The 56,505-nt window shown below is 39.6% G+C and overlaps 3 protein-coding genes across 4 annotated transcripts; 1 reads left to right on the top strand and 2 right to left on the bottom strand.

Moving 5' to 3' along the window:
* Positions 1 to 4,907: 4,907 nt before the first annotated feature.
* Positions 4,908 to 12,433, top strand: smad4a (SMAD family member 4a). 2 transcript variants are annotated; one of them, XM_085413898.1, is made up of 11 exons: positions 4,908 to 5,262; positions 6,551 to 6,906; positions 7,012 to 7,186; positions 7,422 to 7,451; positions 7,531 to 7,734; positions 7,967 to 8,074; positions 8,526 to 8,576; positions 8,688 to 8,871; positions 8,972 to 9,140; positions 9,302 to 9,440; positions 10,186 to 12,433. In XM_085413898.1, exons 2-11 carry the CDS (start codon positions 6,667 to 6,669, stop codon positions 10,395 to 10,397), a joined length of 1,512 nt encoding a protein of 503 aa, XP_085270024.1. In that variant the 5' UTR covers positions 4,908 to 5,262; positions 6,551 to 6,666; the 3' UTR covers positions 10,398 to 12,433. The 2 variants fall into 2 exon arrangements, with proteins under 2 accessions (XP_085270024.1, XP_085270023.1); XM_085413897.1 differs by having other exon boundaries at positions 4,909 to 5,262; positions 6,614 to 6,906.
* Positions 11,898 to 34,412, bottom strand: rfx3 (regulatory factor X, 3 (influences HLA class II expression)). Its single transcript, XM_085413896.1, has 17 exons — positions 34,278 to 34,412; positions 28,655 to 28,767; positions 28,447 to 28,535; positions 25,388 to 25,646; positions 21,669 to 21,743; positions 21,173 to 21,354; positions 20,919 to 21,038; positions 20,672 to 20,796; positions 20,464 to 20,579; positions 19,103 to 19,218; positions 18,790 to 18,944; positions 18,578 to 18,675; positions 18,005 to 18,154; positions 17,684 to 17,892; positions 17,425 to 17,578; positions 17,219 to 17,261; positions 11,898 to 17,086 (listed from the first exon to the last, which is right to left on the bottom strand). Exons 2-17 carry the CDS (start codon positions 28,760 to 28,762, stop codon positions 16,806 to 16,808), a joined length of 2,280 nt encoding a protein of 759 aa, XP_085270022.1. The 5' UTR covers positions 28,763 to 28,767; positions 34,278 to 34,412; the 3' UTR covers positions 11,898 to 16,805.
* Positions 34,413 to 37,095: 2,683 nt separating this feature from the next.
* Positions 37,096 to 52,586, bottom strand: glis3 (GLIS family zinc finger 3). Its single transcript, XM_085411293.1, has 10 exons — positions 52,401 to 52,586; positions 51,498 to 51,962; positions 50,691 to 50,868; positions 49,464 to 50,610; positions 42,388 to 42,549; positions 42,176 to 42,286; positions 40,678 to 40,819; positions 40,399 to 40,477; positions 38,549 to 38,706; positions 37,096 to 37,860 (listed from the first exon to the last, which is right to left on the bottom strand). Exons 2-10 carry the CDS (start codon positions 51,862 to 51,864, stop codon positions 37,739 to 37,741), a joined length of 2,466 nt encoding a protein of 821 aa, XP_085267419.1. The 5' UTR covers positions 51,865 to 51,962; positions 52,401 to 52,586; the 3' UTR covers positions 37,096 to 37,738.
* Positions 52,587 to 56,505: the final 3,919 nt, after the last annotated feature.

Raw genomic sequence — 56,505 nt, 5'->3', positions numbered from 1 at the left:
TACATATTGTAACTGAACATACGTAAATCATTCTGGCACATTCAGACGTTCCTGTCTGTCTGGCCACATATTCTCATCTACATCACAACGCATATCATCCCTTGCAATGCAGCGAGGAAAGTATCTCCTGGAGTGGTGAATCCACCCTCTGCATGACTCTGCTGTGATGTCGTCACATGCTGCATCCATGGCCATTTGTGCATGTGAGTGCCGGTCATAAACCTTCCACCTCCAGGCAGACAAAAACTCCTCCGTCGGATTAAGGAATGGGGAGTAGGGAGGGAGATATTCAACAGGTATTCTGTCATGTGCTGCAAACCACTGTCTGACCAGATGTGAGTAGTGAAAAGGGACATTATCCCACACAACAAAATACTTGTTGAGTTGACATCCACCCCTCTCATTCTCAGGGAGTATGGCATGAGAGAAATTGTTCAATTTCAAGGACAGGAAAAAATAATGAAAAAAAGGTATAGCATTTGCTTGACAGCATTTGAAAACGAATTCACCAATTTTATATGTAATGACTCAAGCAATGAAATAAAGACTATTAGTTTTATTGGAAACTACTATTTAGCATCCAAAAGTATAGTTCATTTTGACTGACATGACATAAGCAAATGATAATGTTGTCGATGGCAGAGAATTGTATGAAAGCACCTGATACATGTCCAAGAGCATTTGCAATTTGTTCAGAGGAAGGAGAAATTGCACAAATGACTAAAAGTTGCGGAGGTTGCATTAATAGTTTTGAGAATTTTCATTTTGATCTGAGAAAAGCACCAAAGTGACTGAGAAAAACTGTAAGCATAAAGCATGAGCCACAAATATATACCAAGAATGAAGCCAACAGGAGAGCTTCAATGAAAATTCATGACAAGAAAAAGTCTTACTGTTTGTTTTTCTTATCATTAAGAACTTTCATTTCTGCAAAGTGTTTTTTTTTTAAATTATAAACATAATCTCATTAAGGTTAAACATTTTACATGTAAACACTTTCTACTCAGCCTAAAATATCTACGAAACATTCATTAAATAGGCTTTCCTTTCTTCCAAGGCAGCGAAACCCATAAAAGGTCAAGCTCGCTGTTACAGCAGTTGCAGATTAAAGGTACAGAACGTGACATTTGAAAAGCTTTCTGTTCATGTTAGACCATTTCTTTTATGTTTGCTCTCAGCTGCTTTGGCACGTTTCTTGGCCCCCTTTTTAGATTTCTCAGTACTGAACATGCACTTTCCACAACAGTTCATTCATGAAACAAAACACTATTAACCTCCAAAATGTTTTAACTGTCAAAGTGAAATTTTACCCGCTCAGTCACAGAATTACTTTGATGCTGTATAAAACCAGGGTTGTAAAAATGCATATTCTTTCAGAACAATAGTGGACTGTGTAGGTGTATTCTTCACCTTCTAATTCCATAATAATTGTGTGCTGCATATGTTGACTGACACTGAGTAGCTGCTATTACAGACTATTAATGTTGTGATGATAGCTGACTGCTGTTGTGTTTTTTATTGTATTGTACTCAAAGAAATACTCTTCAAGAACACGTGGTTCTGCATTCTGCTTTATTCTGCCATTATATTTGCATATAATGTAAAGGACACATCGTTCTCTCGTTCAGTGTAATGCTGGCCTAACAGCACTGTGTGCTTCAAACATCATCTGCAAGTTTCTATATATTCTTTTGATCGAGTTGCTTTCGAATATTTCTGCTGAAGTTTTCAAAATATGTAAAATCCCCCTAAACATGTGCTCATAATAAATAATAAGGCAAATGACTAAGTGCAATTGTTTACAGTGTGAAGAGTTACAGCCTGCTTATGTCTCTGTGAGCGAAACAGACATTTATATCAGTTCAATACTTTAATCGTCCAAATTAATGCAGCACTATCGCATTGTGTGAGTCATCATATTCAGAATAGCCTGTTTATTTGTCAAAATCTGCCAAACACGCACATTAGAAGTCATGAGTATGAAGACTGTAAAGCATTTTTATAGAGCTTGAGCGCAGCAGAGTTACAGTAATTTGTGGTGTTGGAGGAGCTGCTAAGATAAACATTTAATGCAGGCAACAGCCTGCCCATAAGAATAAGGATATGTGATGATATAGCAATGTAAAGGAAAGTAAAAACAGAGCACAACAGTATAAAGGAAGATGTAGGAGAAAAGATCGTGGATGAAAATCTGCTGCCCAGGCAAGCGTCAGGATCACCCTCAATTTCCAGTTGTTACTATAACGTACTATTGTACACAGTAGGCTTTGTGTCGACAGCCATGCCTTACATGTTGCAGATCATTAGGATTTTGTTCTGTGCTCTGTACAATTTCTGTCTTTTTCTTACTGTGTCTGTCGTTTCCATCCATGTAAAAAGGTTTTACCAGGATTTCTATGAAAAGCTAAGTATGGCCTGTTATTGTAAAACCACCTTTAGTATTAATAACTCGAGATGATTGTTTTCTGTATGACTGTATCAATTTTCACACTGTTATGGAGGAATTCTGGCCCACATCATTTTTAATATTGCTTCAGTTCATTAAGATTTTCTTGGCAACTGTTTATGCTCAGCTCCTTTAAGGTTGTGCCACAGGACTTCAGCCAGGTTGAGGACTTGTCTGGGACATCTTGATTTGTTTCTTTTTCAGATTTCTTTGTTAGATTTGTTGGTGTGTTTAGGATCATGTATCCATACACACTTAGCTGGTGTATGGATTTGTTTGTGTATGTGCTATTAATTTATGGAAACTGTGATGGCACTGCTGTCCTGCTTGGCCAGGACATTTTTAGTCTCAAGAGTTTTTTCCCCCGGTTAAATAAAGGTTATTATTATTAATAATAATAATAATAATAATAATAATAATAATGATAATAATAATAATAATAAATAACCCTTCCTGCTTCTCCAAGGTCATTGTTGATCTCTTTCCTCCTTGGCTTTGGGTTAGCACACAGCTGAATGTGCTCAAACTTCTTCTTTTATAAAGATGCTCACACTTTCTGATGATCATAGAGTGTACAGTATTTGTATTTGATTAGCAGCACTAAAAGAAGCAATAAAAATCTCCTTAGTTATTCACAGAATTGCATTGAGTCCTGTGAAAACGTTCTTTTTGACATGAAAGCTAATTTTTTTTTCCTTTCCAACCTTGCTTTTGAATGCAACATTTCATAACTACTACAAAATGTCAGTCTGTTATACTCAGAAAATTAATAGTGTGGCACAGCAGGAGTTCAATGTCAGTGAAGCGTTGCAGAACAAAACTCTTAGGAAATTAGACAATGAGTAACACACTTCAAGAGTCATTGTGACAAAATAGCTAACCGTTCCCACCCCCCTGGTTTGCACTGTGCCAAAGGAATTTTTTATTTTGGCTGCACAGACTTATACGCTCATGCAAAAATCTTGATTTTGACACATGAATCACAGATTTGAGATGAGTTATGGTCTTTTGCAGTTTATATATACATAGTGCTATGCTGCATGTATGAACTGTTTTAGGAAAAGTATATTGTTACTACTGTAAAATGTTTTACAATACACATTTGAGTTGTTAGCATATTGATTGATTTTTGTCATTTAGATCACCTGACTTACACAATTGATGATGTCTAATTTGGGAGGGTAAAACTATTCATATGAATCAAAACAACTGAGAAAAACATCACTAAAACACTGCTCTGTTAATAGTGGGAATTAGCTTCATGTTAAAGCTGACTGGGACATGATTGGTCATGCATTTACAATAATAGTGGATTGGATTTATATAGCGCTTTTCAAGGCACCCAAAGCGCTTTACAATGCCACTATTCATTCACACACTGGTGGAGGCAGCTACAGTTGTAGCCACAGCTGCCCTGGGGCAGACTGACAGAAGCGAGGCTGCCATATCTCGCCATCGGCCCCTCTAGCCAACAAGTAGGGTAGTAGGGTAAAGGGTCTTGCCCAAGGACACAACGACCAGGACAGAGAGCCCAGGGATCGAACCGGCGACCTTCCGGTTACAGATGCGATTCCCAACCCCCTGAGCCACGGTCGCCTCTGCAAGGTAGAAACTAGTGGCATGCAACAGGAAATAAATGTTTATTTGTATGCAGAACCAGAAAAGATCTTCCTGGAAAAACTAGTGTTTAAGTGTCCCAGTTATTTTTAATCAATTATTTGAAATCATAGCTTTTGTTTAATGATTATAGTTTGATCCACCATAACTGAAAATAGCTGGAGACATAAAGTAAATGTGAGTAGATACAATTAAATGATCTCTCTGTGTAGCCCATTTAATTTACCCCCAACCAAAGGTCATTTTTCACAGTCCCAGATTGAGACATGACTCATTGTCTCCAGTTTAACTCTGCATCTGAAAAAATGTTAAATACTTAAACTTATATATGTAGCAATGACAGATATTAATGTTAAACATAAAGCAATTTCACAAAATAAAGCCAGCATATGTAGCATACAAATAAACCCCAAGACTAATGTTTTTTTCTATGCTTATATGTATTCTATGCATCTCTCAGGACCAGTTAATTGTGGCTTTGATCACAAAGCCATGCTGTTCAAAACATTGGTTTGCTAGGGGTAACAAAAGAAAGCCTTATGACAGGAAGTCATGGTATGAATAACATAAATAATATCTGATCAAGTACAGAGGAACACATCTCTTTTTAAAATGTTTTTAATATTTGGTGCAGTGTACACGTAGAATATCCTAGAACTCACTGAGACTTTGATACTTGAAAAATGAATAGGTTCGCTGTGACAATTTAGTCACTTTTCGCTCTCAGATATGAGCTTTAAGCTCACAGCAGCGCGGCGATTTTCACTGTCTTTACTGTAAAATAAACAAACAGCACCGCAGCGGCACGCCTGTCATCTCCTGCGTGGGCATGCGCAGATGGAGCGTGGTGGGTGGAGATTTTTTTTGTTTATTTTCGTGGCTAACTAGCTAGTAAAACGCGTTGTTGTTAGCATATATATTCCCCCTCACATTATCAGTGAAGTATAAGAAGTCGAACATATAAACGAGTGCGAGTTTAGCGAGTATTACACTGAAACGTTTGACGAGGTTTTTAGGTTTGGGTCCATCACAGGAGACCCTCGCGAGCTAGGCGTGAAGTTGATGAATGTTAGCGTGTGCTAGCAAGCTAGCCGAAATAACGCTAAGGCGAGCTAGTTAACGCTGCCACTTCGTAGATAAAGTAAACCATATATTATCTCCTGCATCCAGGAACAAGGCTACAGCTCGGTGGTATCACTGTAAGTGCGCAACATTTCCTCTTTGATTTGTGTTGTGATTTATATATAGAATTAGTTGACGAGTAACCCAGTGTTAGCTAATGCTAACAGAGGATGAACTGGAAATTGCTGGCTCTCCTTATTCTGTTCATTAATTGTTCATTTGCTAAACGTGCATTAATATGAATACACAGTTATTCATGATCACGAGCAGTGTAGTACCGACCAGGCTGGGCTGCATCATACTGGGGTATAAGGGATAGAGGAAATATAAAGTTACCCGCTTCCATTAGCTATATGGTGATTTCATCTTAAATCACCAGTTTTAAAAACAACAACAAAACAAAACATTTTTTTGCTCATTCCTCTCCGATATGCCTAAAAATGTAATGATCCATAGTTTGTACAGGTATAATTGTGGGTGTGAAGTTTTAGCTAAATATGTGTAATACTTTTAAAGACACATATTTTTCAAAAATCTGTCAACTTTCAGCACGTTTTCCCCACTTTGAAATTTGAGGCCTTGTTTGAACACGAATATCTCAAAAACTATTAAAGATAAAAGCCTGAAATTATCACTAGCCTCTTTTAGCGTTATAGGGAACTAGGGGTTGTAATTTGTGACCGATACCAAAAACAGACAATTAGAAATGTGAACTTTTCTTTTATCTTAGTCCCAAATTGCAGACTCTGATTGGCTTTTATGGTAAGAAAATTTCATGCTCGTATCTCGAGCATGGCCCCAGAGTTCAAAGAAAAACATATATAAACATTTAAGTTCAAATTTTACAAAGTGGTCAATCAGAATGTTTACACTGATTTAAGATGGAATGACTTTATTAGGACAAAGGCTAGTTACATTTTTTTTGTGAGACTGTAGTAATAAGTAAAACTTTAACTGAGTATCAATTTATTTTTTCAGAAATTGAAGTTATTTTGCTCCCCGTACAACACACTGTATTTGTCAATGCAGTGTTGCTAATGGATGAATGGGAACTTTGAAGCAATGGTTACAAATTAATTATGTGCCTTACAACTCAGATGTCAGAATGACAACATTGTTATCAGCACCTGTTCATATGTGCATAAAGTTTTGAATCAAAGATACAGAGACAACCTTGAGCAGTCTTCTTTGGAAAAGTTGCCAGAAAAACTCTTCTTTCTGTGGCCAGTACATTGAGTATTATGTCAGTTAGTTTTCTTCCCCACCTGAGGTGATTCACAGATTGATTTTTACTTTATGAATTGTGGTGTGAAATCCTGATTATCATCTCAACTCTCACTGAAGACAGTTCTCCTCCTGCTTTAGGTTGCTAAATTTGGGCAACAGTGACTCGACGGTAATTTTACCTTCTCATTTCTTCTGGTAAAGGTAAAGAGGATACAGCTGGAAAGCCTCCCCAAGGTTGAAACCTAAGGAGCAAGATGTCAATCACAAGCACCCCCACAAGTAATGATGCCTGCTTGAGCATTGTGCACAGCCTCATGTGCCACCGTCAGGGAGGAGAGAGCGAAAGCTTCGCTAAGCGAGCTATCGAGAGCCTCGTCAAGAAGCTCAAGGAGAAGAAAGATGAGCTGGATTCCCTTATTACAGCCATCACTACAAATGGAGCTCATCCTAGCAAGTGTGTCACCATACAGCGGACTCTGGATGGACGCCTACAGGTAAAGTAGCAAATTCATACTTCTGTGTTTGTTGGTGTTACACCCTGTGATTGTAAATTGGAAAACTTAAGGACCTGTCTAATGTGATGCACCTCTTTGCTCTAGGTGGCGGGGCGGAAAGGGTTTCCCCACGTTGTCTATGCCAGATTATGGCGATGGCCTGATCTACACAAGAATGAGTTAAAACACGTGAAATATTGCCAGTATGCGTTTGACCTGAAGTGTGACAATGTTTGTGTCAACCCATACCACTACGAGAGGGTTGTCTCTCCTGGAATTGGTGAGTAGATTTTAATTTTTGAGTTATTAATATATATATAGAGTACTAATAAAGGGCTTATATAAGAATGTTACGGTTTATTCAACGTGATCATTTTCTTTGATGTCATATCTCATATTTATACATAATATTTAGTTAAAATATCCAAGTTTCTTGCCTAATTTTTACTCTTGATTATTAAGCCACACTTAGAGTGATGCTGATTAAAATGTCTCGCTGTTAAATGTGTTTGCAGACTTATCAGGACTGACCCTCTCAAGTTCAGGTAGGGTGAGCATTTTCTGTTTGCTCAACATAGATTTCTGTGAATGTTCTTCAGTTCTAACCATGTCCTGTTCTGCTAGGTCCACTCTTAGTAAAGGATGAGTATGACTACGATAACCAGCCATCTCACTCCAGCTCTGAAAATCACCTGCCGACGATCCAGCATCCACCGTCGAGGCCGGGCCCACAGGAAACATTCAACAGCCCTGCTCTACTTCCCCCATCAGAGGGCAGCAGTTCAGCTTCTACTTCTGCTTTCTCGACCATTAGTGCCGGACCCTCAAGTAAGTCACGAAACAGTGTCAGCACCTTCTGCAAAATTAAAATAATGCAGCTACTTTAAAAACACTGTGAATCTAAATGTTGCTGTTTTACACTTGGGGTTTGTTAGATTTAAATAAGCATTTTTTTAAGGAAATGAATTAATTTGATTACTTATTTAGCCAAAGTTACTTTTATTTAGTCTTTTGTTTTAAGCTATTTATTAATGGAGCTGTTTTAAATGTATGCTTACAGATCCTACCCCGAACTGGAACAGAAACCCCAGCTTCACCCCAGCGGGGCCTCAGCACCAGAATGGGCACCTACAGCATCATCCGCCCATGCCTCACACAGGGCATTACTGTGAGTGAATATAAAACATGCACAAGTTCTGCACAGCTTGGACAAGTCAAATCTGATAAATTCATTTGTAATTTTCTGCGTTCAAGCCAGTGGAGACAAATGTGCTTTTAGGCTAATTAACCCTGTTAAGTAGTTTAGTTAAAGACTGGCTGCTGTAGCAGAACACATTAGTATTCTACAGAGACGTGAAGCCAAATAGGTGATGGTTTATTTATGAGTTATTGAAGATATTAGAGATAATACTTCTGTGTGAGTGGAGTTAAGCTTATCAAATTTAAAAGTTGATTTGAAAATTAGTAAAATAGTCTTCACCATCGATGTCTGGTCAGTGCATTATGTTTATGAGTTAGCCTCTTTTGGTCATTTCTAGCTGCTATGTGTTCAATACTCATTTCTAAATAAAATGTCTCTGTTTAAATACACGTGTAATTATTTTCAACATGATTTACAGGGCCTGTTACCAATGAAATTGCATTCCAGCCACCCATATCCAACCACCCTGGTAAGTACTAAGAAGAAGATCAAAGACAGTTTGCTTTTTAAATTTTTTTTTATCCCTAATTGTGCTATGAGTGAACTTGATTGACCTCTGGTTGCTTGCTGGTTGTTTCAGCTCCAGAATACTGGTGTTCGATTGCATACTTTGAGATGGATGTCCAAGTTGGGGAGACGTTTAAAGTTCCATCCACATGTCCAATAGTGACTGTGGATGGCTATGTCGATCCATCAGGAGGGGATCGCTTCTGCTTGGGTCAACTGAGCAATGTCCACAGGACGGAGAACATAGAGAGAGCCAGGTACTATGTCACACACTTTAAAATATATCATGATATTGTTTAGTGAAGAAATTCATGTCAAATATGGTTACTATTTACTTCCTGTCCTTCATGTCGTTAGGCTCCACATCGGCAAAGGCGTGCAGCTGGAGTGCAAAGGTGAAGGAGATGTCTGGGTGCGCTGTCTGAGTGATCACGCAGTGTTTGTGCAGAGCTATTATCTGGACCGAGAGGCTGGACGTGCACCTGGCGACGCAGTTCACAAGATCTACCCCAGTGCTTACATTAAGGTGCGAATAGCATAATTATGAGATTTGGACTAATGATAATCTCAGTAGATTATGTGAAGTGTCCCTTTTTCGTTGTACTGGTAGAGAATTTTAACCATATATACACGGAGTCTCTCAATATTTGTAGACAGATTTTTAGCATTTGCCTTGTCCCCTGCCAGGTGTTTGACTTGCGTCAGTGCCACAGGCAGATGCAGCAGCAGGCAGCGACGGCTCAGGCAGCAGCTGCAGCGCAAGCAGCTGCAGTCGCTGGGAATATTCCAGGTCCAGGCTCCGTGGGAGGCATCGCCCCTGCAATCAGTGAGTCTTCTTACTACCACTCTTAGCCTTGAACAAGTATATTGTTATGATTACTTGTGTTTTTATGACAAGCTCTATTTTTGTTTGGTAAATGTTAAATATCAGATAAGAAACTCTGACCAAAGCACTTTTGAGCTAAAATGTATTTATTCATAACCTGTTATGCACAGTTCGTCTTTTTATGCATTAAAGCAAACAATGTTTTCCTTCCTTTATTTGTTGGTTTTGTCAGACTGTTTTGTGAGACTTTTTAAAAACAACTTCATTTTCTTTAACTGTCAATGATAATGATGATAATGAAAGAAACGTCTTTATAGCTGACCGGTGGTGCAGTGGGTAGACTGAGTCTTTTCTGTGTGCGTCTTGCATGTTCTTCCTGTGCCTGTGTGGGCTTCATCTGGCTACATGCAAATTTAGCTCAATTGTGCATGGATGAAAGGTAGAAAAAGTGCTTGAAGGGTGTAGAGTAAAGCACTGTATGAATGGATGACCTTTAGTCTGCAGTGCTTTGAGTAGTCAGTAAGGCTAGAAGGCTAAATTAAATTTAGTGGAAATGCAGTACAATATGCAACCTGATGTGAGTGGGACGAACGAGTATATTAGTAATAGTCTCTGTGTGGTAACTGTACCTACTTAGTATGTTCCACACAGACACACGGATTCAGTTGCCTCACGTTTCTCTGCTTTGGTTTGGCCTGTAGTGCCACGTCGATCTAAAAATTGCCGCTTGTAATTTCCCCTGCAGGTCTGTCAGCTGCTGCAGGCATTGGGGTCGATGACCTGCGCAGGCTGTGCATCCTCCGGATGAGCTTCGTGAAGGGCTGGGGGCCGGACTACCCACGGCAAAGCATTAAAGAGACACCCTGTTGGATTGAGATCCATTTACACCGAGCCCTGCAACTACTGGATGAAGTTCTGCACACCATGCCCATAGCTGACCCTCAACCTCTTGACTGAGTTAAAGCATAAGAACTGTATTAGGAAAAAACTAAAAAAATAAATAAATGAAAAATAACAGTTAAAAACAGAACAAAAAAAAATCTGACTCTACTCTTAAGAGAAAAACTCCAACTATAAGCCTGGAGTGCCAAAGGAGGACTGCAAACACGGGGATGGTTAATAGTTTCTAGGAGTAGGAAGGAGGACATGAAGGCCAGCAGTATACTCCAAAACACACTTCTTTAAAATCCAGCACTGCAAGCAGTTTCCAGAATTCTGAGAGACTCCAGGTTTGCAGTTTCAGTGACTTCCAAACAGCTGGAGGAACATGTGAGTCACACTGGGAGGACTCGCAGCGCAGTGGAAGACGACGGCCATGAAAAAGGAGGCTGATTGTTTACTAAGTGAGGCTGCTTAACATCAAACGAACACGGCCTGTGCCTCTCTAACCTCAAGGCTGAGGTTACAAAAACACTCAAGGTACAATGATAAGAATTAAAGAAAATATTTTCACTGAGAATATTAGTGCAGCTTTAGTGTTGATGCTGTGCGAAGCCAATCCATCCATTTTCTTGCGTAAATTATTTAGTGAAATATTCGGCTCTCAAACAATTTAGGTGTTTGATCCCAACTCATCCTAAATGTGATTTCAGCTGGAGTATACGGCCGGTCCAGTCCTCCTCTTATGGCTCTCTTATACGGCTTCATGTACCTGGAGTTATTTCCCCCTCACAGATCTGGACATTAATGTAAAATTATGTTCTACATTACCCATGCTCTCGTAAACTGTAATCTTGCTTATTTTTCCAGTGCTGGCAGTCCTTGTTTGATGTGCTATGATTTATATTCTCCTTTTGAATTTTTTTTTTTTTTGTATTAACAGAGCATTTTGAAAAGCCCATCTTAGATGAACTCTGTTTCTCTTTCAACGCCATAAAACTTTCCTTTTTTTAACAACCAGTCAAGGCTGTTCTAACCCTGAGAAAGTAATGGCTTGGACTGAAAAAGCCAAATTTTCATTGAAATTAGGAAATAGTAAAAATAAAAATCTCACGCCGGTGTTGATATGTTACTGTATTTCTTTTACTAGCTTAGTGTCTTTTAGCACTTTTATTAATTTGTAATTAATTTGTCTTTTTCATAGTCTCATTTGTGGTTACTTGTCGTAATCATATAATGTTAGCATAGCTGAAGGGTTTTCATTTCAAACTACTTGCGGTTTATGTGCTATCTGCCCAAAATCTGTTTTTACTTTCAAACACTCACCCGCAGCAGGTTTGACTGGTGTATTTGGCTGACTTCAATACTTTAGAGACACTTTAGGTGGAGTATTTCTTTAAGATGGCTCACAATTACCCATTTTTATTTTAACGTATTCTAGCTGAGTAACTGAGGGGTGAACTGTGAGAGGAAGTGTAAGCCATATTGATGCCAAAAAGCGAAAAGGTTATTGGACCGTAGTCATTTCAGTATTATGTCGCTTGTACAAGCTCGGTTTAAATTATCAGAACCAGTCTAGTTTTGTTCAGCATTATTGATCAAACAATATTTTTATCTGGAGCTCTGTTTACCTACAGCTGTTGCAGTATTTTATACTCTTTTTGCTACTTTTACAGTGATGAACCACCTGTTCTAAAAAAAAAAAAAAAAAAAAATGCTGTACAATTTTCAAGAAATGCAACTTCATGCTTTTCTTTACAATTCTGCCATACAATCTGAATACATACAGAGTTCGAATGCTATTGATGTTTATATGTATGCATATGGTTGAATAAAATTTAATGGGCATCGCTCGGTGAGTGGATCAAGCTTGTTAAAAAGGACGCCGGCTTTGAACAAGAAAACGTTTATTACTGCAAAGACAAGTCACAAATTTTAAGAAAAACAACACTAAAGCTAGCCTGAGCTGAGATCTGAAATATTCAGAAAAACAAACTACATGTGTCTTTAATAGTTTCTATGATCATCAATACGACACACTAAATGATAATGTCGTAAATATAAAAGCCCCCGAATCATCCTTTTTTTTTTTTTTGCTTTTTTTTTTTTTTTTTTTAATGCAAAATACACGATACAAATCATCCTACACATGTTGGTTTGCTTTGCCAATTTTGAAAAATATACATTATATGAAGAAAACTTAACAGCACACAAAAGGAAAGTCACATGAAGTTTGTGTGTATATATTATATCAGATACTATACATTATCCAAAAAAAGAAGGGGGAAAAGTAATCACAAAAGCACTTTGAGCCAACATATCAGATAAAATGTTCACCAAAAGAACAAATGAAATAGATAAGACACAAATAAATATACCTTTTCTGTTTTTGATATATACACACTTTTGTCTAGGGTGACGCCAAATAGAAACCTTCCCTAAACGCCACTCCCAAATGCTTGTGCTTGCATTAGAGGGTGCTACAGATGGCCACGACTCACTAGACTGTCAAATGGCACTTAGAAAGAAAAAAAAAAAAAAGAAAATTACAAATCTCAAAACGGGTCACAGCATTCAGAAAATATTCAAAACAAATCACGATCATGAGAAAAAAAAAAATTAATGAGAGAGCATTTTACTTACAGTTTTTATCATGGTTCATTAACCAGTTCTGTACAATAAAATGCAGGCAATCTACCATGAGCAACATGAGCGCGCGTGTGTGTGTGTCAAATCCAGTAAATAATCAGGAGTCCAGTCTGAGGACGTCTTTATGCTTCCTCAGCATTCTTAGTGGCAGCACCTGTGCAAGGAAATGTCTGCTCTGTAGCCTCTATCTGTAGCCCACCAGAGACCCAATAGTCACCAAGGCCCACTGCTCTGGCCAGGGTGAAATTAAAGGCACTGGAGTCCGCTATGGGTCAGTGAAGCTGCCATATTGTTCAGCTGAAGAGGCAATTCTCAGCTTTCACCAGGGTCTTATTTGGAAATTTGCAAACAGTGGTTACAAAAACAATCTTCATCAATCTCAAAGACACTCAGAAATAAAGTATAATAGTGTTGGCTGCATTAACATTGGTCCAGCTTTTGGGAAAGAGGCAGGCTTTGAGATTGAGAAAGCCAAATCAGCATCTGGCACAATCTGGTAAAAGTAAACTGGGTAAAGAGCTAAACTTAGTGAGAGAGATACAAAAATAAGAAGCTTCTAGCAGCACATGGCAGGGTGTGCAAGACCAGAAAGCACTTTTGATCCTAAAGGAAAACCAGTAAATTCATTTTAAGCCATTTTCACTTCGAATGCACAAAATAACTTTTCATCTCTGAGTGATAACATAATCCAGCTGGAGAAAGGTAAAAATGCCATTGCCAAGCAAAGAAGAAAAGTATTCTGCAAAACCTTTATTCCTAACAGTACACCCAGATTTACAACAAATTTGGACATTTTATAGACACAACCCCATGAAAGGAGCCTGTGGGAATGGTACATTTCATTTTTTCAATTACGTGAACACATATTTATATAAGGATTTCCACAATATAAAAGAGATTAATAAATTCTCCATTTATTGGACATTTTTCATTACTTTCTCTGTTCTCTTAAGTTGCACTTAGTTTAATATTGAGAGCCAGGGCGTCAGTGTCTCGTCCGACGCTCTGTTTGCTTGGCTCTTTTTGGAGACTTTTCAAGCTGTTCCTATTCAATACAGTTAAAATCTTGGATTTATGTGAGCCTAGTTCTACAATACGATCAGTGACTTTTTTTTTCTTAAGCCAGCAGGACAAGTGCGGCTAGTGTTACACGTTGGCAGGGCAAGCAGGGCTAGTGTTACAGATGTAGCATAGGTTTAATTGGTGAGGAAGCTAGGTTTGGAAATGTCAGAATTTACTTTTCAGATATCCTCATCCCCAAAAGGCTGAACATCAAGTAGAGTCCACTGACCCAATAGCTGAAAAGACATTTGCACTTTCCCACACTTCCCTAATGTTAAGCATGTTTTCTACACAGGCACACAAGCAAGGCTAAAAACAAAAAGTACCAGTGTACTGCTAGCATCTAAAGATAGCCGCTGAAGGGCTGTGATAACAGCATTTTTTTTTCTTTACCCTTAAATCAACATAAATGACAAAAAAAGAAAAAAAAAATAGAAAAGAAAAGAAAATCCAGCCTTTCTGTACAGGTCTGCTCTTTTTTCAGCGGAATAATCAAGAGTTATCATTAGTACCCATTATAACATATGCATAAGCAATTTAACAAAAAGAAAAAAAAAAATCACAATAAATATCAATAAATAAACATTTTTGCAGAGAAATTGTACAGAGCATTTCAACAAGCATGAAAAAATAAGAACAGATTTATTTTAGTAACAAAATGTTCCTATTTAGAGGATTAATCTCAATATTCTCCACAACATAGAAGGCTATAACAGTTCAAGTATAGATGTAGTCTAAGGAATCAGAAGTTAGTCACCATGCCTTTCCCATTTCACAGTCTATGAACTAATTACAGATGAGCTACCATAAGAAACATTCACATAGAAACAATCAGATCAACCACGTTGAAAAAACAAAACAAAACAAAAAAAACTCCAACAACAAATATATGTAGTGTATCATCATTATATATACTATACATATATATCTCTCTATATCTCTTTGAATATCAGAAAATATCTACTTTTGGTCCACTGTACAAAGATGATCTTTAAACAGGGAACAAAGAATGAAGCATGTCACGGGCTAAAAATTGAAAGGAACGTGTGTCAGAGGTGAGAGAAAAGCAATGCAGACTTTCTCTATCGCGTTGAGATTTGTGCAGTACAGTGGTGTGTGTGCAATAAGGTTAGGTGACTGTGCTGCACGCGTCAAAGGGCTGGCACCACTGGTTTGAGGTAGGGTGACTGATGGATGTGTTCCAACAAATACACACAAGCACACAGACGCACAGGCATAAACACACACATGCGTACATAAAAACGCAGCGCACACATAAGCATCCATGTTCACAAACACGCACGTTCACACACTTCACACAAAAACGAAGGCTAATAATGCAAGAATAGGCCTTGAGAGGGCAGAGTGAGGGCAGGGGAGAGGCTACAGACCACGATTCAGATAAGTAGCGGGCTAAGTAGAGCTGAGCTGGAGGAAACAACGGGCGTGTCTGCGCCTGCATCCCTTGGTCTCAACACTGATGAGCCAGCCCAAATCCAGCCACGAGTCACCAGAAAAGCCAAATCTGTGGCTTGGACAATGCAGAAGGGCTGTAGGCTCTCTACAGCACACAGTCAGGACTACACGGGCAGCTGCATTTAAAGATAAGGCACTATGATAAAGCCGAGGTACATTAAATCCCTGACATTCCTTCTGCTCTGCAACATGGCACTGTTGGACAGGAAACAACTTCTGTGCGGCCCCAGTTGGCTCACTCTTCAGTTTCCTTGCGTTAGTTTTTGGTCCACTGCAAACTTAAGGAATTTCATTAAGACAGAAATTGCAAAAACAGGGGAACGTGTCGGGTGAGTTGTTTTCAAGATTACAGCTTGTCACATAAACAGAATTACAGAGCATCTAAAATTAACGAAGGCAAGCGTTATGCACAGAGTGCATAGAAAAGCTAGCATTAGAGACTTTTTTTTTCCTTTTTAACAGCCTTTCTTCTCAATTTCCTATATACAAGAGTAGCAGCAGTGACATCTCTTTAGGGTTTTTTTTCCTTAGTTTTTATGTGGCTAAAAGCTATAAGTGTCTATCGTTGAGTGGCTACTAAATCATTTTCAAAGGGAACGGAAAAAAACTGCCCCATGATCCTTAATTTAAAATCATATATAAAGTTTTGTTAGCTACATACAGAAACATTTTTGTTCAACCAAAAGTGTATCAGCAGTTGGAATGTGTGACAACATGAAATCATACTAAAATTAGGAGGATTAACTAGAAAATTAAGGAAAAACTAAACAAAAACCCAAAACACAATGATAGCACCATGATTTCTTTTTTATGTAATATTAATTGAAATTATAGCAAAACTATTATGTACAATAGGTAAGGTCTTGAGTCAATCAATGCCTTTGCTCCACTGGGACTAGTGACATGGATTTGAGCTCTGAGACATCAGTAGTTATCAGTAGTAATTTGTCTTCGGGATAAAACCCATCTGCATACACAGACAGAGGCAGAAACGGGAAACATTTAACGGGTCGAATTAGTCCTTTTCCTTCAGGTCCCTTCCATCAGCTGCCGAGCACAGACTTAACGAGCACATCCAGAATCTAAGCAGTAAGACAAGGACAGAACAGCGTGGCCGGTGTATCAGCACTTCATTGCTCCTCCACTGACCCGGCTGGAAGAGGAGAGCACATCCACACCGGTGCAAACAGAGACAATGTGTGAAAAAGGACACAAACACCAAGACTTACAAAGAGAAAGATATGTGAAGAGTAACAGGGCAAAAAGAGGCCAGACAAGGTCAGCTGTGCCCCCAGACCCTCAAACAGAGGCATAGGTGTTGCCCGTGGTGCTGCAGTGGCGGATGGTCGGAGTACCAACAGAGGGGGTAAGGATGTGCTCAGTGTGGTCCTGTGGGGGCTGCGGCAAAGAGTGAAGTACACCAGGCTGGACAACACCCACCACAGGGTGGGACCCATCTTCTAGTGCCCCGACCTGGATCACCTGGATTACCTCGTGCTCCGACTTCTCCCGCTTGGCAAGAGGCTCCCCGGACTCCTCCGTGTCCTCTTCTAAGTCACTGTCCATCCCACTTGTTTCATCTAGACAGGAGAAAACAGCAAACAAGCATTAAAAGGAAGCTTTAGAGACGACTGAAGATGCAGAAATCATCACAATTCAATGACATAAAAAAATCTCACAATATTTGTAGCAAATATTATCATTTTACATACCTTTGTCAATGTTAGTAAGGGATAAGGTGTTGAGACTGTCAAACTGCAAAGACAAACAATTATCATAAAGAATTTTCTGTTTAGTTGTTTTCTATGATTTTACAGGTTGTTATTTAATATAGTGTATGACAACGGCACTAACTATGAAACATCATTTTAAAAAGTCAGAGAGAGTAAAGAGAAAACAAGATATGCAACATCTTTACCTCCCCCATGACACCAATAGGTGTCTCTCCAGTAGCTTGAGCCACACGATGTTCCACCAGGTAAAACATGTATTCGTCATACAGCAGTCGAATCAGGTGGAAGGAACCAAAGCTGGCAGCACTGCGTAGGGTCAGGTCCCTGATCACCATCGAGCTGCAGAAATATAAAACACCAAAGTGTTTTTGTCTTTTCAAAACAATGCTGCACACTCTCATGTGTGTCTCAGAATACACTTATTTCCCACCCTCTACCACAGACCTGTAGAAGGACCATTTTAGCAGGAACTGTCGAGCTGCCCTGGGGAAGCTGGGCCGGTGCTCGTAGGGTTTGAGGACCTGAGTGACCACATTGTCTAGCCACGCTGCCCATTGCTCCAGAGAGCTTTGCTGCTGTAATGTGGCCTTGAAGTCCTGCTCCAAGTGCTGAACCATTCCTTCCTCACACTGGCACACCCACGATGCCTGCTCCTATGCAACAGTCACACAGGGGTTGTATTTGGACATTTTCAGAAAACAATCGACAAAAAAAATGAATAAGTGTCTATTCTTTGACACAGTAGTTAAGATCTTTAGTTCTTACCTGTACATTGGCAAAGTCAACACGATTGAGATCGCTGAGCATCTGGTTGATCTGTGATGTGTTTTGCAACACAGCACGTGCCGCCTGAGCCAGGTGGTTCAGAGATGTATATCTGCGCAATGTTTGCGCAAAGGCACTAACAGCGGCAATCTGTTAAAAGAAACAAGAGCCCAGATGTTATCTTTTTTAAGTACACATGCATACGTATCGTAAACACATTAGTCTGCTCTAGGTATTCATGTTATCTATTATTAAACCGTAGTGTTATTACAGCCAGGCCTTGAAGTTACGCTCAGTGCCAGCCACCATAATTCAATTAAGTTTTATTTATGTACCTGATAAGCTTTAATGCATCCTACTGCAAATCTTACTTTGTTAGAACTACTTCACCTTAGTTAGCCTGCACACAATTGCTATACATCTGCAAGCCACTTTACAAACCATCTCCTTGCTGTTGATCTCAGTCTTTAGGTTTCGATGTATGCATACTTAAGGGTGAGGAACACACTCATGCTTTCTAAGTATGTGATCTGAAAGCCATACAGCCAAATACAAACATCTGCAATAACATACCTTGGTCTGGATCATTCTCTGTGGAATGGCATTCATGGCATTAGTGAGCCAACTTTCCAGGCTTTTGGCAAAATTGCGAATGGCTTGAGTCAAGGCACCTGACAAATGATACAGAAAGGCAAATCTGACAACACTGCATTAATGATTGAGCTGTCATCAACATTAACACAAACAAACAAATAAAGCATGAGTCATGTGTGACTGTGGCTCACTGGGAATGGGTCTCAGGACATCAGGAATAAGGATCTCCACAAGGGCCTGGTACATTAAATGGTCGCAGGTGCTCATCCACTTGAGTACAGTTTCGTTTCTGCACAGCACCAATAGCTGTGATTTGGGGAGCCGCGCTTCAATCTCACTTATGCTGCTACAAAATGAAAAACAAAACACAACAAAACAAAAAAAAAAACCCCCCAGATTAACCTGTTTTTGTTTTTTTTGTTTTTTAAATTTCTGACATTAAATATTTTAATATTTATCCTTCAGACACAACATACTGCATGTATATCATTTACTTGACCTCACCTGTTTTCTGTGACAGTAGCACCCTCTACAGTGTCCGGGGGAGAATAACGCCAGAATGTCTGCCACAGCTTCTCAATCAGACTGAACTGGAGGTTGACAACCACATCCAGGATAGCCTGAAATGAAAAGAGAACATTCATGACTGATACTGCTTTCTTTGTTCTTTTGAAAATAATGACTTCTAAAAACTATTGCTAGTCAATTCTGTTATATTGTCAGTTTTTTTTCCATTGCACTTAGTGCTAAAATGAAATTCCATTCCTTTTGTATTAACAAGCGGAAACCTTTAACACGGACATTAAAATGCCAAACTATCTGCAAGGTTACACACTACTATGGGTTTGTAAGGACATTTTTTTTTTTGTTTAACTTTTTTAATTTGGATAAAATGAAAAGTTAGAGCTGTGGTCAACACTTGTGGATGATTTGATCCCTAATTTCTGGGTCATTATCAGAGTTGAGGAGAATGTTCTGTTTCAAAATGTCAGCTGCTGGCATTTACAGATCTGTCACACCTGATCTTTTCGAAAGTTCCCCCACTCTCAATCCAAAAAAACCCAACAAAACTTTAAATTCACAGACTTCTTTAAATTAAGCAAAACTGTACTTTACTGTATTTTTAGTATTAGCAGCTTTTTGTGGGGCGGCCGTGGCTCAGATGGGAGAGCAGGTATACACATTTGAAGGTTGGTGGATCGATCCCTGGCTACTCTAGTCTGTGTGTCGAAGTATCCTTGGGCATGATACATCCATCAGAGCGTAAGTGCGAATGTCAGATTTAAAAAAAAAAAAACATTTCAAAAAGTGCTTACACACAGATCGAAAGAAAGAAAGAAGAAGAAGAAAAAAAAAGCACTGTATGATTGTGTCTGAGATTGGGTGAATGAGACTTGTAGTGAGAAAGTGCTTTAGCTGCTCAAAGTGAGTAGAAAAGCACCATGTAAGTAAGAGCCCATTTACTGTAGTTCTTGATTAAGAAAAAAAGATGGTGTTATGATTGATAAAGAGAACAAAACTGACCTTACTTTGACAGAGAAAAACAGTCTTATTAGAAAATAAGTGGAAAACATAATATGGGCCCTGCAGAAATTAAGTTAAGCCCAGGTTAATAGTCACACACACACACACACACACACACACACACACACACACACACACACACACACACACACACACACACACACACACACACACACACACACACACACACACGATGACGCATCAATGAAGGCGATAACATTGAAAGGGATTACTCAGCCATCTTTTAGCATGAAAGAGGATCCTGACCCGTTTCCTTAAGTGCCCAGTGTGCCGTGTGTGTGTGAGACGCTGCATTGAATATAAAAAGCACTTTGTCTAACCTCACAGTGCTCTCTGTAAAGGGACTGGAGAGCTTTCACATCATCTAGGCTGATGTTCTCTGTATTGCTCTGTCCAAGGTCCAGCTCTACAAAGTCGGGGAGTGCCCGCGACGCATCTGTTGGAAGTGAACACAACAGAATCATCTAAAAGACATAATAGCCAGTATATGTCAGTTCAGACTTTTGGATAAAAAGAAAAGCCGCTGACCTAGGAACTGCTGGTGGTGCTGGCTCTGTGCTATAACTGTCTGCTCTGCAGCACCAGGATGGTGCTGCCCTCCACCTGAGTAATTCTCCCCAGAGCCACCATCAAACTTCTGCACTGGCTTGAACCTTAAAAAAACAAAACAAAAACAAAACAATAACAAAAACCCCCCAATACCAAAATCACATTGCTTCCTACCTACTAAAACTACAACTTGCTAATATTTCAGTCCAGGCTGTGTGTGCTCTACCTCTGTTTCTGCTGAACAGGCTGCTGTCTGAGTGCCATGTACTGCATGTCTTCTTGGAGTCTGTTGAGTGGGGAATCTGGTTTCACACGTATACCATAGTAATGATATTTGGAGTTCCCTCTGCAACACAAACCCCAAAGTTAAAACACACTGATAGACTCACAGTGAGGAGGCGGGCATATTTCTAATAGATTAAAATGTCAAATCCCTAATGTAACAGCTTTTCTTTACTTAAGAAGATAAAAGGCGCTAACCTTGTCCCGAGGCGTCTTGTACGGAGACCCATGAAGATGGAGCGGATGAGTTTGCCAAAAGAAGCTGCATTTACAGGGTCCAATTTCTGCTCCTGGCAATGGCGCAGATAATGATTGTAGAGAGTAGATCGTGGCAGACTTACTCCCTCTGCTGTCTCGTAGTTGTCCAACAGCCACTGGAGCTACAACAGCAAGAAAGAATTGTTTTTCATGACATTTTTTTTTTTATCTTCCTTTTTAACTTAACAGACTTCCATGTTGGTCCTTACAAAAACCTTAGGCCAACAGTTAGTAAATATAATACTGCTCCATCACTGCTCTGCAAAAGCTTCTATAGCAGCCAGAAAATTTAAAGCGGTAATAATTAAAACCAGCAACGAAAATAGCAGGCACCACACTGAACTTAAATGTACAGAGACTGGAGGGAGGCAGCAAGAGAGCGAGTTTAGCAAAAGTTAAGGTTAGACGTGGGCGAGCGTTCATAAAAGCAACTTACATGGCTGTTGAGCAGCGAGCTTCTCTGACTGGATAAACCCTCAGATTTTTGGAGAGTCTCAATCGCCATTTCAATCTGATAAACCACGAAGCACAGGACAACAAAATGTAAGAGGGGAAAATGAAAACAAAAGCAAGAAAAATAAAGAGTTGATGTACACACATGAATAGGCCACAAGCGAAAATAAAAAAAGGCAATCTAGAAAAGACTCCAAAGCAAGCACCGCTAAACCCAAGCAGAGCAGGACAACCTGTCATTCAGGAAAACCTTTCGAGATGACAATGACTCTGTAATACCAGACTGGCTCTTATTTTACAGAGAGGGGAGGCATGAACACGAGGCATAAAGTTAACCATTCTCAGTTCAAAACTATTTAGTGCTCTTCTGGTAAATATGTGCTGTGTCTCAGCGTGATTCCAATAGAGCTGGGCGATAGAACGATAACGATATGTATCGCGATATAACTTTTACTCGATAGAGAAATTAAGCTATCGCGATAGACCTCGCCGCTCTTGTCCTCTTAAAATAAAAAAATTAAAATTTTTTTTAAAAAAAAAGGTCAGCCAATCCAAACTAAGTAGCCGAACCAATCACAGCCGCAGCGTCACGTCGCGTGACTTGTTACGTACAGCACAAATGCCAAGCCGCATGTGTTTGTTTGGGAAGCAGCCAGCGGGTAATGGAGGAAATGAGTGTGCCGACTAGAAAAATCAACCGAGCGTGACCGAAGAGAAAACAGATGATGGTTCCAACGCCGGAGAGATTGTCGAACGGAAGAGCCATAGAAGTTCCGTAGTGTGAAGGTATTTCGGCTATTTCAAGTCTGACAAAAAACAGAGTAGCGTGCACTGTAAATTGTGCCGAAAGCAAGTCTGGAAATACAATAAACTGGTGCATGCGTCACACTGTGCGCCACGTTATTGTTTCGGTGAAATGAATTTCTACAATACTGTTAATTCTACTCTCTGCAGTGTTTAAATGCTTACATATACACACAGTTACTGTCCGTCCACACATACAACTCGGTTCTGCTTCTATGCCGCAGCTTTGTTTACTTTTTCCCACCGAGGCTTCTAGACTTCTGATTGGCCAACATTTCTTCACGGTTAGGAATCTAGCGCCACCTGCTGCTTTGGCATGTTCATAGCAGCGTTTTTCTTCATTTCTGCCTTTATGTGTGGACGGGATTATTTTTTTAAACGGAAAATCTCCGTTTTCAAAAATACCCGTGTACGTGTGGACGTAGCCTCAGTCTCTGACTGGAAGCGCTAATTCGTCATTCGGCTTTTGTCAGACTAAAGTAACTGTTAAAACTGTTTGAAAAGCTAAGCTATACAACAAGGAGAGATTGAGAATTTCCTTTTAGTTCTCAATTTGATATTGACAAAAGTTAGTCAGTTTTGTCTGTTATTCTGTAAAACAAACTAAGATTTATTTTTAGAATTAATATTTTGTTTCTAAGTGGAATTGACAATTTAGTCTGTTTCGTTTGTTCTATTTTGAAACTTAAACGCTTTAGCGGCTGCCTTTTGTGTAGTTTGCAATATTTGCCTTTATTTATCTGAAAAAGTCTCATGTTCCTTAAGTACATCTACCCTGTTGAACTTATTATGGGAAATAAATATTTAAATAAAAACAAGCTGCTGATTATTTCACATTTTACTTGTGAGCAACGGCACATTTAAATCTTACAAATATAGTTATTTGGCTTATATCGTGATAGATATCGTTATCGCCTGAAATGAAAAAAACATATCGTGATATGAAAAAATCTCATATCGCCCAGCTCTAGATTCCAATAGTATAAATTAAAGTAAAAACCAAACACTTAGCTCAAGTGAGGGTGATTGCATAGTATGTACGCCTGGCTCTTAGTTCTCAGCAGGTCATTGTAGTGCAAGAACATTTACTTCCAAAGTGAGATATGCAGTAGTTGGAAATATGACTCTTAAAAGACTGTTTGAAAGCTAATAATTTAGATGAAGTGTACATAACAGTCCAGGAAAAAAGTAAATAGACCCAGTGATTCAACACCTTGTAGAAACATTTTTAGCAGCAACAGCTTTTCAGTATGACTATCAGTGTCTCTCAATGTTATGGAAAAATTTTGGCACACTCTTCTGTACAGAGTTGGTTTAGTTCTTTCTGGTTTGCAGATATTTAGTTATGCACAGCTCTCTTGCATAAAAGTCCAGATCTCATTTAGACTGAGGGCTGGACTTTGACTAGGCCACTGTAACACCTCCATTCTTTTCTTTTTCAGCCATTCTGTTATAGATCTGGTGCTGGGCTTGGGCTCATCATTGTGTTGCATGACTCAGTTTGGGCAAGCTTTAGCTGTTGGACAGATGGCCTGACACTTGATTCTAGAGTATTTTGGTCTACAGAGGAGTTCATGGTGAAGTCGATCACTACAAACTGCAAAACAAGCCCGAATCCTCAGCCCTCCACCACCGTGCCTAACAGCTGGTATGAGGTGATTGTGCTGATATGCTGTGTTTGGCTTTTGCCAGATGTGGGGCTGTGCTATATGGTCAAACATCTCCACTCTGGTATCGTCCATCCAAAAGATAGTGATGAAGAAGTCTTCTGGTTTGTTCGGATACAACTTTGCAAACTGAAAACTAGCCACCATGTTCTTCTTTTTAAAGAGAAGAGGCTTTCTCCTGGCGACCCTTCCCAACAAACCATACTTCTTCAATCTTTTTCTAATTGTGTGGTAATGAATTTTCTTCTTCTTCTTTTTTGCAATTTCTCCAATTATTGTACAGTCTTGGGGTAAATTGCTGGAAAGATTGTGACATTGTGTTAACCCACACCTGAATGCTCCAAACCAGCAAACTTCTGCTTTTATAGAGGTGCTCACACTTGCTGATGATCAATTAATAACGTATAATTAGCGGCACCTGGCTGCTACTTAGCCTCTTAATTCCTATGCAAAGCAATAAGGGTGCACGCAGGTCTTCATAGACTTGCATAGTCCTGTGAAACCTGACTGCACATGTTGTTTTATGAGTAGATATTTTCTAAAATGCAAAATATTTTCTTACAGTGAATTCAGATCATCATAGCAAAATAAAAAGGCTACGATTTTCCATAAGCATGCCCTAATTTCCCCTCCTTACTGCACCTGTCTCTTAGCTCTTATCACTTCCCTGTCTTCTTCCTCAAAGATTGGGAATAGTAGACATATAAAATAAGGGATAAAAACAAACCCCTATATTGCTCAAATAACATTAAAGATGATAGTGAACACTGCCGGTAGAAGTTACATCACTCCAGAAACTCCCAGCCTACACAGTGCATTTCATACATTAGCACCACATAATGACCAGAGATAAAGCACACGCCACACAATGAAGGAAAAGTAGCACGCTAAAATTGTCTATGTATGATATGGTACAATATGTGCACACATGAAAATTTTGCACACATGACATAACTTCAAAGTTTAAATTTGGAACTCTAATTAAGAAATGGCCGATCCACATTTCGGATCAAACTCGTGCATAGATAGATGAAGCATGACAGAAACAGCATTTATGCTAATAGGGAGATTCCAAGCAAACTATTACTGGCCTGGATCTTACCAGGCAAAATTTATAAGTTACCAAATCACAACAAACTACATAACACTACTCAGATCAAGAAACAAACACACAAATGCAAAGAGGGAAAGGTAGACCGAGGACCCACACAGTCGATGCTATGCAACTTACAGTAGCTGGTGAAGCTCGTGCGGTCTGGGTTGCAGGGTGGGGTCCAGCACTGTCCATGAGGTAAGCCCCAGAACTGCTGCTGATTACCTGACCCCCCGCCAGACCCATGCTCATTCCTCCAGTGCCCCCTCCTCCATTGTTGGTCATGCCATGTGACGTCACCACAGTGGACACCTGTGCTGAGCTTCCCTGTGTGTCAAAGTAGTTCCCTCCACTGTTCTGGCTGTATAGCGCTGGCTCTGAGTAGGAGTAGGTTCTTCTGTTTAGAAGAGATGACAACAATCAGCCAGTGTGCCCAAAGTAAGGATATAAAAACTACAAACGTTTATACATGGTAAATTTATTTAACAGACAATTTAAAAATAGGTGTTATTGTGGATTTTGTGCTTTTAAGATAATTAAGTGCGACAGTGGTGCACTGGTTAGCACTACACACTACCTAATTTGAAATGTGACTCTATTGAAACATCAACCACCAGCATGATACAGTGGGGCAAAAAAGTATTTAGTCAGCCACCAATTGTGCAAGTTCCCCCACTTAAAATGATGACAGAGGTCAGTAATTTGCACCAGAGGTACACTTCAACTGTGAGAGACAGAATGTGAAAAAAAAAATCCATGAATTCACATGGTAGGATTTGTAAAGAATTTATTCGTAAATCAGGGTGGAAAATAAGTATTTGGTCACCTCAAACAAGGAAAATCTCTGGCTCTCACAGACCTGTAACGTCTTCTGTAAGAAGCTTTTCTGTCCCCCACTCGTTACCTGTATGAATGGCACCTGTTTGAACTCATCATCTGTATAAAAGACACCTGTCCACAGCCTCAAACAGTCAGACTCCAAACTCCGCCATGGCCAAGACCAAAGAGCTTTCGAAGGACACCAGGAAAAGTATTGTAGACCTGCACCAGACTGGAAAGAGTGAATCTACAATAGGCAAGCAGCTTGGTGTGAAAAAAATCAACTGTGGGAGCAATCATCAGAAAATGGAAGACATACAAGACCACTGATAATCTCCCTCGATCTGGGGCTCCACGCAAGATCTCATCCCGTGGGGTCAAAATGATCATGAGAACGGTGAGCAAAGATCCCAGAACCACACGGGGGGACCTGGTGAATGACCTGCAGAGAGCTGGGACCAAAGTAACAAAGGTCACCATCAGTAACACACTACAACGGCAGGGAATCAAATCCCGCAGTGCCAGACGTGTTCCGCTGCTGAAGCCAGTGCATGTCCAGGCCCGTCTGAAGTTTGCCAGAGAGCACATGGATGATACAGCAGAGGATTGGGAGAATGTCATGTGGTCAGATGAAACCAAAGTAGAACTTTTTGGTATAAACTCAACTCGTCGTGTTTGGAGGAAGAAGAATACTGAGTTGCATCCCAAGAACACCATACCTACTGTGAAGCATGGGGGTGGAAACATCATGCTATGGGGCTGTTTTTCTGCCAAGGGGACAGGACGACTGATCCGTGTTAAGGACAGAATGAATGGGGCCATGTATCGTGAGATTTTGAGCCAAAACCTCCTTCCATCAGTGAGAACTTTGAAGATGAAACGAGGCTGGGTCTTCCAACATGACAATGATCCAAAACACACCGCCCGGGCAACAAAGGAGTGGCTCCGTAAGAAGCATTTGAAAGTCCTGGAGTGGCCTAGCCAGTCTCCAGACCTCAACCCCATAGAAAATCTGTGGCGGGAGTTGAAAGTCCGTGTTGATCGGCGACAGCCCCAAAACATCACTGCTCTCGAGAAGATCTGCATGGAGGAATGGGCCAAAATACCAGCTACTGTGTGTGCAAACCTGGTAAAGACCTATAGTAAACGTTTGACCTCTGTTATTGCCAACAAAGGTTATGTTACAAAGTATTGAGTTGTATTTTTGTTATTGACCAAATACTTATTTTCCACCCTGATTTACGAATAAATTCTTTACAAATCCTACCATGTGGATTCATGGATTTTTTTTTTCACATTCTGTCTCTCACAGTTGAAGTGTACCTCTGGTGCAAATTACTGACCTCTGTCATCATTTTAGGTGGGGGAACTTGCACAATCGGTGGCTGACTAAATACTTTTTTGCCCCACTGTATACAGTGACATAGCATAAGTCAAGTAAGCACAAAAGTAGCCTAAGCAAGATTTTCCCTGGACATTAGAAGTAAAATAGGAAAAAAAGGCTCAACACTGATTGTCACATTATATACTGAAAAATATTTTCTATTTGGGATGTTCTATCTTGGGTCGAGCTTTTTAACCAGCCGCTTAAAGTCATGCTTTTCTACCATGAAACCGAATCAATAATGTCCATCCACACTTTGTTCTTCCTGTTCCATGTAGTGCAACTAAAGAGTGCAGATACTGATGCTTTCTTGAGTCATTTGTTTACTTTTGGGTTGCACATGACCAGCTGCTAACATCCTCTGGAACAGCCTGGTTGTGCTCAACAGTATGTTTTTCCGTCAAACGGTGAATCATGTTTGTTGTTTAAACTTTGAGTGGAAAAGGTTTTTTTTGCATATTTTGCAAAGTATTGTGTTAGAGATAAATCGACATCGGACGCTGAGATGGGCCTCACGCAATGACATGACTGTGCTTGTGTCACTGCTGTACATGCTAGGGAACATTAAAGCATGTAGTTGCTACAGCGACGATGTCATGATAAGACACTTTTATATCCTGTATTATCGCAGCTGATATAACACGGCATAGCCGTACTTCTGCATTTTGTTTGCGTCACATATCGGCTTGGGCTTGTTATTGAGTGTGGATCTAACTCTATTCCCTAGACTCAAGAGACTCTTGGAAAGCCTCACAATTTAAAAGAAAAGACTACTTCAGGTCATTTTCAGGTGACTAAGCACCATCAAACACAGGTCTCCACACCACAAAGAAAAGAAATCTAACACAAAAACAACCATGCACTCCCACCAACATCATGTGCTTGTGACATGAATGATGGTGTGAAGAGACCAGGGAGGAGAAAGAACAGGCTTCAGAGATTTTACGTTAATATCTGTGGAGTGGTGTATGAGAAGTCTGGCTAAGTGACTCACATGGTGCCATTGGTGAAGACGCCACTGTTTTCCTCGACATACTGCACCTGTGCTGGGTAAACATGCTGAACCTGTTGAACAGTCTGGGCCTGGAAAGATAAATCGCAAAGGTTATTAATTAATCAACTTGTTTACTACACTTCTATATTGAACTAAGTAATACAAACATCCATTTCATGTGCACTGGCACCAGGCAGGCTGGACATACCTGCTGCTGGACGGGGACCTGCTGGGTGGAGCCAGTAGGCTGGACAGGCACAGTGGTCTGAAGAGGGACAGTGGAGGTGGAGTCAGCGCCTGCTTCAGGGGTCTGCATGGCGCCTAAATAAGAAAGGGAAAACACTAAATCATTGTAGACCAGATGGTCTAACCTGTAAAGCAGCTTTTTACAGAAGTTTAAAATTAACACAGGACAACGTTTTGTTAATTACAATGTATTTAATCTAATATAGTGCTGAATATAAGAAAAGCTATGCTCAAAAATGTGTGCAAATTTTGAATTTGGCACCAGCAACACATTTAGAAAAAGTTGCGACCAGAGCAACAAGAGACTTGGTAAGTTATGTAAAGATATAACCTGGTGAATTGTGTCACTTCACCAGCAGCATAGAGGAATCCTTGAGCGTGAAAGACTTTTATGGACAAATAGGTACAGGTTAAAGCTCATCAATGTAAAAGTACAAGGAAACTGGGGGGAGTTTCATCATCTGTGATATAAGGCTGAACAGACAAGACCTTCAAGGCCTTGTGAAGTACTGCATTGAGGACAGGGACAGCTCAGTTGAGAAAATGAAATCATGGACTCATGAAAACTTAATGTCCTTGAACACAGTTTGTTGATGTATTTAAAAAAGAAAAAAACACAAATAAAAAAAGAACAAAACAAACAAGAGACCCTGTATAATCATAGTGTTTTCTGTATGGGAGGACGGATTGAGGTAAAGTGGAAAGAGGTTTGACCAGGGAAAATGATTTTTGGAAACAGCAAACACCTCTGGAGTGAAAAAAAGAAACAGACCATTCAGCTTTTTAAATGCAAACACTTCAAAAGCCAAGCATGCCAATATGGCAGTGTAATGCACATCTATGGAATACACATTAATGCTGAGTGATATATATAACTTTGAGGGGAAAATATGTTGCGATTTGGGGAATCTTTTTACAGAAAAGGGTTTATTTCCTGCCTAACCACATTGTGCATCATAATAGCATGGTTATGAGTTCAAATCTGCTAAACTGGCCTGTCTGTAGTCTGGACCTGGTGACTCGATCATCTGGACCATTACGAAAGCAAAATATGACAAATAAGGCCCCAAACTGTTTGAGTAGCTAAAAAAAAGCCTACATCAAGAATGGAATACCTGTTTTGCTTGCTCCTCAAATTTAACGACTGACTTTTCAGTCAACATGTATAGATTGTTGTTAAAAGAAAAGGTACTGTACCTTAGTGTTCATCATGCTTCTGCCCACCCCGAAAAAACAAAAAATGTAATACTCTATTCACAGCTAAATAGGGGGTTTATATTACTTGTAATTATCAGTGTAGCACACAGCTAATACTAGTGTGCAATCAAAGATCAATGAACACCAGTTCTAATAGGCAAATACTTTTGATGCACCACCCAATCCACATGATTTGGTTAGGCCACGACATAAAATGTAGGAAACCTTAGGTACCATCACAGAGCCTTGTATGTTCTACTGAAATCAATGCTAATAAAACAGCTCTAGACCAATCCTACGGAAACACCTGTTTCTGCCCTCTGGTACTCAGTGTGCCGAGAGCCTCATGCTTCAGTGACGCATGATCCTGTCTCCATGTTCACAGCCATAAACCAAGTTAATATTTAACAAACTCCAAACAGATGCTGCTTCTCATTTCTCTAACCGGCACTACTTTTACAGGTTTATGTTACTTAAGACTTGCATGAAATAGTATTAACAAAAACCCCCAAAACAAAAAAACTGCCAAGAACAAAATACCTCATTACAGATCTTTACCAGATGGGTTTAGTACTAACCAGAGACCTATATTCTACATCTATATTCTACATCTTAAATTTAAGACTGCATTTATATACCTACTAAGACAGACTTTGTGAAATTAAGGACAATAGGGAGAACAAACCCGATGGTGAACCTGTGTTTGTGAGTTAATAATAGTATGGCTACGCTCGGCTCCATTCCTTTCCTTTCTAGGGAAAGGCCACCTCCTTCCCACCACAGTTTCCATGAACAAGCCTCTCTTGGTTAATTAAGCTGGGTCTCCCAACAGCTTCAAATCTCTGCAGGGACAGCTCGATCTGTCCCTTCACCTGACACTGGCTCCTCTCTTTAGACAAAAATTATCACTTGATTCTTGTTGAGGTGACTAACCTCAAATGAAAACAACCGGGTAGAGTCAACAGTAGTAGGTGCAATGAAAATGAAAGAAATAGCAGGGCAAAAGGAAAATCTCCTTAAGACACTGAAAGTTAGGACAATACGCTGACATTCTAACAACAGGATTAAACCTTTACATGCATGCTACAACAAACCAGTAACTTGGTTTAAAAGCTGGTGAATCCAAGCTACCAACCCTATTAAAGGGCCACACCTCACAAACTTCAGCTTTGAGTTCATAGGAAAAACCATGATGGTGTCTATCACAGGTGTTTAGCCACCATTTCCTCACACGGCTTCATTGTGTCTTGATTTTATTCCTGCAAGACACTGTATCTCTAGGACTGGCATTCTTCCCTCATTTGCTGTTTTGGTCATGGTGGCACAGACTGTCTAACACTGTCCATCAGAAATCTACAATAGATGTTCAAATGATCTGGTTATGGCAAGCCGCAGTTAATAATTCACATTGTTTTCATACCCGCTGATCTATTTGGTAAACTTGTTTGCCCTTGTGCAAAGGGGAGTCTGATATTAGAAAACACCACTCCCTTCAAAATAGAAATGTTTCATCATAAGATAAAGGTGACCACTTGGAATAACTTTGTATTGATTTGTAGTGACCTTTCCATCTAAGGGGGCAAGCGGACCCAAACCGCATCAGCAGAATGTCCCCCACAGCATAACAAGGGTCAAGGGTTTAGGTTTTTCCTTTAATCTGTCAACCATCTGCATATGAATGCTGAGAAAGGAACTACTTTGAGAGAGGACGTAGGGTTATATTCCACAATGCAGGTGGAAATCTCAAGTACAACTGATCCCACCTAATCGTAGGAAAATAGACCCTGCACCGCAGCACACTCTTGCTGCCTCACCTCAGCCCCCTCCATAAAAAGAGACACACACACACACACACACACTCATACACCTCCTGCCACACCATTCAGTCACTCCCTTGTGGCCCACTTAAATGCTGTGCTCCACTGAGCAAGTGCAAGCCCTACAAAGACTCAGAGGAACAAAAGCCACCAAGGAGTGCAACATTTTGCTCAGAGTTTTTTTCCCCTCCTCAGTTTCTCCCGCTAATGCCACAGGCAACAAATAGTAAAGCAGGAAAGGTTCACAGTCACAGCTACCAGAAAATACAAAGAACTATAATTTGCCTCTCTAATGATTATGTATGACAAAGTTGGAGTTCTTATGCATTAAGCCAAGACATAAGAACAGGTGAACAAGCTTGAAAAGTACACCACACTCAAAGTCTCGCTTTCTATCGCTCTTTCTCTTTCTCACACAAACACAGCACCACGATCACCGCTCATACAGCACCTGTGAGATGTAATTGGGAGCTGAAAAGGGAGGGGGTAGGGGGTATGCAAAGTACCACGTTTGTTTAGGAGCTGTGTTCTAAGATTGTAAAGCAGGAGTTGTTTGTAAGGACTGCCGATTCTGATTTTGATGTGAAAAACCTGCATAAATAAAAGGCAAGCATTAAACATTAAAACACTGATATGCCCAAAAACGCATAGCTGGAAAATTAAGTGCTGATAACTATGGTCATCTAAAATCTAAATGCATCCTTTATAATCTTTACGTGTCCCCCTTTTTACATTACTATTGAAAAGCTGTGGCAAATAACAAAACAAACGTGCTGCCGAGCGATGAAAATGGCTGACTGAATAATTGAATTAATCAGCCCCTCTTTAAGTGATTGGAAATGCAACAGGATCCAGGCAGCAGGTGGCATGGTACTATTTCTGCCCTAGTGGACTACAGGTAAGTGGTAACATGATCTTATAACTAGCAGTCTCCAACATCCTGTTTATGTGTGTGTGCATTTGGTGGGAGGGATGACCTATTTTGGGTTGTATATGCAAACAGATTAATACATTAACATTATTTTGAGCTTTAGCTTTTATTTTACAGGTGGTATGAATTACTCTGGTGCAGTGAGGTCCAGCTGCAGGTGAGAGACAGGCGTTTCTCGTACAAAATACATAAGCAATCGCAGTGAAAAAGCCAAAGATGACCAACAGTTGTTGTGTATTGTTTCTGGATGCCCTCTCTATGACGGATGCATACAAATAAATGAAGATGGTAAAGAGTCCCCACAATGCTGCAGATGTGCCCATCTTTCCCTTCTCAGCACGCGCGCGCGCGCACACACACACACACACACACACCTGTTCTCTTGCCTAAGGGAAATCAGAGGTTGCAGGTGAACAGGTGGACTCGAGAGTAATTGTGATGCAACGTTAAGAAACCTACTTTTTTTATAAGAAAAATCTGCAATCAGATTAAGGAATGTTCAAAACGTGAATGAAATACAAAAACAGAATAGTTTTACTCAACTCAAAAGCAGCCTGGAATGCCCACAAACAAACAAACCCCCAAACAACCTCCTTTCTGTTGAGTGCCATAATAAAAACAACACACTTAACCCTCCTTCAATTCTTTGATACTCAGGGTACAAAAAGATGAATTATAGAAATACAAAAATGAATTTCTGTCTTTAACACGGAATCAATAATTCTGCATTATTCTTATTGTGAGGATGGGGTGTATTAACTGTTACCGGTCCATTTGCTGAATCAATAATACAGATTAACAAAACGAGTCAAGAAAACATCACGCTGTTTAAAGGATAATCCGTTAAGTGTTGTTTTCCTCAAAGGTGCCCACTGCAAAACTTAGCCTTGTGTTATCAGTCAGCTTATCATTGCCATCTGATGCCACAAAGAGGGCAGATGGAGAGCTAGCGAAGCTATCTTGCTCCCTAAGACAAAAGGGAAAGTAATGGCTTAGCTATTGTCAATAGCAGTAAGTGTGTGTGTGGAAGGCTAGCTCACAGCACTTTCCATTGCTAATCGACGCACTGATCTTGTATGAGCAAACAGCTGAACCACCCGAAACACAAACTTGCAATATCCCCATAACGTTACCCTCTCCCCCCCCCCAAAAAAAAGAAAAAAAAAAGAGAGATACCAACAGGCATTGTCAGAAGGCATCGGTGGCGTTAGCAACAGACACCTGCTCCTGCTCCAGCTGACCAGTTAGCATCACTGACTAGCCAAGACCTACGCTACCATTCAGCATGACAAGTTTAAACAAATAAGTTACGCAGAAAACACAATTTCCAGTCCAGCTGGACGCGTTTCGGCCAGTTTTAGCCTCACACAACGCAGTAAGAGGCCGTAGCTAGCTAACGGTAGCGAACAGGACCTCTCACAGCAGTGGGCATTACAGGCAACGTTAGCAAGCAGGCTAACACGTTACAAAGAAACACCCTCGCTAGCAAACTACCCCAGCGATTCATCGAGCCTTCATTCATCAGCAGACAAACATAAACCCGAGCGATAATATTTTCTTCAAAAGAACCAAACAAACTACAACGTGACGCCAGAAGAGAACTGTGCGTTGGCTAAAAATAGTAAAGAGTTTAAGCAAACCTGAGCTGTGGACTAGTTGATGAAGATGAGGATGGTGGAGGAGGTGGTAATGATGGAGAGAGAGGTTGTTGTTGGTGGGTTACAGTCGCCAGGACTACGGTGACTATGGCGCTGCCTCACTGGGCAACAGTTGCTATAAAACTGCAGCGCGCAACATTACAGGCAGGTGGGAGGAGATTATAGCGCACCTAAAACTTAATTAAACACAAAACCATCTAATCATTTATTTCTTCATATTATATATAAGGATGTTAAATAAAAAAAGAAACCAAGAGATTACTAACAATTAGTTTCAGGTGCAAAGACGATGTTGTATTCTTTTAATATAAGTCTTTAACTAAGATTTTTGTTTCTCTCAGGCAAATTTTATGAGGATATCCAACCACGATTTAGGACCTCCATAATAACGCTAATAGTGTGACTTCATTACTTCGTTTCTGTACTATCATAATTATGATCTGGCCATATACTGATGGTGATTCCAGCGTGTAATTCTGTTGTAAGCAATTTTGCAATTTGCAAGATATTATTGTTATTATTTGCATTGTGATCAAAGATAGAGATAGATTAATATATGGTTAATTGTAAATTTTAATAATCCCAGTAACTATTATTTGTTACAGCAAGAATCAAAGTTCTCTCGTAAGGGCTCGAGTCCTTTTCTCTCTCATTGAATGTGTTTAGTTTTCTACAGATACATGTTTTTCCTTTTGCTATTGTGTTTAATCAGACTCAGAATTTAGAGAAGAAATGCTTGTCACTGTTTTATGTTTAGAACAGGCCATGATCCTTTTGGGACCATTTATACTGACAAAACAACAAAAACAAAAACAAAACTAACAAAATATAATAAAACGTGTTTGTTAGGATAATCAAGTGCTGGGATATAATGGGGGATTTTTTGTAAAATTAAAACTGAGTGAATCACTCAATTTATTAACCTGTTAATAAACTGCAATGGGTGCAGATTTGTATTCATAATTGTCCACAGTCGATGCTTTGTGTGTCTTACTCACTACTTGACAGCCATTCTCCACTGTTCTCCTTACTATTTACTGACCACAATTTAGCATTTCTGCCAAAATTCTTACTATCCATTGCATCTCACTTTGTGAACAGATATGTTGTAGTGATGCATATTGTTACTGTGCTACCTCGTGGTCTTTGGTTATGACCTTTCTGACATGCTGCAAAACAATTGGTTGTTTTAGTTAAAAGGCCATAGGCTGTTTTTTATTTTATCGTCAACAAATCACAGGGCCTATGCTAGTAAAAATTTTCAACTTGAAACATGTTATTCACTAAGATCAGATGTTTGATTCAAGTGTTCTGATTTAATTGCTCCCTTAATTTTACGAGGAGCATTTTGGTAATACCTGCACAACTTTAAAACTGGGACAAGTGAACAAACAAAAGACAGCATTGTTAAGAGGCTTCCTACTGCGTAGAAAGCTTAACCAACCACCTGTGTCCACTGCACACTGCACTGCTTTTTTTTTTTTGATTTACAGTACTAAACAGATGCTTTTTAGAAAAGCTGTTGTTGTTGTTGTTGCTAAGCAACTACTGAAACCCCCATCTGAAGCATGACTCTCTTGCTAAAAATTATTTTCAAGTAAAACAGTTTGTTCTTTCAATTTCAAACAAGAAGAAAGCACTGCTGTGAAGACTGTAGCCAAATGGACCCTTGCACGCTTTTTATACTGAAGCACGGCAGTTGGCAGTTAATTATTTTTGTAATTTACATTAGCTTATTGCCTTCATAATTTCCTTGTAATACTTATCACAAAGGAGTCGATCTCTTGTTCCTTTTAACTTTGTCTTGTTTTGCATAATGCAAATGAATCTAGGTATAGTTAATAATCTAACAGAGTCAAACACATAAGAACTGTTACATGAGTTTTCCTTTGAATAAGATTCATCGCTGTTATTTAAAGCAGTTTTATAAATTCACTATTCGTACTTTTTCACATGGTTTCGTGAGCCACAAAAACTCAACAACTCGTACCTTTAATTTTGTATTATATGAGTACTGTGATATTGAATATGTAAAAGCAAGCGTGTGTCCTTGTAAATGATCAGTGTGGTAAGTTTTCAAAAAAAAAAAAAAAGTCAGTCAGAAACTTGAATGAACTGACTCACACAGTGTTTGAGAGCTGCCTAGCAAGAGAACGTTTGATTTACCTTCTCTTTCACAAACTGCTCCCAGTGTAATGATTGCATTTATGTGCCATTGCTTTTGTAAGTTATCATAACCACCAATGTTTTAAATTCTCCATTGGTGTGCCACTTTCATGTTCTATAATATAAATGCTTATAGGTTTGATCTGTGCTCGCATGCATTTGTTTTTGAGTTTTCTTTTAATGTATATACATGCCATAAACCTGCCTTAGACTGCAGATGAAAATTAGCCTGTTCATTCAAATCATTTACACATTTGACCCAAGCACTCGTGTTAATTACTCTCCACTGTTCCTAAAACAAGCAATCCTCCAAACAACAAAACACATAAACACCACGTCGGTGGTTTTGCATGCAAGATGTTAACTGATTTTGAAATCATATGGGTTGCTGCAGATTTAAAAAGTACCTTTATGTCAATTGCGAATACAATATATTTTTGTGCTTGCTTGTTTGCGTGGTAATAAAACTTAAAAACCCTTCCACTACCAGCTCAACCCAAAGCACCCCCCCCCCCCCCCAAAAAAAACCCCAACAACATGTTTTTAGATGTCCATTTAAAATCAGTGGTGCAGATGAAGGTGTTAGTGTTTGATACACACCAAAGAATCTTCTGAAGTGATCCACATGGTTTATCACAAATAGTAAGGTCATCATTTTCACAAATTCTGGCACACAGGCTCATTTACCAGTTGTGGGTTCCACAATGTCATTTTCTTGCTGTGTGGACACAAACTGTAGTAAGGAAAAAGCTTAATAAAAAATATTTAAAAACATTTAAAATCATTGTTCACTCACAGCTCAAACAACAGCTCATGAACATCATAGTCAAAGGCATTCTTGCTACGTAGTTACACAGCCATGATTCTAAGAAAAAACCTTAATAAACGGTTCCTTGCATACTTTGATCGCAGTGTTCAATATTATGCAAAATGCCAACATAAACTACTCAAAGTGCTCACTACTTGTTGCACACAAGTGAGGAAATAACCTAAATTACTCTAAACATAAAAATCTTCGAGGCACAGACATTAATTTACATTGATTACTGGGAATAGGAGCCTGGGTGTTGAGTCAGACAGTACGGTACATTTACAGGAATTTAGTCACAGTTGGGTGTAAGAGTCAATTCCTCAATTTTGACTTAACTAGGGGAGCTGTTTTATGATCCAATGTTCTTTTGTAAAAGAAGCTTCCTCCAGGTTCCAGTGTCACGTATGTCTTCTTCTCATTAAACACAGAGCGGTTCAAAAGGAAAGGAACCCACACGTGAGCCAGATCATCCCTCTGTATAGATGCAGGAGATGTGACTTGTGTCCTGGTCCATCACACTGAAGAAATCCCCTCCATGTAATTCTTGATTAGCAGCTAAAGTTTCTGCTTGATAGTGGACACCAAATCCTGCGCGCACACACACACACACACACACACACACACACACACACACACACACACACACACACACACACACACACACACACACACGGAAATATAAAAATACATGCATTTATGTAGAGGTTATTTAAAGATTTGCTTGATTCACATTGTTAGGATGATTACGAGCTGAAGAGAGGCCGTCATTAAAGGTATGAATGTGCATACGGTCATAAGCAAATATTCCATTAGAGAACAAGCCACATCACCCTTTCATTCTTATTATGACAAAGAGCACAATTTAAGAATGTAGTTTTTAGATACTATAATGCTATAATCCAATAGAAAAGCAGCATTAAACCTAAAAAACAGTTTCTGAACACCTTGTAAACAACACCGTCGTTGTTAAGACTGGGAGGGGGGGAGAGGTAAGGTGATATCTATTTAAAGGTACACAAAGTGAAGCTGCCTGATTATGTCTAACTAGAAAAATCACCAGCCACCTGCTACACATCATAAAAATAAAGATAAACTGCACGATTATTGTGCATGTGAGAAAATCCATTTAAACAGACTGTCAAACCGCCCACACATTTGCTAATAGGCTCTTCACATTCTCAGAAAAAACAACAACAACAAAAAAAAACCTCCCTTCGGGCGTAACTGCGTTTACATGAGTATTTTGACAAACTTGAAGAATAATGTGATTTCAAACCTGGGCTGCGATTTGCCATGTCAGGAGGCTGGCTAACCTGCTTCAAATCACAGCTGTTCTGCAGGGATGTCCCACAGGGAGGATGCGGGAGGCAGGTGGAAGAACAAGGTCTGCACTGGTCCCCAGGGAAGAGCTGGCAAGGGGAAGGATCAACAAACCTGAAATATTTCACAGTAAAATGAATACTCTTGTTTGTAGAATTAAGATCATTTTATATAAATTAGCTTAGCTTAGCTTTTTTATTTTTTTTATTTTATTTTTTATATATTGCTTGTATTTTACAAACCACTTAAAAGAATGGAGAACATCTCCTGCTGTCATCTCAAACTCAATCTTTGCTACATTCATGTAATGAATGAAGAATTACAGCTTTCACTTCATATGTGGCACGACTTCCCATGCAGCTGGCTTCACCTTTTTCTCTTTTTAATTCTCTGCCTAACATAACTTTTGTTCGCCAGTGAAGACACGTGCGCTCTTTATTTTCTGCTCTGAATGGAAAAGCATGTGCAATGCTGCTAATCTCAGGTTTTTAAGTTACAGAGTTCATGCAGATTCATTCGCTGTGATTGGTAGTTCGTCTAAGCATAACATATGTACTCTGTCGGTACCTAATGATGTATTACACCATGCCATCTACACACTGCAATCTGTGCAGCACAAGCTCATTCATGCTATTATCAACCATCACAGTGTAAGCAAAACAGTCTGCCTGCTTTACTCCAGGCAACGTGCATTTTCTTTTAATCTTCATATATTACTTTCTACCAGTCAGAAATAGTCATCAACATTACTTTTATAAATATACAGGGTTTTTTGTAATTGCAGAAAGAGTACATTTAAATATCATCCAAGGCCCACTGCTGTCTACTCCTCTGCTTTTATTTGGGCCAAGTAACACATTAGCATGTCTGCTTGTGTCTATCAAGTTTATCAAGTATAAACAGACCAAAGCTTGCAGACAATCCACAGACTGAGTGGAAACTGAAAGGAAACACAGAAAAGTGTACAAAAATGGCAACCAGGATTTTACAATTGATTTAACGTCTAAAAGGTAATTACAGCACCCTCTCCTCCCATTCAACCTTAAATTGTATTTTTGGGGATTTTATGATTCACTTATTGAATTCCTCAGCTACTCTTGTCGGTGGCTATAGCATCCATTAATGCTAGCAGTTGAGACCAATGAGGCAAAGTAAGGTTTTCTTTCACATGCTGAATGTCCACACCGCGTCCTGCAGTGAATGCTTCGGCCTACCGCTGATATTAGGACAATAAATGCCAGCAAGGAGTCGTGAGCATCTGGCTGCTCGGGACGACAGAAATCCTTTATCACATGCATTGAAGTGTATAGATGAAGGGATGTTTTCCTATGGGTCCACAAGTAAAATGAGTTGCTGGTCATCCCCCCCCCCCAAAAAAAAAGAAAAAAAAGAAAGAAGCCTCTCCTCTGCCATATGATCCACCCACACACCAAATAAAAAAAGAACGGCAACAACAAGAACAAAAAACAACTAGCCTTTGGACTCCTTCATCAGGGTGGTTTCTTTTAAACTTATTCTGATTATGAGCTTAGAGTCTTGAATCCATGACAACCAATGTTTAAGTCGACTGTTTCAGTTAATCAAGAGAGAGAAACAGAGAGAGAGAAAGGTTTGTGAAGAATTTAAATCAGTCATGGTTAGACTTCTAACTGTGCCAGTGGGAATACAAAATGAAAAGACGACACCAATACTGAAGCTAATGTGTTTTAATTTCACAGTATTAAATATAAAACATGAAAATGAAGCTATTCCTATAACAGTGAGATGATTATAATGACATTAAACAAAATCTAGATGGAGCAGTACCTATAATTATCTTGCAAGGAGGAGGAGATCAACAGACCCAGGTGAGGATTGCTGCAGGAGTCTTCTCCCTGTGGAGCAGCTGAGGAACAGGGATGACAGACACTTCAGGGCTGTCCACCACAGCCTAAATCTAATGGATAAACCTATTATGTGCACATGGTTGCAGGGACATATGCTTACTTTACACCCCCCCCCCCCCCCCCCCCCCTTTAATGCAAAGATAGAGATATATATATATATAACTTTGCATTAATGCAAAGAGCTACAGCTTACACATACCGGAGTATGACTCATGGGAGGCACCAGGCGATAGGCTCAAGTTGTTGTCTAGCTTTGCGAGAGGAGAGAGGCTTGGCTGCAGAGGGTGGATGGTTAAACAGTCTGTCAGGGTGTCCTGGGTCACATCAGCAGTGGATTTTATCTATACAAATAAAAAGTAAACACAAACAACATAAGGAGTGATGATAACAGTTCAGTATTGGCATTGTTGTAATAGTTAGTGTCTAGTTCTACAGCTATTAAACATTTATAATGAATAGTTTTGAAATGTTATGAAATAATGTGTGATGAGCTTTAGTTTTCTTTTTATGTGTGAGTAAAACACCTTCAAGTCTCTCATATTTGACATTATTTTCATGCCTGATGTGACAGGTCACATTGAGCACTTGTTATTTTTTGAATGTTTAAATGCTAACATGGAAAGTCAGTCATACAGAGTGAAGTTTAGCTATTATTTTCTATGAAAATAAACAAAAGCTATATTAAGGTTAATTCAAAGCATCTTCAGTGGGAATCCGGCCAAGATATGACGCATGCCAAACCATTCTGGACCTAGTTTCATCACTTCAGTATCTGAGAAAGCCCTTTTAATTGTACTTTGGACTCAAGCCCATTTACGGCCTTCATAAATTCACAAAGACGGAGAAAAAAAAAGGCTATAAGATCCTCGTGAGTGTTGCTATATTGTATATGGCAAAGATTCTGCACGTGTCGTTAATCTCAAACAAATATAAAATCCAGCTGTTCTTGAAAATCACATGTACAACAAAGATTCGTTATTTAACTTCTAAATGAAAAAAGTTGAGAAGATGCAAGACTTTTATAAAGTGTCACCTTTTTTTAGTAACAACTTATCTTCTTTTGTCCGTATCTATGGCGACAGAAACTAAAGAGTTGCTAAAGAGGTGCTAAAGAGCATCGCTCCCATTCGTGGCAAAATCCAAACTGCAACACTTGTGGGCTCTAAAGACAAACTATATAATGGAGTGGCCTTAAGTGTAAAATAAAGGCTGCGAAATAGAACAAACTACAAAACTGCATGTAGCTTTTGTGCACGTTATGCCAATGTTAACATAAGTATATTGCTAGTTATTTTTATTTAACAGCTTGCACACCTACATGTAAGTTAATAAAAGTCAAGTTGAAGTGAAGTACATTTTTCTGCGTACGTTTAAGTTGCAGAGTAAACAGAGTGGGATGGAAGGCACTTCACATTGAGTTAATTAAGATAAAAGAAAGCACAATGAAATGAAATGTGTAGCTCTCTCATTAACGTGGTCTCTTCTCTCTTCATAATTTAACAATTGAAAAAAAGTGTGGTAGTCCTCACTCACTGAGGTTCACATAAGGTCTTTTATTAATCCAGTTTAATTTTTCAGTCAGTGATCGGTACGTTGTTCACTCAGTGTGATGTTTCTGGGTATTAATACTCTGCATTGTAGGTAATGTATTGGCAAGAACAACTCTCTTTGCAGTGTTATGGAGACATGGTACTTGCCTTCTTTCGTAAGTGTCGTTCTTTTGTTGAGTGGGATTTCATATGTTTCCTCAAGGAGCTGGGATCAGTGTAACGCTTTGCACAGCCAGGCACCTGGCATGCATATGGCTTCTGCACAAGCACGTATAAACACACACGTAAGCCCGCGATGATGCAAATTACTGAAATACCATGCATAATTGTACATATGTTGTTGCTGGGTTGCCACTCACTGTGTCCAGGTGTGTACGCTGGTGCTTAGCTCTGTCACTCGAGTTGCTGAAAGCCTTGTGGCAGCCTGGGTGCTGACAAAGGTAAGGTTTTTCCCCCGTGTGGCTACGCAGGTGGATCTTTAGATTTTCGAGCCGAGAGAAAGCCTTGTTGCAACCTTCGAACTGAAAATACAGTAAAAGTGTTTTCACAGATTAGCAGCATTTTAAATAGCACTTTAAAAAAAATAGTCCAATGTGTTGTTGAGTATGTGTTTGGCATATCAGTGTCTGACAAAAGGCAGCTGACCTAAGAGAGCGAAGAAATACTGAACAGAAAATTTACTGTCCATTATTTTTAGCTGACATTCAAGTAAGCCTTACTGTTCACTGCTAGTTTCATGGATGACTGGAGATGAGCTCTGAATCAGTAACACCTCAGAATGGACAAATACTTGGGGGAGACTGAGGTGATTTTACAGCAAGTTTGTTATGTAATCAGAATTAGAACTTGCTGTAGTGAACAGCAAGTTCAGTTTTTAATATCATGCAAGAACACTGTCATCTACGTACAAAGGTTGTAATCATTGTGTGGAATTGTACATATAAATCAAATGTTTTGAAAAATGGTCTTGAGTGTTTGGAAAGCGTTAGGATTTATTTTTGTTGGAAAAAAGGCACATACAACTACAGTCCACTGAAAAAGTATTTGATCCCTTTTTCATTTCTTAGTTTTTGCACATTTGTCACTCTTGAGTGTTTCAGATAATCAAACAAATTTTAATATTAGACAAATATAACCCAAGTGAATAAAAATGGTTTTAAATAATGATTTTGGTTATTAAGGGAAAAAAAACTATCCAAACCTACCTGGCCCTGTGTGAAAAAGTAACTGCCCCTCCCCTCCGAGTTAACTGCTTAACCACATTTTTTTGTGGGGAAAGTTGAGTATAGTGACCTTTTTCACATATATAGGACCTGGTAGCCCTGGATAGCTTTTTTCCTTAACAAAATAAATCATAAAAGCATGATTTATATAGCATTTTGTATTTACTCAGGTAATCTTTCCTAATATTAAGATAATCTGAAATATTTAGGTGTGACAAATTTGCAAAAGTACTAGAAATTAAGAGGAATAATTATATATAATTATATATAAAAATATAATTAATAATAATAACAGAATGGTAATCCATTCAACAAGCCCTCGCTCTCTATGCTCAACCTTGGGAAACAGTAAAAGCTCTTGAAAAGATCATTCTTTGTCAAAATAAACTTTTTTTTTTTTAAATAAACCCTTCTCCTCTGAAGCTCTGCATCATAGTCCCCCCCGGTTTACATTTCTCACAAATACAAAATTTGAGGTAAATTAATACCTTTGATGCTGGTAGCAACACCAGCAGGGGTCAGTGTTTCTACACTCATACATCTATTGTTTTTGTTCTTGTGTGTTTTCAATCTTCTGCCTTGTATCACCTTGACAGCAGTTGGTTGCAACAAAAAAAAAAAAAGAAAAAAGTAAAAGAAAAAAGTTGACTTTTTAGTAGACTTGATAGATTTACTGTAAATCTGATGACTAAAAATTAAAGAAATACACTGCAACAGCATCATACACATGACCTCCCACATGCTCAGTGGCTGGAGTTTCTGGAAAATACTAATGCCCTGGTAATTCCAACGAAGAAAACAACTACTTCTGCAGTATAATGTGACCACACTGACTTCATTGTGGAAATATGTGACTCATCAAAGCTTGTCTTTGGTAAGGCCAGGACCTTACTCTCCTTCTTCCTGCTCACAGGGGGGTTTGGAATGTCTTTAGTAAGCCTCATGGACAAAACACATAGACCATGTCTGATATTGTTATTTTTCCTCCAACACTGAATTCCTCACATACTGATACCTCTCAGTCATCACTGCCGAGGCTAAATTAATTGCTAATCTTTTTTCATCACGACTGCTAATTATTATCAACATCTATTCTCTAGAACACTAACGAGCACATACTGTTTGCAATTAACCTCACAACAACATATTTTTCACATCACAGTTTGCTAAATGTTTCCAGCAAAACTATTGTTCCAACTCGCTGTTATGCCGATCATTTTTTGCACGTTGCACGGAAGCTGGAAAACGCATTTGGTCCAGGCTGCCGAAGACCGGATACAAAGAATTCGTAATAATTTCTTCAGGCAAATTCACTGCATTAAAAACGTAACAAAACGGTACAATGGAACAACCAATCAAATGCTTTACATAACCTCTTTCAGTGCATGAGAATAATGGAGCACTCTTTCCAATTCTGATTGTTCCCTTACAAAGGGTTGCATTGGCAAAATAGACCAATCCTAAATACACGGTAAAGAAAAGAATTAACAAAATACCCCCAAACCAAATTGCCTCTAGAAAAAAAAACAGCACAGACAGAGATAAATAGTCTCTCAGAGCCACAGTGGACAGACAAGTGAGAACCAGCATGCAGCTGAATCCCTGCCAGGACTCCAGGACTATCTGAAGGGAAGGTAACTGTGTAACTCTCTTTCTTTCTGTCTGTCTCACGAAGCTCTCATAAAGCATAGGGGGCTTTTTAGTCTGTAACAAGGGACATTTGGCCTGAAAAGAAAGCAGTATGGCTCCTCAGTGTTGATGAGTGTTACAGCCAGCTTCTGACAGGCCCTGGCAGGTACTAATGCCCTGGCTGAACAATGACAGCTCCAGTCTGTGCCAGCAGACTCTGCCCGGTGCCCAGTGTTACTCTGAGGTCAATTCACTCTGGAATCCACTCTTCGCTGTTTCACAAGTGATATTTCTGCTCCTTTCTTGATCGTATTGACTACTATTGTTTTTTCTCTCTCTGCCGTCACTTACTTCTAAATTTCACATGGAATTTAACATTTTAAGTGAGACTCTGCAGCCTCTCAGAAAAACACAAACAAACAAAAATAATCTGAATTATTTTGAAGTGATGACTGAGTTAGACCACTCTGAACTATTGTAAAAATGGCTCTTAAAATGTTGCCAGACCTGAAATCTCATCAGGCATGCCTTTAGTGGCATTGGCAAGTGATCAGGTTACAAGTGGCTCATGTAAGGACATTTAAAGTGAAGAAACTCCAATTTCATCATCATACATCGAAAAAAGACACTGGCTGATATTGAAGGAAAAGCAAGAAAAATTAATTCTTTTTTTTACTTGATATACACTATTATCAATCTGTCATATTTCAAATTCTGATTAATGAAAATTAGGTAAGGTAAGTAAGATGGATATATTTTTTAAATTATTACGTTCAGAGTTGTGGTGATATTAGAAAACACTGCTTCCACAATGTACAAGCGACTCATACCAGAGAACGAGGCATGTCTCTACCACCTGAGGAGCCATGCAATCTGTGCAAACAGCACAGAATATATATAAAAAAAACAAATAAATAAAAATAATCCTGCTGCCACATCATTGCTGTGAAAATCTGTTGTTTGGACTCAAACTATCCCTTTAAAATCTTACATGCTTAAATCATAGAGACGCACAAACCCAGGCATACATTAACAAACTCATCAATCATCATTAAACAGACTGTCAGATATCAGGTGCAAGTCTGGGCCTGCCCTATCTTTACTGTGTAACAAGAGCTACCTCTTTGTTGTGGTGCGGGCTTGAACATTTCATAAACCTATAAAGCATTTTTTTTTACCTGCCAGTAATTCCCTGAGAAAAGCAAGGCTCTACATCCTGGATGTCAGTTTCTCTAAATATAAATGTATCAGTTGCTCTCCTAACTTTTCTCACTTTGTTCTAATATCTAGCAAAAACCTTATTAATAACCTTTGAATTGTTTTCTGGTTAATGAATATGTTCATATAAGCAGAGAAAAAAAAGAATGAATTACAGCAATAATGTTTAGCCATGACCTTAAATAAAAATATCTTATTAAGGCACATGCGCAATACGTTTAAATGTGTTTTCTCCATATTCTTAGAATTATTCTGTTGCAGACGTCGTATCAGTTCTGCTTTTAGGAAGTAGGCTGTACCCACTGGATTGAATCATTATTGAATGATTACAGGGAATGCAAACCCATCCAATGATTGCAGCCCCATGGCAACAGACCTGGTTTCAACTAATAAGTGAGTATTTTGGATCAAAAGGTCGACAGCAGGCATGCACGCTGTTAAAAATTAACTTGATGAAAGCAGCGACATGAAGCATGTTTGGCCGGTGGTTTGTTAATTAATCAACTTACTTTGGTATTTTCACAGCGAGAGTGATGACAAAGCAAAGCAGATAATACAATTCAAACATTTTATTTTACCTGCCTGACTATAAGTAAAAGTGAAGAAGTGTTGATAGTATCAACCTTTTTATTACTTTGGTTTAAAATTTAATATTTCAACAATTACCAAACGTGTTGGGTCCAGACATTTAATGGTCCGAGGTAACATATTCTACTGATTTTAGTAGTTTGACATTTATGTCTTTTCATAAAACATCTCAACAAATAGTGGCTGAAGAGAGCCACATTATCCAGGCAATGAGTCCTCACTACTTCAGCGATCCCCTTGAACCAACCCTCATTTCTTTATATTTTGCCAGACTTTGTTGTAATTTTTTTTTAAAGTGGTCTTGAGTAATAGTTCTCCAGGCTTTCAAAGTTTTCTTTGGACATTAATTGCTTTTTTAAAAACTCATTTTCAGTTTTAATCCTTGTACCTGTTTCTTAAGCCACTTGACATCGATTTATGAATCATACAAGACTAAATAGTGACCTTACTCAAGGGATGAACAGGTTGTACTCAACAAAGAACAAATTTTAAATTGTATCTTTGTGCACTTCTTTACTAGCAGCCTGTCACAAAAACATGTAATTTGTTCCCATTTCTTTAGTAAAACTGAATAACTGAAAAAGATAAGTCCATGGAAAATGCCAAAAAATAAAATTGTATTTTTTTTCTGATGTGAAGGACAAAAGAAAAAGTTGCAAACTTAAAAAAAAAAAGGCCAAACTCTAAAGCAGAACAGTATCTAAAAGTCACGTCCTTAAAAAACAGAAAAAATTTCCAGCAAAAACCGGGCATAGGACCTAAGAGATCCATCTGGCCCTTCAGTTGGTCCATCTACTGTTCATTGAAGCCTCATCAGAAATTCTTAAGGAAGGGAGAAAAGGGTGAAGTATGCCAAATTACACAAGAACTGGCCTGAAAATCAGTAGCAACAAGTCTTGTGAAGAAATTGCTCCATACTTTAAATTAAATTATTTTCCTCACCAATATGAAAAATGTCAGGAGACAGGTACAACAGTTAGTGCCTATAGTCATCTGTCTCTGTTATGGTGTTGGTGATGGTCACAGTGTCAACACAAAAAATACTATCACCAAGTACCAGATTTTAATCCACCATGCAGTGCTATATGGAAAGGAACTGACTGCCAGTGGCTTCATATTCCAGCATGACTCTGATGGCAAACACACTGCCAGTTCAATGAATGCATGCCCAAACTATCAGTCATGGATTGGCCTCCGCAGTGCCCGGAGCTCGACATTATTGAAGCACTTTGGGATCATTGTGAAAGTGAACAGAACAAAAAGTAAAACGCATTGAACGTCCTCCAAGAACTCTGTAGAACTATTACAAAGACTACTTAAATAAATCACATGAAAGCTGCCTAAGAGAGTTCAATCCATTATGAAGAATAAAGGTGAATAACAGCGATCATACCAAATATTGATTTTCAAGCTCATCAGAATTGTATAAACTGTCTTTTTGCCTCATGAACTAATTTTCCATGTATGTCTGAGCATGTTTAAATTAGTCACTGCGCCTGTTTCCAATTTTCCAAGCAAAATATAAAGAAATGCAGGGTGACTCAAGCTGTTTACTACAGGAAATTGTCCACTGAAAAGGCAACATAAAACTTGATATAACTAGACATATTGGCTATTGTTATTGATCATCAACCTTTTTCTCCTGTACTGCCAGACATTAAACATTTTAAAGTATCTTTAGACCTAACCTTATTATAATATTTTCAGAGGGTTTTGTGGTCTTATGAGGATGACTTGTAACTACCATTATCCCAACAGGCCAATTTAGACGAAACTAGAAGATGTTATCACAAATTTTTGTATTACAATTTTTCTGTTAAAAGCTTATGAAAAGATAATATCTGCTTAATATTTACATGTTATCATTTAGCTCAAAGCACAGCCTGAATTGAAATCTCTGAGTGAATACAACAACGGCAAAGATGGTGGTAGAAGTATAATTTTTTACTGGTAAATGATGGCTGCCAAGTTTTGTGACTTACTTCTAGAAGGAATTTGGTGCAACAATGTGAATATGGACTCATAGACTTGTTTTTACATTGGATTTTGACTCTAGGATGGAAAAAAACAACCAGTAAATAGATTATTAAACCGCAACAGATCTAAGAGAATTACATCACTTATCTCGGAGACACAAATCTTCAATCAATAATCATGGATGGATAAAGTCTGTCTCACTAGCCAAACAGCTCCTGACTACAGGGCATCAACTTCCCCAGAACCACCGCCAAGTTTGTCAGATGGTGACCTGGCAAACTCCTGGCAGCTGACAGGCAGAGTCGCTACGAGAGGGCTGTGGTGCCATGCCAGATCTAAAGTTCTGTTCTGTGCCTCCTTTGTGCTGATATAATACGGATATAATGGAGTTAACTCCCATGTCAATTATCACAGAGCTGTGCTAATTATTCCATGGCTTAAGTTAGAAGAAGAGAGGGACCCTATATTTCTGATCTAAACACTGGCTATAAACTCAGAGCACATGAAGGAATTTGCTGGAAACTAGGCACGGTGGCTTTGAAGCAACAATCCGAACTGAAAGCAGCGAGCCTTGACATTCATTGTCTACTTGCTTTGACTGTATTTACTCAGTTTTTTTCACCAGTTGAGTAAAATAAATATTCATCTGATTAAAAGCAAGCTTTGCTATCTGCGTGTTGTTTCAAGTGAGATAGCGTGCAGCATTTTTGTTTTTTCAAAAGGCAATGAAAAAAAAAGTAAAATATTGAATTTAGTTGCATGAAAACTTGAATGAATATAGAAATGTCTGCAAGATATACCGAGCATTTGTTGGGTTTTTCTCCTGAATGGACCCTCATGTGGATAAGAAGCTTGTATCGTGCATTGAATGGCTTGAAGTTGCGTGGACAGGCTGCCCAGTAACATGTGAAATCCTCAGCCTTCCGCTGGTCCACATGCAGCTTTTCTATGTGCCTTACCAACTCCTCCTTTTGGTCATAAACTGCATTGCAGTCCAACCACCTGCAGCAGTGAGCCCCATACTCCTCCAGTTCTCCTTCTTCTTCCTCCAGCATTGGAATCTGGGGTAAAAAACTGACCCCGTGCCTGGGATGGACTGGGGGAATGGCACCCTTTGTGACAGGCTCCTGAGTAAGGGGCTTTTTTTTGCACTGATGTCTGGAGAGGTGAATGTGCTGGTGTGAGTAGTAGGGTGGTGGAGGCCCATGTGGAGGAGTGGATTCTGAGACAGGAGTCAACAGCGATGGGTCTAACTGTAGAGGTAGCAGCATTTTATTGGCGGCTGGGCTGCAGCTGTCTGAGGTCTTCTCCAGCACCCCTTCTTCATCTGGGAGGCACTGCTGTTCCACCACCATGTTAGCCATCTGGCTTTCCAGGCCCATTCCCTCCTCAAGCATCTGCATATTTCCACATGTCGACTGCGGGGCCAGAGTTTGTGAAGAGCCTGTCATGCTGTACAGATGGCTCTGTGGGATGCAGCGGCCTCTCACGCCCAGGAAGTGACCGTAACTCTCGGACTGAACAGGTGAGAGTGTGGGGTGGGAGGCTGGAGAGGTATAACCGTTGATATATGCTACAAGTGAGGTAGGTGATGTGCGTATAATGGAGTTAAAATCTATACCCATGACATCTGACAAAGGCGACATGGAGAGTGCTCTCTTCTTAGCGCGTGTCTGTCTGGGGCTTCCGGCCTCACCTGCAAAGAGGTATGAAGGCAAGGAGGCAGAAGTGCTTGTGCCACCGGATATGGTCGTGCCCGACATGGCTGTGCCAGGAGAAAGGCTGAGCTGCTCGCCGCCCTCGCTGGCTTGGGCAGAGCACTGAGGTAATCCCAGAGGAGGAAGCACACGGTAACCATATGGCCAGTCATGTCTGCCACTAAACATTGACTGTGTTTCAAACAGACTGAGGGTGGTGGATGCCAAGGATTCTCTGGACAGTAAGGACCTGAAAAAAACGGTTGTGATTCACTTGAGCAACACTCTTAACTCTTTTATCGGCACATAACATTTACTGATATCACTCACCTGGTGTCAGAGTAGGGAACCGGCACACTGTGAGACTGCAGAGGAGGGTGAGGCACTGCGGGTCCTGCAGTATATGGCTGGCCTTTGACAAGAGCCATGGGACTGCTGGTCACTGTTACATTAACAGCAGCTGCTTGACCAAATACATCCATGGTAGGCCCAGACAGAGAGCAATCTGCTGGACACAAGCCCAGAATTAAATAAGCAAAATATCCACAAGGGATATGCAAGCTAAGCAAAAACAAATGTTCACAAATCAGTTTAAAGCTTTGCAATAACATTACGCCACTGTCAGGAAAAGCCACTGAAAACAATAATTCAAACTGAAATACCGCACATTAAGTGGGCTGTTCTTTAACTAATATTATAGAGCAGATTATTTCCCTCACCAACCAGGACAGAGACACTATCTGCTCTGTTAATCACTAATGAGCTCTTCATCTGCTTGCACTTTTCTGTGGAAAACTGCACTTTTAGGCCCTGTGCTTGGTAAATTGTTAGTAAATATGAGAACAAGATGTCTAACAAAAGGAAAAAAAATACAGACGATGTCAAGAATGCAGAGGAAAAGTACACCTTTGGCTCCAGGGAAGGGAAGAAGTTTGAAAACATTATTGCTATTGTTTTATTTTTTATTTTTTTATGGGATATGTGCACCCTGATTTCTCAGTTAAAATTGAGACAGATTGTGTGCTGAGCTGGGCTTTCAGAGTATTGCACTGTTTTAAAGCTAGAAAGTCTCATTTACATTTTCCTCACACAAGTGGGTTAGTTACAGTTGGGTAGACTTTTTTTTTTTTTTTTTACCTTTAAAGCTGTCAGAGAGTCTTGTCTGTATGGCAGTTGCCCCTTTTGTGTTTATAGGATGTTGAGTAGGTGGTTGCTGGTGTGGGGATCTACTCGGCATGTTGAGATGTTTTCCATTGGTCAACACCTGTCTGCGAAGACTCAGGCTTGGCAGCATAACATGAGTTTCACCCTGTTCTTCAGAGGCAAAGGAATGAACCGTCCCTCTTTTCACTTTCTGCATTCTCCCAGAAGAGAAACTAAGGTTGCTCTGCTGAGAGGAAGATACAGGCATCCTGATGGACTGGGACTGGTGTCCTCTGATCACACTTAGCGATGGGGACACACTACAAGGTGACACCAGGAGCTGACACCCTTTCCCGCTCATGGCTATGACAGATTTCCCAAAAGTCTGGAGTGCAGAAGGAAGCTGATTCAAGTAGTTGTGTTTGCTTTATACAGAAACTGGTAAACCAAGGCTCACACCTAGGAAATAACCCAAGCACAACAAAACATAAAACATACTGTATGTGTGCAATAACATATCTAAATAAAGCATTTTAAAAGTAAACCAACAATGTACAGTCTGTGTACTTTGGCACAGAACCACTCAACCATAACTAGCTCTGTATATTTGTAATAAGATTACAATGTTTCCTCTTGAAAACCTAAAAGCATATTGATCATCAAGCAAAGATATCCTAGAATAAAACATGGTTAATTCAAATAAAAACATGATCAGTAAGTGTTAATGTATTCAGGACCATAAACAGGAACTTTCTTACACGTAACGTAAGCCTATAGTGTTTTCACTTTTCTATACTGAAAGCATCTACTCATCTAAGAAAGTGCTCAAACTGGTTAAAACTATGACCTCTGCAGTGAAGTTTTGGGTTCGCTATAATTCATGACGCATGAATTTACCTGCGGCTGCTGCTGTTGTTGTTGTCGCAAATACTTTCCCCTCAAGTTTCATGTCAGGATGAATGGCTCCTCCAGTCCTCCGCTGTGACTGTAATCCGGGTAACTACCGGGTGATCAACTGTCGCGTTTCTATCGGTGTGCGCGGAGCAGGGCAGCGAACCCTCTGCGGAATCCGCGGCGTCCCAGCTCACTCCGTTTCCAGGAACTTTCCCGATTACTCTTTTGCCCTTGACACGGCATTATATCAGCGACGTCATTTCAGACTGAGTGCACCTTAAGAGTCAATAATTAAATTTTTTTTGTAGCCCTTAATGTGCTTGTGAGCGTGCACGCGAGGCAACGCGTTCAGGTGAGCGCACGCGCCACCGTGATAAATTTTTAACACATATTCTTTATCACATATATATTTAAATATGTACTTGTTACAGAAAAACTCTCAACTATGTATTTATTTTTCTAAAGTCGTTTCAATTTTTTTTCAGCGCAGAAAGATTTTTAAACATCCACCTCGCGCACCGATTTCACATTTTAATATGGCTTCAGGTAATCTTTGGTGTCATGTGAAAGACTTTGAGGTAAATCATCAGCTGTGAGTAAGGGAAAGAGTGTGAGCCAGCTCAGTGGCCTACTTTTTTTCTTTTTAAAGGTGATTTATTTATGTTTTTATTGCACGCTTACGCCGAGGATCTGAAAAAATCTTTTAAGTTTGCTCCGGGAAGGAGGAAAATCCAATCAAAAATCTTTTCCAGTGCAATTACTGCAACTCATACTTTGCTCAATCCAAATTGCAGAAATTCGTTCGTTTCTCCTTTGTATCGCTGACGGACCTCTCCAGATTTAATTATATTGATTTAATTATAAGTTTGACTCTACAAATCCTTTGCTTGGTTGCCATTCAGCACAAGTCATAATTTGTACGTTGCTTTGTGTTGCATGGACCTGCTGTACCTGCTTGCCCCCCCCACAAACACACACCCACCCGCCCTCTTACGCTTTCCTTCTCTTCCTTCTCCTTCTCCAGTCCTCCACATTGTTGGGCTCTTTTCTGCTGGCTGCTGCAGTGTTTGCTCTGTGGATCCTGCTCCAGGCTGTCATGGAAACCAGAATGTTTATAGAAGGAGGGCAGGTGGCTGCCCCCCCCCCCCCCCCCACCTCTCAATTTATCTTCCCCTAAAGGGGGGGGGGGGGGGGGGGGTGTCTGATTCGCAATCTGTAGTAATGATGAACTTATTGTCAGACAGACAGCATGGACTTACTGAAAATGCAAGAGCAAATACAGCACACAGACTGAGTGCTGCTTGAATAGTTGGAGTCGACAGTCACTCATAATCACTGCTGTGAATCCATCGATCAGAATGGTGGGTTGTATAAGAGCCATTAATTCCTTATGTCTTATCAGCTTTTCACTGTATTATCCAAATAAAGCAATTAGGCGGCTATGTTGCTTGGTCTTTGTTTTGTTCTCAGTTTTTTCATTTTAATTAAACTGCATGCATCAAAACTTTTAAGTTTGCACCAGGAAAGCAGCTGATTATGAACTGGTTGATGATGTTGATGAATGAGACTGATCACTCGAGTAGCCTGCCTAACTTCAGGGTCTCTAAAGGGAAAATATCTAATTGCTGCACTTCAATCTGTAAAAGCAAACTAGGCCCTGCATGTATTCATCACAGTGTTGCCTTTTACTCGACCACTTTACATATTTTTCACATCACGATGCCTTCACAAACAAACATTTTATTTCCATCTTTTCAATAACAACAGTGAGTGCAGAACAGGTCGCTGTGTATGTGTTCCCTCTTTTGCCAGCAGGGGATACTGTTAGTACACTAATGAGTGGATCAAATCTTGTTGTGATGATAGCTCCACAGATTCTCAGATGCAGTAAGAAGAATATGGGGGAAAAAAGGGCATGCAACAAAGGACAAAGAATGATGTTTACGAAGGTCACAAAGAAAGAGACTGCTGCTTCTTTGCATAATTATATCAAATATACCCGTCTTTCAGGGATCTTGTTTGCTTTGAGCACCGATTTGGCTTATTCTTCTCTCGAGTGAGCAAGTCACAGTGTGTTTACAAAAAGTCATTGTGTAACAGGATGGCAAAACACCTGAGCCAGAGGCAGAGAAACAACAGAGATATGCACTTACTGTTCTTTTCAGCACCAAATGCTGCCACTTGGAGCAGTCAACAAGTGCTCTGACATATGCACATAATGGATGATATTTACAGGTTAGAGCACCTTGTGTCAAACATGACATCTTTCTGGAGGTTTTAAGAAAGTGTTAGGAGGAGAATAAGGAAAGGGGACTTAATGCAATACAATGAAAAAAAGGTCTGATGAGATTTAAGTGTTGACCATTTCTGAAGAGCTCCCATTTGTTGCAGAATTAATGCAGTAATAGACTCTCCACCACTTACAGAATCCATTTTCTGCCTCTTGATGACAGCATCAGCACTCCTGGAAGTAGCAAAGCATTCATTCTGGTGTCAAGATGAGAAATCATGGGTGATTTCTCTTTAAGTTATATTACAATAGTCACTTAAGGTAATGTACACCCCAGTGGACCCGCGATTAATTAATCTACTTTTGATTCGCTAATGACAGTTCAAGTCAAATACAAGGTTAGTGAAGACTGAGTCAATCCTTTTAACTGCAGCAGGAGGGTGTACAGTAGCGAGTGTAGGAGATATCAATTTATTGGTATCATCCCTCATTATAACGGCTCCTATTAGCCTGCGGCACCTCACATGCTTTCTCTCAGGATATTAAATCTTGAGTACAGTATTCATAACCGAGACTGCGTTAAAAGTTTCCCATAAAAATTAGCATTATTTATGTTGTTATATAGCCAAAAGTGTTAAATTAATGTTTTGTTAGATGTCTAAACAACAAAAAGAACTATTAATAGTGTGCTCTTAAGAGCAGCAGCACCTTTTGCTGCACATGAAGTACAGTAGGAAGATAAGACCCATCCATCCATCTCCTCCTCTGCTCCTCTGCTGTCAGAACCAGCACCCAGATGAAGATGAGTGTGAAAGAGATGGGCTTCTGAGCATCTTTCATCTCCATCCATCAATCTTAGTTGACTAGTCTAATAATCTTTACAGAAAAGTGATGACTGATGAAATAAAATAAAGGACAGCAGGGAATGTAGGCCTCCATGTTTTCTCCGCCGGGCTCCATCTTTTTCCCTCCCTCCCTGCTGTGTTTCTGAACAGGATGACTCTAATAAAAGACTGCTGACACATCAGCCCCCATGTTTAGAAGTGCTGTTAAGGCCATGGGCTTGTTTTTAATTTGAGCGTACATTCAGGGTGAAGCCTAAGGGTGTTGGTGCTATAAGCTCTCTCCTTCCTTTTTGGATGTTATTACCACCGAAGCTCTGGAATCACATCTAGGACGAAGAGGCCTGAGCTTTCGAGCACAATCACAGGGTTCACTCTGACACTGCCCAATCAACAGAAACATTTCCCAAGGCTTCAATACAAACACAAAGAGTGAAAAGAAGATCAGGCAACAGAAGTTGTGGATCAAAAGCGAAAAGGAATTTAATTTAAGTAACAGAAATCCAATTAAATCTGTGTTAGTCAACCATTACATGATGTGGCTCATTCACAAAGACTAATGCTTTCTTTTTACTTGTAATACTTTTGTGCACCAGACCTAGAGCCTCTTCATGTGGGCACATTTGTAGTGACCCCTCTGATCTTCTCAGCATGAAAATTAAGCATACAACAAGATACAAGCATGCATTTCTACTCACATTTTACTTTTGAAAAGCTTTGAATAGCAGTTGTTTTTTTCATCATGTATGCTTTATAGGGTCTAAGTTTACTATAGTTTTAAACTGCTTAAGATGTGTGTCCTCACCATTCACCATTAAGTGACACAGTGCAAGCTTGTAAGTGTGTGTGAGTACTTGCAGTTTCAGGAAGCTTGTTTGAAGTCTTTGGTACAAGTGCGATTGTGAGGGCTGTCAGGTCATGTAAGACAACCTAGAAGGTCCAGACATAGAAGGATGTGTCATTAGACCCCTGCCTGTAGCCCCCTGGTGAGATCCTCCCAACATCCGTCTTCATTAAAAAGGTTGCTCTCTGAGCA

This window comes from Rhamphochromis longiceps, linkage group LG7 (genome assembly GCF_057381845.1).
Source record: "Rhamphochromis longiceps isolate RC_006_pf linkage group LG7, R_longiceps_female_GT1.1, whole genome shotgun sequence".
In the NCBI taxonomy this organism is placed as follows: domain Eukaryota; kingdom Metazoa; phylum Chordata; class Actinopteri; order Cichliformes; family Cichlidae; genus Rhamphochromis; species Rhamphochromis longiceps.
Note: the sequence above shows the minus strand (reverse complement) of the source record. Positions and strands in the feature narration are given on the sequence as shown.

Bases quoted from the DNA above. Each gene is read 5' to 3' on its own strand.
- smad4a (XM_085413898.1), top strand. From the start codon at position 6,667: ATGTCAATCACAAGCACCCCCACAAGTAATGATGCCTGCTTGAGCATT. The intron at 8,872-8,971 runs GTACTATGTCAC...TCATGTCGTTAG, and splicing joins GAGAACATAGAGAGAGCCAG to GCTCCACATCGGCAAAGGCG. The intron at 9,441-10,185 runs GTGAGTCTTCTT...TTTCCCCTGCAG, and splicing joins AGGCATCGCCCCTGCAATCA to GTCTGTCAGCTGCTGCAGGC.
- rfx3 (XM_085413896.1), bottom strand. From the start codon at position 28,762: ATGCAGACCCCTGAAGCAGGCGCTGACTCCACCTCCACTGTCCCTCTT. The intron at 25,647-28,446 runs GTGAGTCACTTA...TCTTCTAAACAG, and splicing joins GTCTTCACCAATGGCACCAT to AAGAACCTACTCCTACTCAG. The intron at 20,580-20,671 runs GTCAGCGGCTTT...CACTTCCAACAG, and splicing joins GCACCACCAGCAGTTCCTAG to ATGCGTCGCGGGCACTCCCC.
- glis3 (XM_085411293.1), bottom strand. From the start codon at position 51,864: ATGAGCGGGAAAGGGTGTCAGCTCCTGGTGTCACCTTGTAGTGTGTCC. The intron at 50,611-50,690 runs GTGAGTGATATC...CGTTTTTTTCAG, and splicing joins GTTCCCTACTCTGACACCAG to GTCCTTACTGTCCAGAGAAT. The intron at 42,550-49,463 runs GTATATCTTGCA...CTGTATTTTCAG, and splicing joins AAAAACCCAACAAATGCTCG to TTCGAAGGTTGCAACAAGGC.